The sequence below is a fragment of the Hibiscus syriacus genome, unplaced genomic scaffold, assembly GCF_006381635.1.
Source record: "Hibiscus syriacus cultivar Baekdansim isolate YM2019G1 unplaced genomic scaffold, ASM638163v2 tig00113725_pilon, whole genome shotgun sequence".
NCBI classification, from domain to species: Eukaryota; Viridiplantae; Streptophyta; class Magnoliopsida; order Malvales; family Malvaceae; genus Hibiscus; species Hibiscus syriacus.
Genome location: NW_024063471.1, coordinates 413,380 through 485,468, shown reverse-complemented (window position 1 = coordinate 485,468; position 72,089 = coordinate 413,380). Strand labels below are relative to the sequence as shown.

At 34.5% G+C, this 72,089-nt stretch overlaps 1 protein-coding gene, 1 long non-coding RNA gene and 2 pseudogenes across 2 annotated transcripts; 2 read left to right on the top strand and 2 right to left on the bottom strand.

Annotated features, from left to right (window-relative positions):
* Positions 1–19,426: 19,426 nt before the first annotated feature.
* LOC120187543 lies at positions 19,427–21,310 on the top strand. The gene is made up of 4 exons (XM_039191246.1): positions 19,427–19,579; positions 19,672–19,777; positions 20,466–20,589; positions 21,188–21,310. The coding sequence occupies exons 1-3, from the start codon at positions 19,455–19,457 to the stop codon at positions 20,565–20,567; spliced, it is 333 nt and encodes a 110-aa protein (XP_039047177.1). The 5' UTR covers positions 19,427–19,454; the 3' UTR covers positions 20,568–20,589; positions 21,188–21,310.
* Positions 21,311–21,660: 350 nt separating this feature from the next.
* Positions 21,661–40,336, bottom strand: LOC120187769 (annotated as a pseudogene).
* A 3,141-nt stretch (positions 40,337–43,477) lies between these two features.
* LOC120187771 lies at positions 43,478–55,548 on the bottom strand. Its single transcript, XR_005522331.1, has 3 exons — positions 55,537–55,548; positions 49,173–49,190; positions 43,478–43,594 (listed from the first exon to the last, which is right to left on the bottom strand). It is a non-coding gene; the product is annotated as an uncharacterized LOC120187771 (long non-coding RNA).
* On the top strand, positions 43,638–48,844 carry LOC120187770 (annotated as a pseudogene).
* Positions 55,549–72,089: the final 16,541 nt, after the last annotated feature.

The following is a 72,089-nucleotide window of genomic DNA, read 5'->3' as shown; positions in this document are numbered from 1 at the left end:
TTTAGAAAATCAAAATTTCATTTCATTAATATTTTTAAGATTAATTTGAAATGTAGTAAGTTTGTAATTGTTTAGATTTTTTAATATTTTTTTTTTCAATTTACGATTAATTATAGTATTGGTGTTCCATTCTTTCCTTACCTTGTTTTGTTATTGAGCTTCGCTGGTTTGCTGAGTCCTTGGGTTGAACTTTTGAAAGCATTCAAAAGTCGCATTCTTTTTTTCCCCCCGCATTTCAAGGTTATATATTCGATTCAGGCTCATCGTATCAATATTAATTAACAATTAGGCGGCTGACAATTTTTAATTGATACACAACATAGGGTTAAAAGCTAGCCGTAATTAATCTTTTCTGATTTAAACGGAAAATTATAAAGGACAAATCTAACTAAAGGTTAAGTTGCCATGGAGAGATGAAGGAAGTTGTTAATTGGCCGCTCTCTTTTTGTCACGGATCGATTTTTTTTATCCACTCTTTTCTTTTGTTTCCTTTGACAGGCCCATGCAACTTGGGAGAGGACTCGATGCAGGAGGTTTGAGGAAAAGATGGAGGGATGGAACCGGTGTTGAGACTTGGTGATAGAATTTGAGAGGGTTAACTTAAGACAAAAACAATCAAGAGGTTCAAATTATTTTTTTTTAAATTTTTTTGAAAGATTTAGTTTACATTTTAAAAAAAAGTTATGGTCTAACTAATTTTTTTAAAATGTTGATACTAATGAGATTTTTTAAAAATTATGGGATAGATTTAATTAAGCACATTCGAAAAAATTAAAGCTTAATTTGAATTTCTAAAATTTTTGAGGACCAAATTACATTTTTTAAAAAAATTAAGGATTTAAATTATAATTATTTTAGTTTTTGAGGTCCATGGCCCTACTAGTATATATATATATATATATATGATAATTTGAGATGATTATAAGGTAATATTTATTTAATTTTTTTATTTATTGACAATATACACACTTTATAAATACACTTGTTCAAATTTAAAATTTCTAGAAAAATAATATTTTAATTATTGAGATGAATTTTATTTAATATATTATTATCAATTGGGAGCAAAATCCACGTTGATGTCGTGGTATGGTGGTTATCATATCAGTGTGGCATACTAAATTCTCCTGTCAGTTGTTTTTAGGTTTAATATAAAAATAAATGCATAAATTATGTCTCAAAAAATATTTTGGTTCTTAAAAAAAAATTTGCTAAAAATTTGTGTCTAATATTTTCTGTGTTATATTGTTAGATGTCTATCATTTATTTTTTAATAATAAAATTATTATTTTTAAAAGATAAAAAACCAACCCCATAGAAGGAGGAAATGGGAATGGGGAAAGGGGAAGGGGAAAGGGAAAGGGAAATGGGAAGGAAGGGAGAGAGCACGTGGGGCTTTTTTTTTAATAATTTTTTAAAAGAAATAAATTTTCAAAATGACCAGAACGTGACACGTGACTTAACGAATATATTTAACAGCGGTTAATGTCTAGGCACCTAAAATGTAACATTTGAAACATTAAACATCTATTTTTAGCAAAAAATTCTTTAGACACAAAACATTTTCGAGACATAGTTTGATAACTTATTTTTGTATTTGGCATTTTTTTTTAAATTGGGCAAGTGCCAAACCTATTGAGTATTAAACTTCACTATGCTTTATTATATGGTTATCATTATTATGTTTGTATTTTGTCCATTTTTTTATCATTGATTTAAAATATAAAAGATATGATTAATTTTGTTTTTATTTATTAATTAAAATATCATCATCCCGAGTTAATGATTATTAACAACAGTTAAATATTTTGATATAATCACACATTTGGTCTATGTTATTTACATATTCTCTCAATTTAGTCTTACTTTTAATAAAGTAAAATAAATTTAATCTTCTAATCGAATGATGCCTCATGTCATGTCACATGTCACCATTCGATTGGAGGACTAACTTTATTTTAATTTAATATATGAATTTCCACTAATCAAATAGTAACATGTGTCACACTCTGGTTGAAAGAAAATAAAAGAAAGCAAATTGGGGCAAAAAAATTCAAACCTTGGTAACTTAAGAAACAAAACATGTATCCAACCATTAAACCAGACCAATTCTTGGTCTAAAGTAGACAATCTAATGTATATATATTTTATCTTAGTGTATAATACTTAAAATCATAGTATTTTGTATATTAACATAAAAATATTTTTATATTAACTTATTAAATATATTTTTATTAACTTAATTAAAATAATTTTATTTTTATTTTCATTTTCATTTTCATTGAAAGGTATATATGTTATGTTAAAATTTATTTTAAAAAATGACTAAATTGAGATAATATGTAAATAACAGGGATACAAATGTGATTATACCAACTATCACGTCGCTTATTTGCTAATTGTTAACAACAATTAATCTATGGTGACCGCATCTTAATTAAAAAAAAACAAAAAGCGACCATATCTTAATTAAATAAAAATGTAAATGATCATATCTATGTTTTTTAAATTAATGACAAAAATAGACAAAACACAGACTAAGAGATTATCCATCATGTAGTTAACCCTTTTTTATATTGTCAAAAATGAGCGAGTAATTGTTGGATTGATGCTCAAATAAACAAAAGAAATTTATGTATTTTTAATGAATAATTGTATCTCTTTTCAAATGTGTGCTTGATAAATAAATAAATTTTTAATTGAATCTCGTGGTAAATTATAGTATTTTGAATAATTGTATTACTTGATGACATTCATTATTTTTATTTAATATTATATCTCTTTATTATTATATCTGTTCACTTATATTTATCAATTTTTAATAAAACTATTCATGAATCGATATTATCTATTTATTTATTTTCTTATTTTATATAAATCAAGTAGGGAAACTTCCAAACACATCAATAATACTAAAATATTAATATAATTTTTTTCTAAATTCATTGCTTATGGTGAAAGAGAAAGATAAGATTATGTTCAATTGATGACTACGTGTTGTTGCTTTGATCATTTTGTTATTGTATTCTAAAAGATAAACGTACATATTAAGAAACTCAATATGTCTAAAAAAACTTATTCTTTCATATATATATATATACTCTCTACTACAAACTAACATATATATACAACTTGTGAGTATAAGAATAAACAAAAAACCAACTATTAATTAACTAACTAACAGCAAACAGAAATACTACACCGCTTCCTAATTATAACTCCAACACCCCCTCTCAATTTGGTGGGTAAAACATATCTCTAACCCCCAACTTGAAAACTAAATACTCATGTTGTTGAACCCTCAAATAATTGGTTAGCGCATCAGTTAACCGATCAACTGAATTCACACGTTATGTCACAATAAGACCTTTCTGTATTTGTTCTCGAATAAAATGGTAGTCGTTGTTTCATGGAATATCGGATTCGCAACTATTTGAATTGCTACCTTGCTATCATAGAACAATTTAACATGTGTATGATCAATAACCTCAAGCTCTGTCAGCAAATCTTTCAGCCAGACCTGTTTAACTGTAACAGTTATCATACTCTTATACTCAGCTTCTGTAGAAGAACGGGCTACTGTGTTTTGTTTTCTCAATTCTATAACACCAGAGATTCTATCGATTTATAAAAACTAGATGTTGATATTCTTTTAATCAAGCAACAAGCTCAATCTGAGTCACAGTATTCAGCTAATTGTCTTTTTCCTTCAGCTACACGCACCAACCTTTGTCTAGGATTTTTTGTTGATGTATCTAATAATTCTAAGTGTTGCTTTCAAGTGAGACTTTTTGGAATACTACATGAATTGACTCAGATAATGAATAGAAGAAGTTATGTCTAGTCTGGTGTGTATCAAAAAATCATGAAGGAAAACCCTTTTACCTTGTAGTTTAGCCGCCTATAATCTTTCTCCTACGTCGCATTGTTTTCATCGAACTTTTACCATGATTTCCTTGGAATCCGCACCCTAACATTCTAGGAGCAAATCCTTTAAAATTCCATTCTTTTTGATTTCTTGGAGCTCCTTTGCCGCGTGTTCAAGCCTTTTATCCTTTCAATTGTGAATCATCGGAGGCAAGAAAGTTGATTAAATGTCGTTTAGTGGTTATGGGTTCAGTTCATGTCAAATGAATTTGCGTGATTGGTCGTGGTTAATCGTCATTTCAATAAATCTTTTAAATTCGAAGCTTTATTTTAGATGTGTCTTATGGTGCTACAACCATATTAATTCTGTTTAATATTTTTTTTGTGAATTTAGAATAATAAAATTATGATCAATGTCATGGTGATGCATCTAAATCTCTGTATGTCTTTATTTGTTTTATTGTGATTTGTATTTTGAATTGCATATTAATTACTTATCAAATATGTTTCTGAATTACCTATGAGATGTTTGAACTATGTGTTTCTGAATCATCTGAGAGACGTTTGAATAATATGTTTCTTGTACTGTGACTAAATGTAATTGTATGAGCTTCTGAAAATGCTCTGATTTCTGTATCACATGCCTTGGTTTGTGTTTTGTATAAGTATGTCTTTTGTCTGGTTTCATGGGTTAGGATGTGAAGGAATTTTAGTGATCCACCGCTATTGTTTTAGTAGTTTACTACTTATGGTGGTGTAACCGTTATTGTTCCCACAAACTATTTTTTCAAATATTAGCAGTCACCACTTCTGTTTATGCGATTCGTCACATGCTATTTGGCATTTGGATGATTATGGGGAACTCGTCATGTGAAGCTTAGGATGGTTGGGTAGTTAGGAGCTTACTAGCTCGTGTCTGCATTCTGGTTTGTCTGTTATTTTATGATAAAGTGATAACAACTGTGTAAATTATTTAAAAACTGACTTTATATCTATTAAAATTTTCTGAATTGATTTTGGATACTTCGGTAGTCAATATAATCATCAAGATTCGATCGCATCGACTAGACGAGATTTAGGGAGCTACATTTAGTGGTATTAGAGCCAAGTTCATTAACCTTAGATTGTGGAGCCCATTAGAATCACAAGTTTTAAAACTGATACATATAAACAATTTGAGAATCTGATTTGAAAATTTAAAAAATTGATTATTTTAATTAGTTTTATGCCATAAATGTTTTAAAATTTTTAATGGACAGGTTTCGAGATTCTGCCATTGATCATAACTCTATTTTCTTTGTTCTTTTTTGTATTCGGGTAAATGTTTTCTTGTTAACTATGTGATTTGAATCTGTTGATAAGTAGGTAAAATTTCGAGGATGAAATTTTCTTATGGATGAGAGAGTTGTCACACCCCAAAATCAATGTTAATATTTTAGTCTTAGTAATTCAAAATTTTCATTGACTTTAATTTTGATTTGGGTACTTTGCTTATTACATGCAATTATAAGTGCTTTAGTCAATTTCAAGTTCCACTGCAACAAGGCCTGCTTCAGTCTATACAAAAATTTTTGTAACTTGCAATCATTTTCCCATGGATACAAAACCCATCAGGAAAAGTCATGTAGACCTCACTTATAAGTCACATTAGAGGAAAGCATTGTTCACTTCTAATTGGAACAAAGGCCAATTACACTGAGCAACCAAAGCAAGCAACAGCCTCACGATTACCATTTTTGTAACTTGAGAAAAAGTGTCTACATAATTAATGATTTTGATTGTAACCTTTGGACACTAAACGAGCCTTATATCATTTTTCTTCTCCCAAAGCATTATACATACGATACACCCACTTACAAGCAATAGTCCTTTTCCCCGGTGATAAAGGTACAACACACCATATTTTGTTCAAATCAAAAGCATGGATCTCTTCCTGCGTAGCTTGGACCCATTGTGGATGTTTGATGGCCTCTTGAAAAGTGGTTGACTTAAATAAATCAGTTTTAGAAAGAAAGGATCAAGTTGCAAGAGGTCAGGAATCTTTGACAGTGTATGTGATTGTATCTAGTCTATGCTTAATGAAATTAGAAAACTCCTAAGTAAGTTCTTCTATTTTGTCAAGGCATCAAATTATTCATTAAGCACAATTTTACTCTTGTTTATTCAACATGTAACTTCAAATATTTTTTAAACACTACTTCGCGGGGAGTCAGTTCATCACACCTACCGTCCCACACTCTAGGTGAAATGGAGCATACATTCCATCACCGAGCTAGTCAGGTAGAGTCATCCCATGACTGCTTTCATTCACTCATGTGCTGAGGAAACCATTTATTTAAGGGAGTTTCCAGGTCATGTCGTCGCACAGAGGAGTGTCCCTCTACAATTATGCCAAAGCATTATTTTAATTCAACACAATTCAAACACTAAGGAGTTCAACTTAACATTTTCAGTCATTTAATGCCATGGCGGGCAAAAAGTTCTTTCCTAAAAATTTTCAAGTACCTTAAGCAGAGGAAACACACAATCGTTTAACAATATCATAAAAAATCAAGTCCTAAGGTCGGTTTCTATCCATCAAAATCTTGTAAAATAATTCTGGCTTAGGCAATAAAAATTTACTTTCATCATCGATCATCCTCAACTTATTCCAAACAACTATCCTAACATAACTCATGCCTTGACAAATTATTTCTACCAATCATTATCAATGCAATTAACTAAGTGTGAAAGACAACACCTCCCTCAAACTTGAGGGATGTGTTTTCCTCAATGCATGAAAACTAAGGAAATTTAAATTACTCTAAAATGCTATGCAAATGAAAATGTAAAGAGGTACCTCATTGTGGTGGGTCAATTCTGCTGGACGCTCGGGTTTGGCGTCGCTGAGAGGAGGGGGTTGGTAGATCCAGTTTCTTCTGAGGGTTGTGGTGATTGATGTGAAATAGTAACATGACCAGTTGAGCGTTTGATGCGACGCCTGGTCCTGAGAGGACTATCTTGCAGTGGCATCTCCTCGATGGGTGAGGTATCAACAGGTTCGTTCAAGGCTGGCTAGCTTCAGTATCGATAACAGGGTTTTACTGAGTTTTAATCCTATACTGCCACATGTACGAAGACCACTAAAATAGACAATTAGAGAATAAAATACTCGTGCAGAATAAGATAAAAAAATTATTTATGTACAAAATGAAAATTATGTTGCCTATGCAACAAAATTTGTTCAGGGAAAATGAGAAAACTCTTGGGTGTCGTGGAGTAGGGACGCCAATTTATCACACATGATTGGTGCTCTATTGTACGCCTTCAGTCTTTGACCATTCACCTTAAAAGTTGTCCCATCATCCAATTTTGTGATTTCAATTGCACCGTGGCTATGCACTTGATGCACTTTGAAAGGTTCTGACCATCTGGACTTCAGCTTGCCTGGGAACAACTTGAGCCTGAGTTATAGAGCAATACTTATTGGTCTGGAAAAAATTGTTGATGCAAAAAATGTTCTGTCGTGCCGCTTCTTCGTCTTTTTTTTTTGTAAAGACGGGCATTCTCATACGTCTGATCTCTAAATTCATCCATCTCATTTAGCTCCAACAATCGCCTTCCTCCAGTAAGCTGTGCATCCATATTAAGTTTCTTGATGGCCCAGAATGCCTTGTGTTCAAGTTCCACGAGAAATTGACATGCCTTGCCATAGACTAACCTGAATGAAGACATCCCGAGTGGTGTTTTAAATGCTGTGCGATACGACCATAGTGCTCATTGAGTTTTGGCGATCAATCTTTCCGTTTTGGGTTGACCACCTTCACAAGGATATGCTTGATCTCTGTGTTGGAGACCTCAACCTACCTATTTGTCTGGAGATGGTATGACGTGGCAATTTTATGACACCCCCCGTATCTTTGCAATGCCTTGACAATTAATTTATTGTCAAAGTGAGTGCATTCATCGCTAATAATTGCTTGTGGTGCTCCAAAATGAGTGAATATATTTTTGTGCAAGAATTTCATACAATCTTGGAATCATGTGCGGTGTTACCACGACTTCTACCATTTGGACACATAGTCCACAGCCAAGAGTATGTACATATCGCCAAAGGATGATGGGAAGGGTCCCATAAAATTGATTCCCTAAACATCGAAGAGTTCAACCTCCAAAATATTTTGTCATGGTATTCATTTCTCTTCGATATATTCCGAGTGCGTTGGCAACGATCACATGACTTATAGAAGTCGTGCCATATTTGAATAAGATAGGCCAGTAAAAGCTAGATTGGATGACCTTTGCAGCAGTCCTTATCCAACCAAAGTGTTTTCCACACGGGGATGTATGGCAATGAAAAAGGATCTCCTTGTGTTATTCTTCGGGGACACACCTCCAGATTATTGGTCGCCACATTGTTTGAATAAGAAGGTTTCCTAAAATAGGGCGTACATCATGTATGAAATTTTTTCGGCCCTGACTAGATAAGTCTGGAGGCATAATACCACTAACAAGAAGTAACTATGTCAGCGTACCACAACTCCCGTGACAAATAAAATTTTCTCGTCAGGGAATTCCTCCTGAATTTCTTTCATGTCATAGCAAATGATTTTGTTTTCTAGCCTAAACAAGTGATCTGCTACTGGTTTTCAGTACCTTCCTATCTTTCTCTAAATCAAATTCTTGTGGTAAAGTATCTATCTAATACCTATGATTTGCATCATTTTATTTACTAGGTACTTAATGGCAGAGTGATCAATATGTACAATGACTTTAGTTCCTATAAGGTATGCGCTAAACTTATCAAAAGCGAATACTACAAAATCAACTCTTTTTCAGGTGGTATAATTAAGTTGTGCATCATTCAGGGTACACTAGCATAATAGATGGCATTGAATACTTTACTTTTTTTACCCTAGAACCTCCCATACTGTGTATCACTTGCATTGCACATCAGCTCGAAAGGGGCATCCCAATCAGGTGGAAAAATAATAGGTGCCGAAGCAAGTTTTTTCTTTAGATCAGTGAAGCGTTGAGACAATCGTTATGAACACGAACGGTTGATTTTGTGAAGCAAAAGGCACAAAGGCTTTGAAATTTTTGAAAAATCCTTGATGAAATGCTTGTAGAATTCTACATGCCCTAGGAAACTTCTTATGCCCTTTACAGTGGGTGAGGCAGATTCTCAATTACTTGCACCTTTGCTTTATCACCTCTATGCCTTGGCGAAAATTTTGTGTCCCAAACAATTCTTCTGTCACCATAAAATGACATTTTCCCAGTTAACACAAAGTTAGACTCTCACATCGCTTTAGCACTTTAGATAAATTGTGGAGGCATCAGTCAAAGTCATCGCTCGAGATGGAAAAATCAACCATAAATATTTCCAAGAAGTCCTCCACTATGTCTGAAAAATGGCTACCATGCACCTCTGAAAGTTGTCGTTGCATTACATAGTACAAACGGCATCCTCCTAAAGGCATAGGTGTCATATAGGCATGTAAAGGTTTTTCTTCTGATGTTAGGGTGCTATGAAAATTTGATTATACCCAGAATATCCTTCAAGGAAACAATAAAATGCCTTACCTGTTAATCGATTAAGCATCTGACGATTAAAGGAAGGGGGAAGTGGTATTTCTTTGTCGCCTTGTGAGTTTTCTATAATCCATACAAATCTGCAACCTGTGACGGTTCGTGTAGTCAAAAGCTCATCATTCTCGTTCTTTACCACAGTCACGGCACCCTTTTTCGGTACGCATTGAACCAGACTGATCCAAGAGCTATCAAATATGGGATATCACCCAGTGTCGAGCCATTGATGATTTCCTTCATCACCACTTTTTTTATTATTAGATTAAGTCTCCTTTGGGGTTCCATAAATTTACTATGACAATCATCTAGCTAGATCTTGTGCATGCATACGGGCTGATTCCTTCAAGTCTTCCATAGTCCATCAAAGAGCTTTTTTGTATGACAAAACATTCAAGAAACTACCCTCTTGCTCGGGGGTTAGACTAGTAGAATTATAACTGGTAAATATCATCACTACCTAGATAAGCATATTTCAAATGCTACAACAAAGGTTTTTGAGGAATAAATTATTAAAGTCAAGGGGTTCGAATCTCACATGGTCTAGCTTGAAGTAAGCTAGATTGTTTCACCTCAATGAATAATCCTCAGACTCTGCATTTGTTTATCTTAAGAAATTCATTTGCCTCAATAAAAAATCGTGGCAAATATTTTGTATGCCTCATTCTGGAAAAATTCGCATATGCCAAAATTATTGTGTCCATCTGATTGTAAAATATCACCGTGGCAAAAAATTTTACATCCTCATTCTGAGAAATTTTATCTTGGCACAGAGTATATACTGTCTAGATGTAAAAATTTGCCTTGGCCAAAATTTTATGTTTGAGTTTCCTTAATTGAATCAACGTCTTTAAGGTAATGGCATTCTTCAGAATCATTAACATATTAAGAGTGTTGAAGACATTGATCGTGACACTTTGATCAGCCACTCTCATCGTGAACTCTCCCTTATCACAATATATTAGGTTGCGCCCAATAACTAAGAAGGGACGCCCAAGAATAATAGGTGCATTTTTGTCTGTCTCACAGTCTAAAATAAAGAAATCTACTAGAAAGATAAACTTGTCCACTTAACAATTACATCTTCAATTCCGCCCTCGAGACGAACATATGATCGGTTAGGCAGTTACAAAATCACGGTGGTTGGTCGAGCATTCCAAGCTTAAAAATATGAACTTGGGCATCAGGTTTACGCTTGACCCCAAGTCACAAAGGGCTCTCCCAACATAGTTATCACCGATGAAACATGGTATAACAAAGTTGCCAGGATCTTTTTGCTTCGACGAAAGTTTATCAATACCAAAAATATTTTGTCATTGTGGCAACATTTTATACTCTTTCCACCTTTCTCTTTTTCGTGACAATGTCCTTCAATAATTTGACGTAGAAAGGCATCTGATCAATGGCTTCGAGTAGTGGAACATTGATATACAGCTGGTCGAGGACATCAACAAACTTTATGAATTGGATCTCGCTATTATGCTTCTTCAACCACTGAGGGAATGATGGTGTAGGTCTGACTTCATCTGTTGCAAGTGGGGGTGAAACTTTTCCTTGGCAATAAATTTCTCACCATCAGTATGATTACTTGTTGAAACCATGTCCTTTTCCTCTCTCCATGTAAATTTTGTGTTCAGCTTGACCTTAGATTCTTCTTGTGTAGTGCCTTGGCTAGAAATTTCTGGTTGTTTTCCCCCAAACTTATCATCAAGATTAATTTGGTTACCACTCCTAAGTGTAAGTGTAATTCATTTCTTCTTTCCATGAAGCTCAGTGACCTCAGTGTCACTAGGGAGACTTCCTGACGGACGAGAATGTATTGTCGTGGTAATTTTGCCCATTTAATTCTCCAAGGCTCTCAATAATGAACTTTAGCTTTGTAATATAGCTGATTAGCTTTGTAACAAAGCATTGATTCTTGATTGTCGATGAGTGTTCATGTATCAAGGTCTTTGTTGAAGAGATGAAATCTTTTATCGAGGCCATAAATTCTTGCAGTGAAGCTTCGAGGGAGCTAGAATTTGAGGAATATGCAAAACTCTTATTATTGTTTTGCCAAGGCATCTGTTGATGCTGAAAACTTGAATGTTCAGAGGCATTTTGCTTTGGCCTATTAAAATTGTTTGCATGGTTGTTGTTGTTCCCTTGATTACCCCAAGAAAAATTTAGAAGTTGTCATCCATAATTGTATGTATTAGAGTAGGAGTTGTTGATTTTATTAAAATTACCCACGAAATTGATGGACTCCTGGTTTTCTGGGCATTCACTCTCATGATGGTTTCCATGGAAAGAATGCATGTTGAGCTAGTTGTATTGATTTTTTCACCTCGCTGGAACACTGCAAATTGTTTAACATATTTGTTATAGCGGAAAGTTGGGCATCAATTGAATCCTTACCGTCAAGTTCATATGCCCCGAACACTTTCTTGTCTGTTCCAAGCCTTGTAGACGGGAATTGATAGTAGTTGTTGGATATCCGATAAAGGATGTCAAAGGCTTACTCAGGTGATTTGTCAAGCAGAGTGTCATTCGCTGAGGCATCACACATCATGCGAGTGGGTGCGTTGACTCCATTATAAAACATGCCGACTTGAGTCCAGTCGTGGAATACGTGGTTAGTGTACTTGCGAAGCAAAACTTTTATATATTTCCCAGCACTAGCACATAGATTCATCATCGCCTTGGCAAAAACTTGTAATGTCATTGCGGAGGTGGGTATTCATATTGGGAGGGTTATATTGAAGCAGAAACTCTTGCTTAAGTCAGCCCAAATTCCATGAGCCGAAGAGATCCATTAAACCAAGCTTTCGCTCAGTCGCGCAAAGTGTAAGGGAATAATTTTAGCTTCAAAACATCCTTGTGCACTCCTTGTTGCTTAAACGAGTCACATACTTCAAGGAAAACACGCACATGTGTCTAGCATCTTCATTAGGCAAGCCTCTAAACTAACCAATAGAATTGAACATGTTGAACTCACCGATTGAGTTCAAAGTGGGCTGCTGTATTCCGGTGCCATGATTCCAGGGTTAGATCATCGAGAATAGGATTTAAGTGATCTCGTATAGCTTTTGGCATTGCAGCATTTTGGGGAATATTATTCGTGCGACTTGGGATCTGCCTGATCTCCATAGGTTATCAGCCTGAAACTGCAGTTGATTCATAGTGCCTCTGGCACGCTGAGCACATTGCCTTTGTCTGAACAATCGCTCGATCTCAGGTTCGAATGGTAATATGATCCATCAGTAGATCTCCTGGTAATGCAACGACAACCTATAAAAGAAAATAAGAAAAGAAAAACACGTAAAACTAACTAAATAAAAAATGACAAGAAAATAAAAGTTGCTATGGCAAAAATTATCAAATTCCTCCAGTTGCAAATCCCATCAACGACGCCAAAAACTTGATTGCGTGTAAATGTATGTGTTGTGGCATGTAAATTTATGCAAGTATACACAATGATGCAAGTAATATAGTAGTGAGTGAGATATCGTCTCCACAAGGATGATGGAATTTTTTATGTTTGCTACAGCTAGAACTAAGTGTCACATTTAGTCATAAGATTATTGTCTAAAAAGAAAGCAAGCAGTATCAATGATATGAACAGATGGAAAAGTATTGTCGAGGCGAGAAAAATTATAAAATAAAGTGAGTAGAAAAGTTTGGTTGGGCAAGAAATATGCAAAGGTAAACAAATAAAAGAATTAAGGCAAATAAAAATGTTGAGTTTAATATATTCTAAAAACCTTACACAATCAGACTTCTTACGAAACACTTAGTTGGATTTTCTATGGCGAGAATTATTCTATGTCTAGGATGATTTAGTATGCTATGCTTACACTGCTCAACAAGATTTACTAGAATGTTCCTAGAACTTTTACTACGACAATACTACTCAACGTGAACTATTACCCTTGGTTTGTCAAACTGTTGCTGTACAATATCCCTCAGCGTAAACTGTAGCTTTTAGCTTATCTTACTCATGCATTTACCCTTTTTAGTCGAATGAAACCCTCTCCTTATCTCTAAAGTGGATTAGAACCTCACCATCCAAGATTAGTTCCATTGTTCACGTAGATCTAACCTATCTCTCTCAATATTATGTATCAACTCCTAGAAAAATGGCAATCTCTCAAAAGCTCTTACAGAGACTAAGAATGTTCTGCTGTGGCGCCAGATAGTCTCTCAAAATCTTACAGTGTCAAGCAAAAGATTAAATAGTGAATAAAATAAAACTTAGCATAAACAAACTTCATCATTCAGAACATCGAATAAAATATCATCCAAGCATCATCAACATCAAATAAAATAGTTTATGGTGTGGTAAATATCATCCCAAAATTTAATATTTAAGTAAAAGCACTTAATTGATATGGAAGCGGAGAAAAAAAGGAAGAAAAACTCCTAAAATAGAGCTATGTCGTGATATTTAGACCACCACCATTACTGCTCCAGCGACCAGCCTTTCTCGAGGGCTTATCGCCGCTCCAGCGACGCCTGGCTATGGAATACCAAGGACGATCGAGTGGGGATGGTAAAAAAGTGAGTTACTGCAACCGTTTACTCCAAGCCTCCTTTTAAGGTATATTCTCATCTCTCCTTTATGAAGAGATATAATGAGATGTTTATAATAGGAATTTCTAGGGTTTAGTTCTTTAAAAAATTTCCTAAATACCCTTGATGTCATACCCTTTTTGTAATAGTATAGCATTTTACGGTGGTCTCAAATTCCTTGATGTGCACATGAGTAGATTGGATAGCTGGCCAAGTACGTCAGCGTTTCATCTTATGATGCGTCAGACTTGCATATAAACTCACATGTAGAAAATTTGTTCCTCACTGTCATCTTCTTATGTTCTACTAGCCCTAGCAAACTATTTGTCTGGCAAATGAATTCTTCCTTTGTCATTTCATGCATTATCACATCAACAACACCTTTTCTCCTCATCAGCATCAGATAGTCAAATAAACTATCTTGGCAAAATTAACCACCACATGCATATATATCCTTAATGCAACAAATACAACTAAAATCCTAAATCAATGGCTTTAGACACTCATAACTTAAGTAAAAAGACACAAAACATAGACTTTTACGGAGTTATCAAGGAGCAAGATCAAGGGTCTTTTTTATGATGGGTTCTTGTCATATGTAAAAAAAGCTATAACCATGACTTCTGAAGAACATTCCTATTTCTTATATTCAATGAATTTAAAAAAATGGTTTTATTGCTCATAGCCTAAGTATGGTTTATTCATTAAACACTTAAAAGTTTGAGAAAATGAAGAAAGAACAAATTCAAACAAAATGTGATGCTTTCATATCAGAGCAATAAATCCACGGTGGATGGAAAAGGCATTCATATGTTCAGGTTGTTCACATCGCTTCATTCCTCTTTCTAAAATTATTATTATTATTTGACCTTCTCCACTACTTATGGATCATTTCTCGCACATAACAATGTCAGAGAAACTTTTAGTGGTAACTCCTAGCATATGTTCGATGTAGATGGACTTTTAGTTGGGGGTGCACTTGAGTTGATATGTCTCTCCACCTTTGTGCATATTGACGGAAGTTTTCATTGTGTTTAATCTCTATGTTTTGGAGAGTGACATAGTCAGCATCATGTTAGAAACATGCGGTAATGTTTTGAATGTTGTTACCATATCATTCCATGATCCTATCTGGCATGGTTAACTGATTGTACCATCTTGCAGCTGCTCTGATTAGATTGCTCAAAAGTATGAATATTAGCTTCTTATTTCTCACGAAACCAGTTATCCTATGACAGAACATCGTAAGATGCATGTCAGTGCAAGTTTTACCCTCATACTTTTCAAATTCTGGCATTTTGAATTTCGGAGGAAGAACCAGATCAGGTACTAAGCGCAGATCCCTTGCGTCTATCATCATGAGAGCTTTGTCCTCATAACCCTTTGAAAAAGTCTCACATCATCTTTCAGGTGCTCAGTATTTTTTCTTGCCCTATCTAACTCGTCCAAGTCTAGCATAGTATAATCTTCAGGGTTATTTTGAGGATTGGTTGTCGCATCTTGTGCCTTAGGGACCGATGAGTCCCATGATATCTAGATAACTTTTCAGGCGCAATGACTAGCTTTGGGTGGATTGTACCACTAAACATTTATAATTTTCTACTCATGGGAAGTTTGCAACAACCAGCCCAAAAAGTTTGTTCACTATTTCATTAACCATATTAGTTTGGCCTTGTGCTATTGAGTCCAACGTAGTTTTTTTTTGAATTATATCTTGTTGCAACTTCAACAAACAATCCTCCACTTGGTCATTTTGCTTCATTTTATCTTGTTTCTTCGATTGTTATGTGGATTCAATTTTTCTAGTGCTTGTTCATTCTCATAAAATAATTTTTATAAGTCCATCATGTTTAATAATGGATGCATAAAAAATTAGTAGAACAAGAAGTCGAGTCATTGATCCCAAAAGTGTTTGTTATAATAAATAACCTTCATTTAGACAAAAATGTTATTACAATGAGAAAAAAAACATTTAAAGGTACACTTGAGCCAATTCCTCTAAACTTTGGACAACATCTAGTAGGTTGACAAGTCTTCTTGCTTTACTGGTCACTGGTTGGATACCCAGCCTCGCTGCCCTAACTTCTCTTGTCAATCCATATAAGTGACGAGCCGTCTTCTGAACTTGCTCTAGAAACTCCTGAATGACTGCATCGCTTGCTTTCACCTTTCGTTTAACATGTTCCCATAAAAAATGACATTGAAGTCCTATATCGTAGGGAACTATCTAGAGCTTGTACCTGTCTATGATGCCTTCCAATTCAGCTATGCGTTTCTTCATGGCTCTATTGTCTTGCTCTTGACGCCTTTGAAAAGACTTCTCCAAATTAGTTACTCTGGTCTTCATCCTCTTGTTTTGATATTGACTTTCTGATAGTTGCTTCTAGAAAGTCTTCAATCGATCTTTCAGTACCTCTCTGTCACCTTGCTTTAACTTTCCTTTTCAGGTTGATCGCTTTATCCTTCCACATTTTGGATGATCTCTTCATATTAGCATTTTCTAAGTATGCTCTTGATACCATTTTCTTAGATCCTCCAACTTATCATAAGTTTCTTATATTCCTTCTCCGTTTTGTCTACCTTATTTTTCTGGATCTTTACATCCATCTTTCACTGGAACCTCTCTCATCTAGCTTTTTAGTTTTTTTCTCATTCTTTCTATTCTGCTTCAAATTCATTTCTTGCTATTTTTAGTTCATGGGACAAGTTTGAGATGTTCCTCCATGAATCGAGTATCCTCACTATATGGACTAGTGCCCCAAATTTCATATTTTCAAATCCATGAATCAAGTATTTTATCGTGGGCACCATATTTTCTTTGTTGAAGGTGAAACAGCTGTACCCTGAATTCCAAAACTAGACTAGTACCCAGATCAAAGGTTCATCCACCTTAACATAGAGTAGATATGCAATGTCGTTATAGCGTTGGTAGAACTTTTTTCTTCTTTCATCCTTCCAACTGTCCCAACTTCGTTGTTGAAGGTGAAACAATTGATCCCCGGATTCCAGAACTAGACTAGTGTCTGGATCAAAGGTTTGTGCACCTTAACATATAGTAGATATGCAATATCGCCATAGCGTTGGTAGAACTTCTTTCTTCTCTCATCCTTCCAACTGTCCTAGATGTTCCGTAGTTCCTAAACATTGTTGTGTTTGAGGTTGATTGAAGTTTAATTTACTAACCCTGACATATAGTTATATGGAAAACTGTCCTCTTCTCTTTTCGAGTCTTCTTAGACCAAAGTCATACCTTCGCGTTTTGAACCTCTTGCATCACAATCCCTTTATTCATTAATGAAACTAATCGGAGTTTTTTTTACTTACATTTTGTTGATCAACACCTCTATAAAATGATGCAAATGATGAAATAAAAGAGAAAAAGAAGAAAACAAAAAAAGTCAGTCCGGTGAATTAATAATAAAAACAAAATTATAACAGTTTCTACCCCACATGCTTTTGTTCCTACCCGAACATGATTTCTATCCCGCATGCTTTTTATAAAGTAAATCTTAACCACATATATTTCTAATTCACATGCTTATGCAGTGTCCTTCAACCCCATTATTGGAGAGATATGCAGTATATTTTGTCCCACATAACATTAACAGTTTATTTATTGTGGTTGAGATTAATTAATGTCATTCCACAACAAAAGTAAGATTCTTGGTCTTACTAGATAGAAAATATGAAATCAAAGGAATATACGTTGCAATTATTCGATCGAACTAACGGATGGTGTCAAAAATTAAAGTCTAAGAATTGAACAAAATTTTGAATGACATGCAGGATTGTGTACAAGAAAAAGATGTGATTGTGGTTTAATATTTGCTGAATCTGTGCAAGCAAAGCACGGGGCTAGGCATTTGTCCCATCAACATATACACTTGTTGCATAATGAGTAAAATCTTCTAATGGCCCAGGCTGAAGAATGAGCATCTAAATAATGCTATTGGCAAGTTCAGGGCAGTAAAGTCAATGCCACTGCCCTTTTACCAAGTAGATGAGGAAGAGGGATGCCTATTGGCAAAGGCTGGTCTCGGATAACGATTTCCTAGGTGGAACCATGTTGTTGTTGTAGGTTTTTCTTTTGTCATTCATTACCAAGGCATAAGCTTGCTCTTAATATTCCAAAGAAATATGAAAATAGTGTTGTTGTATTCCCAAGTTATCTGTGTTATTATTCCTTTTTCATCCATAAAATCTTAAAATTTCAAAGTTTTGTATCCTCTAATCGATTACAGTTTGTTAATCTATTATCTAACAATCAAACTATATTCAACCTATATATATAGCAATCATCACCAAAACTTGATACCAACAAAATCTTATATATAAATTACTATATAAAATAAGAATAGATTTATTTTATATTTATCCTAGATTCATCATCTTTTTAACGTTTATTCTCCCTTCTACATCAGTTAACCAATTGTATATTTTTTTCGTCAAATAAAAATAACAAAAAAAAATAAAAAATAAAAATTAAAAAATAAAAATAACAATAATGAAATATCATTATTATCCTATTTCTCCCATCAAGTATACATATATAATAATCAATAGAAAATTAATGTTAGCCACTTTTTGCCTTTGTCAAATAATAATCATTTAAATAATTTAAATAACTATAAATATTATTTATTTATATTTTTTAATTATTAATAATACACAACTTTCAAACACACATAAACAAATACTAATGGAAACAGAAGAATCATAAATAATAACTCGTGGCAACTTCAATTACATTCAGGGGTGTTTAGTTCAAGGATTGTGGGATTTTCATGGGATGAGAATCTACATTCTCATGTTTGGTTGGTCGAGAATCTCATTCTCGGTAATGTTTTATTACTAATAATATATTTTTTTGGGTATATTATCGGGAATGTCATTACCTCACTTCCCTTAGGTATTGTAACATTATCGGCGTTTTAGACTAAAATGCCCTTAAATTTTTATTTTTTTTCAAAAATATCATTCTTCTGTCATTGAATAATAAAATTCTACGAAGGTTAAATTACAAATTTATCCTTAAATTATTTTAGATTTACAAAAAAAAAATAATTAAAATTTATATAAAGTTCAGGGGTTAAAAAAATTTACCCTTTCATTAAACATTTTTATATTTTTAATTTTGTAAAAAATTTATATAAATATTATGATTTAATTTTTAAAGAAATATATAAATATTTAATTTGTAATATTATACAAATATATAATAAGGACAATTTGATCAAATATACATTCCAATAATCTTTTATTCCTTTAACCAAACACGGTAATTACATTTCTGCTAAACCAACCAAACACAAAATACAATATTCCCATAATCTTATTCTAGTAATCTTTTATTCACACCGATAACCTTACATTTTGTGAACTAAACGTAACTATTACTGGACGCCTCTCTCGGCCAAAATATTCATCAAGTCACTGCGAGTGCAGCAGAGCTACACAAATACAAAACAATGGCTTCAGCAACAAGCGGTATCTGCTTCTGCTCCACTCTTTCCTTCCCAAAACTCACCTCTCACTCTTACAATCACAAACCCATCACTTCCCTTTCATTTTACCCCTTCAAACCAATTCCCAGGTAATCCTTAATTTCTGGGTTTTTCTTTCTCTCTTTCTTTTCCCCTTGTATCACTTTCAAATTCACCTACTTTCTTTTCTTTTCATTTTCAGTCTGAAACTTTCACATCCCTCTCTGGGGCTACCTAAACGAGCAGTTCGGGTTTTGGCTTCTGATTCTACGACGGACCCAAATGAAAACACGGCTAATTCAAACGCTGTATGATATAATTCACTTCTTATGTACTCAGTTATTATCCGAGTTTCCTTATTCCTGGTACTCTTTTCTTTCCCTTTATATATGTTGTAAATATTGCTATTGCTCTTGTTTATGCAAACCTTAATCGGCAAGAGAAAATTTATACATATAATGTGCTCTGGAAAATGAGTTTTTAAGTGAGGATAATTGTTCCAAAAATGGTTCTTTTGGAAAAGTGATTAAAACAAAAACGATTACTTCTTCACTTGTAATACTCTAGTGACACATATAAATAATTCAATTCACCTTGCCACAAACTCAATGTGATTTCTTTTTTCAACAATAGTCTTCAGTATCTGGTTTGATTACAATTTGCAATTCAAGTTAACAGAATATCAGATTGCTCATTTGAGAGGTTGGACATGTTTGGGGATGCCAAATATTCACAGTTTTTGGGAGACAGCATTGTAAATTCTCTTTTTACAGTTCTTGGGATATTTGTATATGATGAGAATGTGCAATTATCTGGGAGGAATAGGAAGACTACATGTTTTAATTGTAAGTTCAAAACTCAAGAAAGCATGTTGTTCCTGCAGTTCTTGCAGTTGCTGATGCTCTGATGGGTTTTGCATAATATTGCTAGAGATAATCCAACACGTACATGCCATTAGCCAATAGGTTTTATTTGTCATGCATGATCTTTGTGCAGGATTCAACAATTCACATAAAACTGCCAAGAAGTTTATCAGTCCAGTTCACTTGTGGGGAATGTGGCGAAAGAACAGAGAGGCTCAAACCGTTTGGCCTATGAACGTGGACTTGTGTATGTACAGGTATTTTTCCTTGTTTCTTTGTTCTCTTTTTCCTATCAGGAAAGGTTCTTATTATATGTTTCTTGATAATTGAATGGCTTCAAATAATTTGGATTGGAACTGCTAATGTTTTCATCATAAATGGTTCTATAGCAGTATAAAGCATATTAATATGAAAAATGTATTTGATCCAGTCTGCTGTGATTTTCTTATAGCTATAGAAATGAATATTGACCTCAATGTGTGTAAAATTTACATTTTTCTCCACTGCAATTAAGCTTTCAGTTTTGTACTGGTTCATTTGTTTTCCAGTTTATAGGCTCTTATAATACTGATTTCTATTAATATTAAGGGGGTTTGGTGGTAACCCTCACTAGCTTGAGGGTTGACATTTTGCAATATTTATCTGATCATGAAGTTGAATGAAACATTTAACAGCTGCATTAATTTCTTGAAAATGTGTCTTTTATCTGTATCTGGAAAACCTATAGAAGTGATGTTAAGATTTTGATTGATTAATGAAAACAAAAGTGCAGATATGTTGTCTGTGTTGGCAGAGAACTAGTGATGGTTGTTTAAATTAAGAAAAAAAGTTTTTGACCTCCTGACTTCTTATCAGTGTGCAGGGTGTCTCCAATACCACAAATTAGCTGACAATCTTAGCCTTGTTGTTGAGTATGACTTAAGGGATGAAATGTGAAGACAGATCAACCTAACTGGTGACATATATATCGATTATGATTCTAATTAATATCATTCTAATCAATCATGTAAGAATAGGATGGGTAAAATTAATCTTCATTCTCATCAATCATGTAAGAATAGGATGGATAAGCAATAAAACGCTGCCGATATTTTTGTTATTCAGCTTTCGTGTTATTCACATCTGTTCCTGTTATTTTTGCTCTTGTACTTCTCACTTGAGGCGAATGACAATCATGTTGATCGAGTTTGAAGTTTGAACTGAGAACATTTTTCCATAATGGTGTGTATTTGATGACAAGGGGATACAATCTGTTTCTGGGGAAGATTAAGAAGGGGTTTGCTAAGAAATAGGCGATGAGCCTTGTCAGCGATTCAGTTGTTCATACGGCAAACAGTGCCAAATCTATCACACATTCAATTTGATTTGAAGAAAATTAGCATTTCATTCATAAAACACTTTATAGAACCTAATATAAAAAACTGTATGTTGGTTTCCTACAATCTCACAAACAGAACAACAAATGCATGAAATCATGCCCCTTGGTAAAGAATTTTGATTGATGACTTGTTATAGGAAGACAAGATGGTGGTTGGGGCTGCTCTGCATTCTTTACCTTATTCTTTCTCCTGAGATGGAAAACTTGTTGCATCATATCGGCACACTCCGATGCCAATATACCCCGTCTAATTCCCATATTTGGATGGAATGGATGGACCGGAGCCGCTGGCTTATCTGTCACTTCTGACCCACTTCCTCTTCCATCAGGGAAAAGTCTGCAAAAATATAGGGTAATTCGTCAAGAAAGAGTTCCTATTCTATTTCTTTAGTACCCCGAATATCAAGACCAAAACCACATGTTATAATTAGCAACATTTTTGTCTTGGCAAGAATGTTAAGTTGCAATTTTCAAACCATGGAAAAGTATAAATTCAAACCATATAACAGTTAAATCACGGTACTACAAAATTCTCCGGACCAATGATGGGTAAAGAATTTATTGTCATAACTACTACCTTATCCAGCTGCCATCTGCTCCTAGAAGCTTATTGGGAGCTCCCCACACAACACTGTCAATTCTGCCTGAAGTATTGCTCCAGCACACATAGGACATGGTTCAAGTGTAACTAAATGTTGCATCCTGCAGGGGGGAAAGATCGATCACTGAAGAGAGTAACTAAATGGCTTGACTATAGAACCATTAAAAAGGGAAACGAAAAGATATTTGTTCTGATATTACAACATTGGAATAAAACATGACTTTTGTTATCAAACAGAAAGATTACTAGAACTTTTAGTTACATTATATTCTCTTATCAAGTATGGTATCACATTTGGATATAAAATTGAATGCATGTTTATGGCATAATGTAGGTAGGTTACCAAGTCATCAAACTTCCAGCAATGACTACAAAGCTAAAACCTTTAGGCAATTAGGTCCATAATCCATTGCAAGTTAGAAAATGACATTGCTAGTAATTACACATTTGAACATATACCCATACTATCAGAGAAATTTAGGTGCACATATCTTTTCATGTTTTCTCAGCAAATGCCTGGTTATAGTGAAACTAGAACTATTGAGAAACTGCTTTGATGCTTTGACATCCCCTCCATCAAAAAGTTAATACACTTCAGAACAGTAAAGAGAAATATTACGTAAGCCTCCAGGAACGTAGTATGCTTGAAGCTTCCCGTATACAGATCATTTCTGCATGCGCAGTTGAGTCCCGTAATTCCTCTACCCTGAATTAAATAATCAATACAAAACTTAAGAAATAATAACAATCAATCAAAAGCATGTCAGGTTATTGAACTCACATGTTGCAACCTCGAGCAATTATCTTCCCATGCTGCACTAGTACTGCCCCAACAGGCACCTCCCAAGAATCAGCAGCTTTTTTGGCTTCCAGCAACGCTTCTCTCATAAACATGTCATCAATTTTCCGCTGCTCACGCTCAAGTTTATATCTTCTTCCCATTCATCAAATCTATCTATTGGAACTTGTTTGGTCCGTTGAAGTTTTCTTTGTTTTAATTCCCCTCCTTACCCTCAGACCCTGATGCCTCAGCTAGTCTTGCACCAAGAGGTTGTTCCATTGTCCTTATTGACCCACTTCCTGGATTTAATTTTATCAGGTTCTGAAATCTCTTCTATTACAAGAGATGTTCTCGTGCTTCTGGCTGGTAACGGTGAAGATTGTAGAAACTGAGTTTTCCACTCTGGAAAATGGATTTTTTATTCTGAAATTATTTTATTCAAAGAATAATTGCATATTACCAGAGGATACATGGGATTTTTATATACATAATTAGAGACCTAGATAAGATAGGAGTCATCTTTTCTATAAATTAGGAGATAGTTTTTTAGATAAGTTAGAATTTAAAGTTTAACTTAAACACTACTTCCACTCCCCCTCAAGATAGGGAGTAAATATTGTGAAGACCCAACTTTGATGTAATTTCGTCAAAGGTAATCCTTGGAAGTGTCTTAGTCAATACATCTGCTAGCTGGTTTTGTGAAGGGACGTAGTTTAGTTTCACAGTTCCGCCATTTACTTTTTCAGCAATAAAGTGTTTGTTGATCTCCACATGTTTTGTTCTGTCGTGGTGCACCGGATTCTTTGCAATGCTTATTGTAGATTTGCTGTCACTTGAAGTTCAAAATTGTTGTTATCGCACATCTCTAGTTCAGTTAAGTCTTTATAGCCAATTCCTTCACACATTCTGAGTGTTATCGTCCTATATTCTGCTTCTGCACTACTTCTGGAGACTACTGATTGTTTCTTGCTTCTCCATGTGACTAGGTTTCCCCACACAAATTAGCAGTATCTCGTGGTTGACCTTCTAACTGTTAGTTCTCCAGCCCAGCTTGAATCTGAGAAGATTTAACTGTTTTGTCTTCATGTTTTGTGAAATCAACCCATGTTCTGGTGTCATCTTTAGATATCTTAAGATTCGATTAATTGTCTCCAGATGCTCTTCTCTTGGATCATTCATGTATTGACTAACAATGCTAACAGGAAAGCAATGTTAGGTCTAGTTAGAGATAGATAAATGAGTTTACCAACTAGCCTTTGATAATGTTCTTTGTTTACCGGGTTTCCATCTTTACTCAATTTCAAGTTAACTTCCATAGGAGTTTCTGAGGGCTTACAATTAGTCATTCTAGTTTCAGAAAGTAAGTCTAGAATATAGTTTCTTTATTTATGACAATTCCTTCTCGTGATCTCGCCCTCCATGCCTAGGAAATATCTCAGAGTTCCCAAATCTTTGGTTTTCAACTCTTTTGCTAGTAATGTCTTAAACTTCTCATTTCTACCAAGTTATCACCCGTGATAATGATATCATCAACGTAGACAATCAAGATTGACTTCTTCTTATCAGAAGCATTTTTACAAACAGAATGATCTGATTGACACTGTTTGTAGTTGTCTTGTAACATTACCTTCCTGAATCTATCAAACCAAGCTCGAGGTGATTGTTTTAGACCATATAAGGATTTCAGTAATTTATATATCCGGTTATTTCCAGAATGAATTCCTGGTGGAACTTGCATATTGACTTCTTCTTCAAGATGCCATTAAGAAATGCATTTTTACATCTAGTTGGTGAAGTATCCAATCCTTGTTCACTGCCAGGGATAATAGAACTCGAATAGTGTTGAGTTTTGCAACAGGAGAAAAGGTCTCCTGATGTCAACTCCATAAGTCTGAGTGAACCCTTTTGCCATAAGTCTAGCCTTATATCTCTCAATTTTTCCATTGCCTTAAATTTCACAGTAAATATCCATTTGTAGCGTCTGGTTTCTTGTCTTTAGGTAGGTCAACAATGACCAAGGTTTTGTTGTTTTCTAGAGCTGAAATTCTTCTTCAACTGCCTTCTTCCACTCAGGACTTTTTAATGCCTCCTCTATGGTCTCTAGAATGTGAATATGATAAACCTGAGATGTGAAAGCCTTAAAACTAGACATTAGTTTCTCATAAGCAACAAATTTACTAATAGGATGAGTTGTGCATCATCTAACTCTCTTTCTTTGAGCAATTGGTAACTCACTAGTATCAATTACCACACCCAACTTACTTTGGTCACTATCTCCTTTGTTTGTCGATGGATTTAAACCTGGTTCTGGCTCTTGACAATGCATTGGTTGCGGTGTGGAAGGTAGGGTTGTTTGGTAATCTTTTGTAGATGAGAATATCGGTAGATGAGAATATCGGTAGACAGTCTAGGTGTTTCATGAGAGTCGATGGATTAATGGATTGGTTTTCATTATCAAATGTGGTGGTGTTAGGAAGTTGTGGAGTGGTAGTTTTTCAATAGAAGATGGATTGATGGGTAACTCGGTAATAATCGGTAAAAATTGAAATTCAAACTCACTCTTCCCCTGGATTTCGATTTTTGAGAAGACAATTTATGTTTGGAAAAGTGATCATAGATGTGAAGAACCTTTTTTGTAGAAGGAGAGTAACAATACCTTTCTGATGGGATGAATAACCAACAAAGACACACCGAATTGCCTGAGGATCAAGTTTAGATTTATGAGGATTATGGTCATGGACAAAGGCAGTACAACCAAAGACACGAAGCGGAACATAAGGTAAAAGGTTTAAAGTGAGGGAATTTAGTGGAAAGGATATCCCGTGGACACTTAAAGGCAAGAATCTCACTAGGCAAACGATTGATTAGAAAAGTAGTTATTAAGAGAGCCTCAACCCAAAGGTATTTTGGAACATTGAAGAGAAAATGAGTGCTCACGTTCGGCGACCCCATTTTGTTGTGGAGTGTCGACATATGAATGAGATGGACTATTATGTTTCCTAGAAGAAAGATCCAATGACCGAGAGATGTTCCCCACCATTATCAGATTTAAGGATTGTTGAAAAATTTTTGTGTTTCGATATAACAAATTAATTTAAATGAATTTTAAGATTTTACAAATGATTTTCTAATTATATTCTATTTAATTAATCGAATATCAAATTATTACTCCAAGTCTTTCAAGTTCAATTTCAAACCTTACTAAATGTGTAAAATTGTGTTTTATACTTAAACTATTTTCGAAACAATTTTCATAAAGTATTTTGAACCAAAATCAAGCCTAAAATCAATTTATCAAAGTGATGCATCGATGCACCAATCCATGCATCGATGCACCATGAATTAAATTGAACATCGAATGCATTTGATGCATCGATGCACCAGCCATGCATCGATGTACTCTGGCTATTTTGAAACATCGAATGCACTTGATGCATCGATGCACTCTTAGTGCACCGATGCACTAAGGGTCTAACGGTCAAAATATTTGAATTTTACATTGATACACCGATGCACCATGGGTATGCATCGATGCACTGACGCTCGCAACTACTTTAATTAATTATTTTCACACTTAAACGACTCTATTGACTCCACAAGCATCCCCAACGTTCAGAATCATTTGAAGGTGTATTTAAACAAGCTTAAAAGCCATTGATCAATAACAAGAAACAATCAACAAGAATCAAGAAGAATCAAAGAGAAAGCATCAAACCTCAAGTTTGAGCGTTTCAAGCCTATTTTCATTCAATATCATTTTGCTTTCAAGAACACTACTTGTACTCAATTGTATTCATTTTTTTGTGTTCTTTTCTTTGTTCTAGAATTGTGCAAACAATCTACCTTGTAAGGATTCCTTGTAAGTTTGCAAATTTGTAATCTTCTCTTTGATAAAGAGTGTTCTCAAGAATTGGGGTATATTCTTGAAGGAGTTGTAAGGTTATCTATTTGGCCTCAAAAGAAAGAACAAATTAGTGAATGTTGGAAACTCCTTAGTGGATAGCTAAGGTAGTGGACGTAGACTTTGATTGAGAAAGTCAAACCACTCTAAATCGATGTACAATTACTTTTAATTTTCTGTAAAAGCTTCCACCAAAATTTAATTGCCAATTCACCCCCTCTTGGCCAATTCTGTCGATCAATTAACTCAACAATTGGTATAAGAGCCTCACTCATTTGAAGGTTTAATCACCTCTTGAGTCGATTCGGGAAGAGTTACATCGATTACAAGTCATCAATGGCCTCTACTTCAAATATCGACTCCGGTCTCGATTCGATGCTCGTCAACAAGCCTCCTTTCTTCAATGGAGCTAACTATGCCTATTGGAAGAATAGGATGATGTATTTCATTCAAGCAAGTGACATGGGAGCATGGAATGTTGTAGAAGACGGATATATCAAGCCTCTTACTCATCCAATATTGTGGAGTGAATGAGAGACAAGAATGTTCCAGCTCAACTCCAAAGCCATCCATATCATATTTTGTGCTCTTGGACCAGATGAATATGGAAGAGTTTCATCTTGTACAACCGCCAAAGAAATATGGGATAAACTACATGTCACTCATGAAGGCACCGACGAGGTAAAAGAATCTAAAATTCGTCTTCTAACACATAGCTATGCTATGAAAATTTCAAGATGAAACCAAATGAAGATATCAAAGCTATGACGATAGATTCTCAATGATTGTCAATGGTCTCAAATCATATAGAGATCATTCCAACAAAAGCTTGTGAGGAAGTTAGTTTACTCACTTCTAAAATCGTGGTAATCCAAGAAGACGGAAATCATCGAGGCTAAGAACCTAAAATCCTTACTCTTGAAGAGCTAATTGGTTCCCTTCTCATTCATGAAATGATGCTTGAAGATGAGGTGAACCTCGATAAGATTGATGAGACACCAAAGGAAGGAGAAGAAGAAAAACATTGGAGTTGCTCTCAAATCACAAAGATGAGAGTGATTCAGATGAAGATGACGAGGAAATGCATTGTTTTCCAAACGGTTCAGAAAAATGAGAGACCTTACCGAGGAAGAAAATTCAAACGAAATGAAGGTCTCAAAAATGAACTAAAAAAGGACCCTATCATTTGCTATGAATGCAAAAAGCCAGGGCATGTCAAATATGATTGTCCACAATTGAAAAGAAATGGTCAATCAAAGAATAAGCACAAGGCTCATGTGGCTACATGGAGCGATGAAGAGGGTTCCGATGAAGAGGAACAAGAAGTAGCAAACTTGTGCTTGATGCATTCGGGGAAGATTCTAAGGTAACCTCTAACTCATTTGAATTAGATGATGTATCTTATGATGAGTTATTAGAGGAATATAATGGGTTGCTTCGGATTATGAGAAATTGTTTTTAAAATACAAAAATGATGTTTCAAAATTGAAAAATGAAAATAAGCTCATATCCAAAACCAACAATGATTTTGAAAGTAAAATTAGTGATTTACAAATCAAACTAGAAGAGTTTGAAAATAAAATTTTAGATTTGCAAAATTTACTTTCAAAGGTCAATGATGATCATCAAAGAAATTGATGAACTTAAAGATTCTTTTGATAAGTTGGAATAAACGTTTTGAAAATGGAGAAAATTTAAAATCCAACTTCGTTAGAAAAGTTTTAAAACTACAATCATAGAGGTCCCCGAAGAACCTTTAATGGAAAAATCGTTAGAAGTATATGGGTTCCTAAAGGACTCGTTACTACTAATATAAGGATATCCTACACAAATGGATACCTAAGGGGACTAAATTTTGGAAACTAATGAATATGGACCCAAAAGAATTTGGGTACCAAAAATTAGAAATTAATCTATGTTTGTAGGAAAATGAGCATTGCTACAAGGCACGAGAAACAAATTCAAACTCATGGTACCTTGATAGTGGATGCTCAAGATACATGACCGGAGACAAAAGCCGGTTCATAGAGCTTAACGCCAAAAATGGAGGAGAAGTGACTTTTGGTGATAATTCAAAAGGTCACATCGAAGGTATAGGTACCATAGGTAATACCTCTTCCATACAAATTAAAAATATTTTATATGTGAATGGATTAAAGCATAATCTCTTAAGTATTAGTCAATTATATGATAAAGGATTCAATGTCATGTTTGAAACTAATGGTTGTAAAGTTATTACATTGCATCTAATCGGATTATGCTTGTTGGTCATAGAATAGGAACATATACATGGTGCATTTAGACTCTATATGATATGACTAATTTATTGGTTATGGCATAGGAGACTGGACATGTTAGTATGAGTGTTTTGCAACGGCTAATTCAAGGAAATTTAGTTCGAGGGTTGCCTAAGCTTAAATTTAATAATGATAAAATCTGTGATGCTTGTGCTAAAGGAAAGCAAAAGTGAATTTCTTTTAAATTCATTAATGATGTATCAACTAGTAGATTATTACAATTGATCCATATAGATCTTTTTGGGCCAACTAGGACTACTAGCTTGGGTGGAAAACAATTTGCATTTGTCTTGGTAGATGACTATTTTAGATATACTTGGGTTCTATTCTTAAGTACTAAAGATGAAGCATTAGAAAAATTCATCACGTTTTCAAAAGTAATCCAAAACGAAAAAGGTTACTCTATAACTAGTGTTAGAAGTGATCATAGAACTGAATTTGAAAATCTTGGATTTACTAATTTTTGTAATTCTAATGGTATTAGCCATAATTTTTCAGCACCTAGAACCCCTCAACAAAATGGAGTTGTTGAGAGGAAAAATTGAACTTTAGAAGAAATGGCTAAAGCCATGCTTTGTGAAAACAATTTGCCAAAATATTTTTGGGCGGAAGCCACAAATACCGCTTGTTATGTTGTAAATCGAGTAATGATTAGGCCAATCTTAAAGAAAACTCCATATGAAATTTTCAAAATTAAAAAGCCTAACATTAGTTATTTTCATCCTTTTGGATGTAAATGTTTTGTTTTAAACAACGGTAAAGACAATCTTTGCAAATTTGATGCTAAAAGTGATGAAGGAATTTTTTGGGTTATTCCTTAAATTCTAAAGCTTATCAAGTATTTAATAAAATAACTTTAGTTGTAGAAGAGTCTATACATGTTGTTTTCGATGATAATCCCCTTCCGATGAAGGATTCTTGTTTGAATGATGATATGTAGGTATTATAAATATAAATGACATTGAACATGACGTTGGAGAACCATCATCAAATGAAGAAACAAAAGATGAGGAAACTCAAGATCCTCTCGAGAATCCAACCATTGAAGAAAGGGAAGTATCTTACCCAAGAGAGTACAACTATGTCAAGGATGGTGAGATTATAGGTAATCAATCCAAAGAGGTAACAACTCGATCTTCTCTTAGAAATATTTGTAATTATGTTGCATTTATCTCATGCATAGAGCCTAAGAATATTAAAGAAGAATTAAAAGATGAACATTGGATTATGGCTATGCAAGAAGAGTTAAATCAGTTTAAGAGAAGTAAAGTATGGACATTAGTTGAAAGGCCTAGTAATAAATCTACTGTAGGTACTAGATGGGTATTTAGGAATAAACTTGATGAGAGTGGTAATATAGTGAGAAACAATGCTAGACTTATTGCTCAATGCTATACTCAAGAAGAAGACATAGACTATGATGAAACATACGCTCCCGTGGCTAGGAAGAAAGCAATTAGAATGTTATTAGTATTTGCATGTTTTCATGAATTTAAATTATATCAAATGGATGTTAAAAGTTCTTTTTTAAATGGTTTTATAAAGGAAGAAGTGTATGTGGAACAACCTCCTGGTTTTGAATATTTAAAATTTCCAAATCATGTTCTTAAGTTGACAAAAGCACTTTATGATTTAAAACAAGCTCCTAGAGCTTGGTATGAAAGATTGCCAAACTTTTTAATTGAGAAAGGTTTTTCCAAAGGGAAGGTTGACATTACATTGTTTTTAAAGCATAAAGGTAAAGATTTATTAGTTGTTCAAATTTATGTTGATGACATAATATTTGGTTCTACTAATGATGTTCTTTGCCAAGAATTTTCTAAGCTAATGCAAAGTGAATTTGAGATGAGCATGATGGGGGAGCTCTCATTTTTCTTGGGACTCCAAATCAAGCAAAGAAAATATGGCATCTTCATCAATCAAGCTAAGTACGTCAAAGATATGCTCAAGAAATTTGGACTGGAAAATGGGAAGCTACATAACACTCCAATGAGCTTATCGACAAAGCTTGACATAGATAAAGGAGGTAAATGTGTGGATGTTAAATTATATAGGTCAATGATTGGTTCTTTGCTTTATATAACTGCAAGTATACTAGACATTATGTTTAGTGTTTGTTTATGTGCTAGATTTCAATCATGCCCTAAGGAATCACATTTACTAGCTGTTAAGAGAATCTTTAGATACCTTAAGGACACTCCTAGTTTAGGACTTTGGTATCCTAGAGACTCTAACTTTAGCTTGCATGCCTTCTCTGATGCGGATTATGGAGGTTGCAAATTAGATAGGAAAAGCACCTCCAGTACTTGCCAATTCCTTGGAAATATGTTGATTTCTTGGTTTAAAAGAAACAAAATTGTGTAGCATTATCTACCACTGAAGCGGAATACATTTCAACTGGTAGTTGTTGTGCACAAGTTTTATGGATGAAACAATAACTTTTTTACTATGGAATTAAGTAGGTACCATTCCTATCAAGTGTGACAATACTAGTTCTATTCGTCTCACTAAAAATCCCATCCAACACTCTAGAACTAAGCATATTGAAATTAGACATCACTTCATTAGAGATCATATCGTTAAGGAAGATGTAGTTCTAGAATTCGTTGATACTTTGCACCAATTAGCGGATATCTTTACAAAACCTTTAGACAAGGAAATATTTTGGACACTTAGGAGAGAATTAGGTTTAACTGACCTATCTTCACTTAGTGTTTAAAATAATTTTATCACTTTTAAGTATAAATGAAAAATGCTTATAATAATAATTTTGATTGCATTCTTTGCTATTAGTTAGGGGGAGTTTATGTTGCTTGATGAAAAATAATTTTATGTTCAAAAGTAGTTTAAGGATTAATTTTATTGATTGAACATGATTAATTTTCAATATATGAGTTGCCAATACCACTAGAGCCAATTAATTTAGCATTTTGAGTGTTTAAAACAGTTTTTTGACATTTTTGTGCTTTATGCATCGATAACTTAACAGTGCATCGATGCATCCTTGAATGTGCATCGATACACCATGAAGGTGCACCGATGCACGCCTTGAATGTGCATCGATGCACAAGGCTATGCATCGATGCATCCATCGGGTTTTGGTTAAAAACCCTTATTCTCTTCTTTGTTTCAAAACCAAAATTTTCGAGGTATTTTTCTAAAAACCTCTATTTTATCATATTCTAATCATAGGACTAGTTTTAATTAGTTCTAGGATGAATATTTTATTGTGAATTGATTGTTTGATGATTACAAACTAGATTTTACAACCAATTTCATCAAAAACTCACAAATTTTCAAAGAAATTTTTGAATTTTCGAAATAAAAAAATCAAAAATTTGAATTTAATTTTAAATTTGATGTTTTTGATTTAATTATTTGTTTTCATAAAAACTATATATTATGATTTTACAAAAATTGTTTTCAAATAGTTTCAAAACCTTGCCCATTAGATTCGGTTAGAGAACCTTGAATTATTGAGGACTCAATTGAGTTTTGGGATTGATTATTGTGCATACATATGTTTCAAATTGCAGGTTACTTTCCTTTTTCCGAATCTTTAAAACATCTCAAATCCCAAACGCCCTAGGAATTCATCGAGTCGTTCTCGTTCAAACCAACCTCCTAATCTCGTTCCTCCTCCATCTACATCTCTATTAGGATCTTGTTTTAACATGCTTGAGCGTCGTAGAGACGAATTGTACTCTAGGTACATAAATTCTTTTCAATCTTATAGAATCTGGGAAGAGCGTATTCATTCTCTTCAAGCTATGATAGATATTGACTTTGAATACCTTCCGATTCTTAAATCTTGGAAGTTTGATAAAATGTTTCAGCTCAAACTTATCATTTATCAACAGTTAGTCTGCATTTTCTATTCCAATGCGGTATGTATTCAAAACGAAACTCAATGTGGGACTATAGCCATTAGATCATATCTTTTAGGCCAATATATTAATATTGACCCCGAGACTATAACTTTCCATTTTGGGTTAGATGATGATGAGTTATATAATGAGAATTAAAATATGGAATATCCCTATGTTCCAAATTCTAGTGTTAGCACTCTACGATCTCATCGCGATCGTTTTCTCCATTTGATGATCTCTTGGTGGTTTAGACCATCCGGAGGTAGGTACTCCACTCTTCGTGCTAGGGATTTATGGTGGATGTACTGTATTAAAAATAAGATCAAAATAAATCTGCCCCACATTATTTTTAGTCAACTAGTGGATATCATAAACATTGTTCCTTCAAAACATGTTGAAACATTTATTTATGGATGTCTTATGAGTAACCTCTTTATCAAACTCAGTCTAAACGTCTCTCTTGACAATCCTATCCCACTCCAAAATCAAATCAATCTTACTTCCTTGAAGAAAGTGAATTGGAAACAAGACGAGGAAACTGGTCTTTGGGTATTTCGACCCGGTAAGCAAACCCCGGGAGCTAGTTCTTCACGAACTGCTCCTAGCTCTTCTCGTGCTCCTCCTTCTCCGGCACCGGCTGTGACTATGATCTTGAGTTTCAACAACTTATGCAAGATATCGACGATCATGTTCCGACGATGAGCCTGCACCGGAACCGGCACGGCAAGAAGATCAAATGCCACCATATTTTCGATCCTTCTTGGAGTCGTTTGATCTGAGGTTTTCTCCATGGAGTCTCAGATTACTTAGTTTCAGCGGGAGACGCGTGAACGTATGGACGCACTCACTCTTGAAGTTCAAGCTCATTATCCTCCTCCTCTCGACCCTCCGATGGATTAGACCTTTTCTCCATGCTTTCTTAGTATTTCAAACTTGGATTATTTTTGATGTTTCTGGATTGTTTGTTTTGGATTGTTAAATGCTTGAATTTGTTATGGCTTGGATGATTGGATTTTGAACTTAATATATATATATATATTTGGTTTGGTTGAATTTTCATATTTTTGCATCATTAGATATATATGACCAATTATGTCATTTCACATTTGTTTATGAATATTGATTATGGAACTAATGGCTAACCTCTCTTTTGATTGTGATCTTAGCAACTTAAGCTATATATATTTAAAATCAATTGGCTATGCTTTTCAAAACCTTGTTTAAAACATTTTAATGTCTTTTTGATTTAACAAAAAGGGGGGAGAAGTGTAAAAGTGTTAAAGGGGAGAAGTGTTGTAGTAAGGGGGAGTAATTTTTCAAAATTGATTTCAAAATTTTAGAAAATCTTAAAATAACACAAATGTTTTGTTATATCAAAAAAGGGGAGATTGTTGAAAAAAAATTTGTGTTTCGATATAACAAAGTAAGTTTAAATGAATTTTAATATTTTACAAATGATTTTCTAATTATATTCGATTTAATTAATCGAATATCAAATTATTACTCCAAGTCTTTCAAGTTCAAATTCAAACCTTACTAAATGTGTAAAATTGTTTTTTATACTTAAACTATTTTTGAAACAATTTTCATAAAGTATTTTGAACCAAAATCAAGCCTAAAATCAATTTATCAAAGTGATGCATCGATGCACCAATCCATGCATCGATGCACCATGAATTAAATTGAACATCGAATGCATTTGATGCATCGATGCACCAGCCATGCATCGATGCACTCTAGCTATTTTGAAACATCGAATGCACTTGATGCATCGATGCACTCCTAGTGCACTGATGCACTAAGGGTCCAACGGTCAAAATATTTGAATTTTACACTGATGCACCGATGCACCATGGGTATGCATCGATGCACTGATGCTCACCAAATTGTTTTCACACTTAAACTCACACTTAACAAATCATTGTGTTTAAACACTTAAAGGTCAATAACAAAATCAACAAAGACAGAATCAAAGAGAAAGCATCAAACCTCAAGTTTGAGCATTTCAAGCCTATTTTTCATTTAATATTCATTTTGCTTTCAAGAACACTACTTGTACTCAATTGTATTCATTTTTTAGTGTTCTTTTCTTTGTTCTAGAATTGTGCAAACAATCTACCTTGTGAGGATTTCCTTGTAAGTTTGCAAATTTGTAATATCTCTTGAGAAAAGTGTTCTCAAGAATTGGGGTATATTCTTGAGGGAGTTGCAAGGTTATCTTTTTGGCCTCAAAAGAAAGAACAAATTAGTGAATTTGTTGGAAAATCCTTAGTGTGGATAGCTAAGGCAGTGGACGTAGACTTTGATTGAGAAAGTCGAACCACTCTAAATCGCTGTGCAATTACTTTCAATTTTCTGCAAAAGCTTCCACCAAAATTTTAATTGCCAATTCACCCCCTCTTGGCCGATTCTGTCGATCGATTAACTCAACAAGGATGCCAATTGAACTTTGGAATTGTGTTTCAACCATTTTGTGGAATTGTTTGAAGATGGTACAAGACTCAGATTTGTCCTTCATAAGAAAGATCCAAATGGTAAAGAGTGGTCGTCAATAAAAGTAATAAACCAACGAATTCTATGTAAAACCGTAACTCGTGAAGGTTCTCAAATGTCTCTATGAATTAAGGAAAAAGGTTTAGGCGAGTGAGAGGGATAAGAAGGATAAGAACTCCGAATGTGTTTTGCAAGAGAGCAAATGTCACAAGAAAATGATGTGTGATTTTTATTGATAAATAATTTGGGAAACAAATTTTGCAAGATAAGAAAAACTTGGGTGACCTAAGCTAAAATGCCATAACACAATGTCGGCAACCGCATTTGTGGGAGAAAATGAAATAAAAGAATAGATAAATGGTGCAGTTGAGTAGTTGGGAACGAGAGTGTAAGGAGGAGCGTCAAGGATGTAGAGTCCACCACGACGCCTAGCATTGCCAATCACCATCTCCGAGGTAAAATCCTGAAATTCACAATAATCATGAGTAAAATGAGGAATACAACCCAAATCGACAGATAATTTGTTAATCGAAAGAAGATTGCAAGTCAAACTTAGAACAAATCAAATATAACATTAGATAGAGTAATGTGGCTATTAATGCGAATTGAGTCACTGCCCTTAACCGGTGATAGGGAGCAATCAACAGTACGAACACTGCATGAGATATCATTTTTGTGAAATATGGAAAATAAACTGAAGTTGTCTGTCATATGATCACTTGCTTCGGAATCAATAATCCAAGAGACATACTCTGGTGAAGGGGATAAGAAGGTAAAAGGAGAACTACCTTCACTAACAGTACAGGCAGACTTGGACGAAGAAGGATATGCCATGACTGTCGAGGAATTGAGAGCTTGGGTATGTCGTGAACTAGCAGGGAACACTTCTATAAGTGACAATCGGAGATTTGAGGAGATCGACGCTAGGATGAGTATCGAATGGGCTGTGCGACGAGGAGACAGTGTTGGTCGGACATTTACCAATAGCGGCAGAACAGGTACTATACAGTGGCAGAACAGGAAGGGTTGCCGCTATGATTAGGGCAGCGCTAGACCGGCAGTGCGACAAGAGCAGTATGGCGAGGAGAGCAGCGATGAGACAGAAGCGGCACTACTGTGGTTGCGCAATAAGGAAGACGGCGTTACGAAGGGGTGGTGCTGCGAAGAGAATGGTGCTGCAAAGGATTTCACAATTTGAAGAATGACAGTACACAGAAGGCACACTGCTGGTCGGAATGATGACTAACGAAAGCTGCAGCAAGGCTGGGATAGACACCTACGACTGATACCATGTAGAAACAGAGTCTCTGGTAAATAGAGTTTTCTGACTATGGCAAACAGGGTTTTTTTTTATTCTAAATTATTTTTTATTCAAAGAATAATTACATATTACACAAGAGGATACATGGGATTTTTATATGCATAATTAGAGACCTAGATAAGATATGAGTCATCTTTTCTATAAATTAGGAGATAATTTTTTAGTTAAGTTAGGATTTAGAGTTTAACTTAAACACTACTTACAAAGATGATTGTACTACCTCATTGTCTGAAGGGACTACCTCAAAGCTACCCTTGTCCCTGTCATGTTTTTCCTTCTGTGAGGTCAATGAAATAACTTCTGATGCAGGTGCAGTTTCTAATATATTTGAAGATGGTGAAATGTTCCCTTCAAGGTTTCCTACTTTTTCAGTTGTCCTTGTTGAGTCAGAAAAATCTCCTTCACCTCGAGTCCCTTGTCCCAACTGATGAGATATTCCATCTGAAGCCCGGTTGATTCTTTCCCTTCTTAGATTTTCTTCACTGTTTTCATTTGTTTCATGAGCAGAAAACCATGTCTCACTGCGAACAAACTCATCTCGTGAAGTCCTTCCTCTGGATCTTGCAGCTGAACTTGAGCTACAGGTCTGAGCACGTGAACTCCATCGTAATCGAACGATATCTCCCATAAGGGTCCACGAGGACCTGCCACTTCTCTTTATGAAAGTATGCTCTGATGTAGTAGTCCGCTGAGGAATTTCTGCTTCAAGAGGTTCCTAAACAGATGGGTCTTTTACATCCCATATTTCATCAAAGGGTCCCTTTCCTCCAGAGCCCTTTGATGACTGCCTTGATTCATGCCTTCTCATCTTCAGTTCTTCCTTGCCATATTGACCAGAAGAACTTGGCCCATGCTTATCACCTTCATATGCTGAAGTGAAGTCAGAACTTATATTACCCTGTTGGACCCCAGAAGTTAAGATATCATGCCTTGCCTTCTTAAAAACTCCCCAACAAATTGCGAGGATGATTCCTCTAATCGTTGAGCAGAACCCAGAGAATCTTCATGGGTAGTCATGTTTAAAGACTCCCCATAAGTCTCACTCATTTCTCTCACATATGGTCCATGGTGTGCAAATGCAGTCCTTCCTCTTGAATGCATGTATGAGGTAGCAGAGCCACTTTCTGAAGTTTTATCGTAAGCCTCCTTACTGAAAATCTTGTTCATTGAGGCATCATGCGGGAGACCGCCATCTATCACTTGAGGATGAGGAGGCATCAAAACATCTTGTTTCCCCCTCTTTTCTGATTCCTCTAAATCAACATGAGACTGTGTTCTTGTATTTCTGAAACTAAACTCAAAGATGCTTGAAAACTAGAGCCTTCATCAACTTTTCCTGAAGAACTTGATACACTTGCAGGTTTCAAGTTCTCTTTTCTTGATTTCTTTTGCTCAACTCTACCAGTGGCTTCATTATGTATTTCACTTCTCTCATTAATCCGACACAAACCTGAAGAGAAATTACTTTCATGTTCAATCAATCTTTCTCCAGAACTTGTTTGAGTATTGGTAACTATCTTAGTGTTGTCAGCATGAACAACAGATATATTTGTAATAGCTTGCATTCATTTACCGTGCTCAATTCTCTGAGGTAGTTTTTGATCAGAAGTGAAATTTAAACTTGAAGCATCATCCCATTTAATCTTTTTTGTTTTGGACTGTAATATTGAGGTCTTCTTGTTCTTGGCTTCATTAATTTCAGTTGAGCATTCTGATTTTCTTATCATTTCCAGTTGTCTGGTGATCCTTTCATCCCTTTGCTGATATTGTTTTCTTGTCTGCTGAAATGAACTCTGTGCCATGGTTGTATCTTCTTCCCAGGTCTTAATTTTTTATCCTGACCGACTCAAAACTAGATTCCTATCGTTTTCCTCAATCTTCATTCTAGATTCAGACTGCCGCTGCAAAGTAGAAATTCTTTCAGCGCCGTCTTGGATATCTGTCACTCACATTTGCTTCCCTGCCTGTGAATTGCTTCTCTTGGGTGCGAGTATACTGTTTTCTTATTTCCCAGTCCTTGGCATCATGTTGCTCATGGGGACTAGATCTTTTCACATAGTCACTTGCATCATTCTTCACCCTTCTTGCATATTCTTGGGAGGATTTGTCCCCATATTGTATTTTTTTTTTCAGCAGATACTTCAGCAAGCTTCTTCTCCGACTTTTTTCTCAATTCCCAATCAACACTCTTCCCCCCTGCGACCTGTCCCTCACTTCTTCCAATCTCATCCCTTATTGAACCAACAAATTGCTCTTGTTCTGAGAGCTCAGTGTCACTCTCTAACTCCCCTGAAGATGACAAAGAGTAATAAGGTGAGCAACTAGAATTCCTTGTCCTTTCCCTACGATGCTCGGCTCTCAAGTATGGCTCGTTCTCTGCTTCTACTCTCCTCCCTTGACAAAACAGCAATGGACTCATATTCATCCTTAGAGCACTTAATATTATAATGCTTTGTTTTGTTCACTTCCTCTATCTTATATGAACTCATATTTATTTCTCCAGTACCTAAACACTTCCCATCAACATCCTCACTCAATAAGCTGATCATGGCCTCGGCGGCATCAACTCCGCCTAACAAATACCTTGAACTAGCTGTATTATCCTCCCAAACCACACATCTAAACCTCCCTTTACTTTTCCTACTAACCCTACTACCAGTAGAAACCTCGAAAGCAGCTCGCTCGAAGATCGGAAACCGCAAAAGGCAGCGGAATCCAGCAGTTGAAATGAACCTCCTAGAAGATGAGCAGTGAAGAAGGGCAGACTGCCTTAATCCATACAAAGAAAGGGGTATTGAGTATCCTATGTGTGGCAGTAGCAGCAAATGCGGAGCAACAACAACAAGCAAGACGAACAACAAGCAAGACGAACAACATGAAGAAAAACATTGCGGCGATGATAAAGATAAGAAAGTGGTTTTGTCAAGTGATGAATTGAAAACGTTGAAAGAGCAATCATTGGATGAAAATGAAAGAGACCCATTTCTCCTAAGCGACAACACACTTGAACTAATACTGCAAGAGTTGTACATGATTTTGTTCGATATCAAGCTTAAGCCTTTTAAGTTTTACCTTGAAGGAATTATTGGTGGATTGTTCGGATCCGTTAGTATTCAGACTGAATCTGCATTCATTTCAAGCATGGGTAGATCAGATTATCCTCATCATTTACAACATGAAAACGAAAGACACTTTTGTTGGATTGAAAAGATAATGTGTTTAGATCCACAGAGTAGTAAAAGTTTGGAACTGGTGGATGAGAACGATGATGAGGATAGAGTTGATTGGGGAAAATCGTTGAGTTCACGCATCTCTGTTGTCCAAACTCGGTACACTCATAGAGTTGTACATTGTAATTGTAATAATTTTGTTGGGCCAATTACGGTTCCAGTGTGTTTACTGTGCTAAAATTTGGGAGTTAATCCTTTTAATTTTATATAAATAGATCCCTCTACTTCTATAGTATCACATTCACAAGTTGGTGCAGACCTTTATTTATTGTCGTTGAAGTGATGATATGAGTTTTGTACAATAATCTCAAACATTGGACTGATATACAAATTTACTATTAATTTAATTGAATATGATTGATTAATTTTTTAAATCTCTGTAATTATATGATCGAATAAAAAATATCAACTCGGTCAGTTTAGTGGCAGCAAGTTATCAATTTGAACTTACTAGTTAGATTATAAAAAGATAATTAAATTATGTCAAATTGTAAGGATTAAATCCTAAATTTAACATGATAAAGGGAGTAAAACCATGGTTAGACCTTTTGTTAAACCAGAAACAGTGTTAATTGTAAAACTACTCTTTGTCTCTCTGAGGCGTGACTCACTGTGCTGGTTGTATCTTTATCTCATGTGATCTGGTTCTGGTTGGGGTTAAAGCTGCAGTGATTAGGGATTAACATTTAATCAAGTCGTCAAGTTAAAAAATTGCGTAAACTTTGTTTTTAGTGTTTATCGGTTTTGATCCATTTTAGTATTTTAACTTTTTATTTTTTTCAAATCATACTTAATATTTAATTTTACTTTTATTTTAGCACTCTGTTATTAAAAACTTAACGGACGAACTGATAGGGCATAGTTCTAATAGACGAATGACCAATCGGAATGTTGGACCATGCGAGAAAGACGAGTCAATCAATAGTTTAGTTTTAGGCCTATCGGACGATTGATGATGAAGATCATATGGTGAAGAAGTCTAAGAATCCATAGTTACAGTTACATTCATAATATATGGGTTTATATCCAATATATCATTTGAAATATTTTAATTCTGCGAATTATATTTTAATATTATCGTATGTTTTAAAATTTTCATATTGTGGATGCGTGGCTAAATATTGTTTCTGGGGTTTTGTTTCCTCGTTATGTCGAGAACCTTTGATATATAGAGAAACGCAGAATTTTAAGTTAACGTGATAAATTTATAAAATTTTAAAAGAAAAAAAATAAAATTTTAATAAAAAATATATAATATATATAAATTAAAAATTTAAAAAAACGATTGGCATATATCCTAAATCATTATAATGCTTCAATTAAGAAATTTGTTATTGACGTATAGGTAGCGTAATTTGCCAAATATCTATTTGATGATTTTAAATGTTTAATTGTGATAAAATTACAGTTAGATTCTTGTATTATGTTTAAATTTAAAATTTAATTTTTATAATTTATTCTAACATAATTATATTTATATTTAAAATTTAAAATCTAATATTTATATTCTAATTTGATTTAATTTAATACACTATTTTTGAACATGCACTTCAATCAAATTATGATTTTGGTCCCTCGCTATGCTTAAAATTATGATGATCTATACATTAATTTGACATAATCAAGCTTATAATTTCCAAAATAATTGGCAATTTCAGTTACGTTACCTTGAAGGTTATTATAGAAAAAAATGATCTCTTCCTAAAATATTTGAAATTTATTTTGCTTGGCCCCCAACCGGGAAATGTTCGGAACGCGCGTACACAATGAAAGTCCAAGTCTTGGTCCAAATCAGAGTTCGCTATGAAAGGTCAAGGAAACTCAATCCTACTAGAAACCAAATCAGAGTTCGTGATAAAGGTCAAGGAAACACATTCCTACTAGAAACAGCAGAAAATTGACTATTATTAGGAGTATGACATTGAATGATCTCCTCTTTTAATCTTCCTAGTATACCTTGTTAGAAAAAAAACCCCAGTTTAGAATATTCTACCATTCCCTCTTTCAAGACAATTTCTTACATGGTTACATATATTTATTTAGATAAAAAGGCATCAGAGGCCCCTGAACTTTAAAAAAAATCAATATAGCCCCTATTTCTCTTTTTTTGGGATCAATGTGACCCTCCAACTTGAAAAAGAATTCAATGTTGCCCTTTGACCAACGTCTCTGTTACTTTGTGCTGACGTGGCATATCAACATCATATTTTTAACGATCAATTTGGCCCTCCAACTCACAAAATAACTCAATGTGGCCCTTTGACTCTGTTTAGTGCTGTTATAAATGGGAAATTACACAATTCATCACTCAACTGTCTTCTTTCTCCCATTTTAATCACTAAACTTTAAAAGTTTTCAATTTTAATCCCTCAAATTGCTCCTATTTTAATCATCATGACTTATTTTATTAATATTTATGTATGATGTGGCATTCATTATTCGTATTTTATTAATATATGATTAAAGTAATACTAATTAAATTAAAATTTTAAAATTTTGATTAAATAAAAAAATATTTCCAAAATTAAAATTAAATTAAAATTTCAAAATTATAAACTCTCGAAAAAGACTAACTTTCTTTTATCCGTTGCTGGTGAGTGGTCGTTGACGTGGTAAAGTTTAGCCGGGAATTGGGTTTTCCAAGAAATGATGAAGAACAAGATGAAGTTTTCATAGAAAAGTTAAACACCATTTGATTCAAAATTTTTATGGTAATTAATTTAATCACAATTTTGACATTTTAATTTTATTAATATTATTTAATCATATATTAATAGAATAAAAAGAATGAATGGCACATCATACATAAATATTAATAAATTAAATCTTGAGGAATAAAATAGGAGCAATTTGAGGGATTAAAATTGAAAATATTTAAAGTTTAGTGATTAAAATGTGAGAAAGAAGATAGTTGATTGACGAATGGTGTAATTTTCCCATTTATAACAACATTAAACAGGGTCACATTAAGCTATTTTGTGAGTTGGAGGGCCAAATTGATCGCCAAAAATATGATATTGGGCTTCTTGACGTGACACGTCAGTACAAAATAACAGAGACGTTGGTCAACGATGAAAAATGTTGATCAAAGGGTTACATTGAATTCTTTTTTCAAGTTGGAGGGCCACATTGATAAAAAAAACAATGGGAGCCATATTGGTTTTTTTTTAAAGTTCAGAGTCCTTTAATGTCTTTTTGCCATTTATTTATATATCTTTAATACATTCTGATCCTCTGTCTAAATCTATTTGTCTGCTCTCGCCCAGTCTATAAAGTCTAGGCCTTTTTCCAGTTTCAACTTGTAGTTCTCAAAAAGTTCATTTTTTTATTCATTTTCTGGTGCTTTGAGCTCAACAACAACGACCCACACTTTTTTTTTAATCTGTAAACTCTTATACGTACATATATACTAAGCATACAGTTTTTTTTTGTGAAATTAAGGTTGCATATATGCAAAATTTAGTAAATTGATTAATTGTAGTTTAAAAGAGAGAAAAAAGGGGAAATGGGTGGTGGCAGGAGGAGGAAGGTGTTGATGAGCAAGATCTATGGACTTGCAGGTGGTAAAGCATCATTCCAGGAAGAGCATTCCCAGATTGGTGGCCCAGGATTCTCCAGGGTTGTTCACTGCAATGAACCAAGTTCCTCAGATAATTATGTCAGTACTACCAAGTACAACGTGGCTACCTTCTTGCCCAAGTCACTGTTCGAGCAGTTCAGGAGGGTGGCTAACTTTTACTTCTTGATCACTGGTGTACTTTCCTTCACTGATCTTGCTCCTTATTCAGCTGTTACTGCCATTGTCCCTCTCATCATCATCATCGGCCTTACTATGATCAAAGAAGCCGTCGAGGATTGAGACGAAAACAACAGGTTCATTTCTCTCCTTTTTTTTTCAATTTATTACTCTCTTCGTTGCTGTTTGTTCTTAATTACAACGTATCTGGAATCTGTTCAGGATATTGAGGTGAACAACAGAAAGACAAAAGTTCATCGAGGTGATGGCAGCTTTGATCATACTGAATGGAAGAAGCTTAGAGTAGGAGATATTGTGAAGGTGGAGAAAGATGAGTTCTTTCCGACAGACCTCGTCTTGCTCGCTTCGAGTTACGACGATGCGGTTTGCTATGTCGAGACCATGAACCTTGATGGAGAAACGAATTTGAAGCTGAAACAAGGACTAGAGGTAACTTCATCCTTACATGATGACTATAACTTTCGGGACTCAAGGCGACTATTAAATGTGAGGATCCGAATGCAAATTTGTACGCTTTTATTGGAACTATGGAGTTTGAAGAGCAACAACAACATCCCCTTTCTCCTCAACAACTTCTCCTTCGGGACTCGAAACTCCGGAATACGGATTACATATACGGGGCTGTTGTCTTCACCGGTCATGACACCAAGGTCATGCAAAATTCTACTGACCCTCCTTCTAAGAGAAGCAAAATTGAGAAGCAGACGGATCACATTATCTACTTATTGTTTGTAATAGTATTTCTAATGGGATTTATTGGTTCTATTTTCTTTGGGATTGAAACTGATAATGATCTTGAAAATGGAAGGATTAGAAGGAGATGGTATCTTAGACCAGATAGTTCCGAAATTTTCTTCGATCCTAGAAGAGCACCAGCTGCAGCAATCTATCACTTCCTAACGGCTCTTCTTCTGTATAACCACTTCATCCCAATCTCCTTGTATGTGTCAACAGAAATCGTTAAAGTTCTTCAGAGCATCTTCATCAATCAAGATGTTCACATGTATTACGAGGAGGCCGACAAACCAGCACATGCTGCCCGCACCTCTAATTTGAATGAAGAGCTTGGCCAAGTTGACACGATACTATCTGATAAGACGGGGACATTAACCTGTAATTCAATGGAGTTCATCAAGTGCTCTGTGGCTGGTACAGCTTATGGTCGCGGTGTTACAGAGGTTGAGAGGGCAATGGATAGAAAGAAAGGTTCACCTGTCCGTGAACAAAACGGCCCCAACAGTGTTGCGGAATCTGATGATATCCCAGTCATTAAAGGTTTTAACTTCAAGGATGAAAGGATCATGAATGGAAACTGGATTAAGGAGACCCATGCCGATGTCATCCAGAAGTTTTTCCGTCTGTTAGCAATCTGTCATACTGCAATACCTGAAGTGGATGAAGAGTCGGGGAATATTTCATATGAGGCTGAATCACCTGATGAAGCAGCATTTGTGATTGCAGCAAGAGTACTAGGTTTTGAATTCCACAAAAGGACACAAACAAGCATCTCCCTACATGAGTTGGATCCTGTCTCTGGACAGACAGTCGGCAGGTGAGGATCTCGTCGCATGCCTTAACCAAGTAGATACTATGTCGCTATTTTATCATCTTATACTCTTACCCGGCATGTAACTAGCACCGTAGGATCATCTTGACATCACATTCGCTTATCTTAAGGCCTTTTTTGCAATTTCAGGCACTTGATTGCATGAGAATACTAAGCTAAATATGAACTTCATGTCACTGAAGCCTCATTCTGATTTAGAATTTTACTCTTATATTCAAACTTCAAAAGATTTAGTTGGCTCTCACTTTGTCAATTAAATGTTACTCTTTGCATGTGTGGCTATGGTACATTCATCAGCATGCAGGCTGTTGTCCTTGAAATGATGGCTTACTTGCTTAAGAACATTTTGAGTGAATGGTTTTCATTTTGCAGGTTATATGAACTTTTGAATATTATCGAGTTTAACAGCTCCCGAAAACGGATGTCAGTAATTGTGAGAGATGATGAGGGAAAAATTCTTCTACTGTCCAAAGGTGCTGACAGGTTAGTATTTATAAACTAAGCTGAATTCTTGGGAAGCACCAATAACACTTAGTTTCACTACATATCATAATAATGCTTTTTTTCCTTTGCAGTGTCATGTTTGAATTGCTGGCCAAGAGTGGTCGTGACTTTGAAGCGGATACTAGGGAGCACATAAATGACTATGCTGATGCAGGCCTGAGGACCCTAGTTCTTGCATACCGTGAACTTTCGGAAGATGAATACAAAGTGTTTAATGAGAAATTCACCGAGGCAAAGAACTCGGTTAGCGCCGATCGTGAAACCTTAATCGATGAAGTTGCAGAAAAAATCGAGAGGGATCTAATTCTCTTAGGGGCTACCGCTGTTGAGGACAAACTCCAAAATGGGGTAGGGTGGAATATGCAAGTATAATTCAATCTCTTTTTCAAGAGGCAGAGCCGGGGTCTTATGATTTTCCTTTCATTTTTACCTTACAGGTTCCTGATTGTATTGACAAGCTTGCTCAAGCTGGGATTAAGCTATGGGTGTTGACTGGAGACAAGATGGAGACAGCCATCAATATTGGGTATGATTCCTGAATTTCACCTACTTTCATTAACTCGCTTCAATCTCTAACCGAAATTTGTAAATTCGCAGTTACGCTTGTAGTTTGCTTAGACAAGGAATGAAGCAGATTATAGTTACTTTAGATGCTCCAGAAATCCAGTCATTGGAGAAAACTGGAGACAAGGATGCTATCATTAAGGTAAATTGACTTTATTTTATATGGATTTTGTGCTTCATTAGTGTCTGCATGTGTATTTTATATGTTTGTGCATTGTTCATAACATTTGTATTGTATTTTCTTTTTTATAGTAGTAATTTTTGTATCGTTCTTGATGGAACGATTGTTCTGTTAGGCGTCGAGGAAAAGTGTCCTTGAACAAATTGCTTCAGGAAAGGCTCAGGTCTCTGCATTAAGTGCAATGTCCGAGGCATTTGCCTTAATTATTGATGGGAAATCACTTGCTTATGCTCTGGAGGATGATATGAAGCAAAGTTTTCTGGATCTTGCCACTGGTTGTGCATCCGTAATTTGCTGCCGCTCTTCACCAAAACAGAAGGCATTGGTATGTTCACATCTTCCCTGTGGTTTTACAGAGTCAGTTTTGAGTTGTTTCAAGTTATTATCTCTTTTAAATGACAAAACTGAAATTCATAGGTTACAAGACTGGTAAAAACTGGAACCAGGAAAACAACGTTAGCTATCGGAGATGGTGCTAATGATGTGGGAATGCTTCAAGAAGCAGATATCGGAATTGGAATCAGTGGTGTAGAAGGAATGCAGGTATTGAATTGATAATGCTCCGACTTTAATGTTTATTTAATTGAGTGATGGGAATATGGTAACACTAAGTATGTTAAAATCTCTTCAACTTTCTGAGTTTTGTTATTATGGTCTAATGCAGGCAGTGATGTCAAGTGATGTCGCTATTGCTCAGTTCCGATACTTGGAACGCTTGCTACTCGTGCACGGACATTGGTGTTACAGGAGACTTTCATCAATGGTAATATATTCATCTGTTACATTTCAAGTTGAAGAGGTTATCAATTTGACTTGCTGGCCTAATTGTTTTTTCATTGGTGTAGATATGCTACTTTTTCTACAAGAACATCGCATTCGGTTTCACAGTCTTTCTATATGAGGTGTACGCATCGTTTTCAGCACAGCCTGCCTACAATGATTGGTATTTATCGCTCTACAACGTCTTCTTCTCATCACTTCCAGTAGTTGCTATGGGAGTTTTCGACCAGGACGTACCTGCACGGTATTGTCTCAGGGTATGTGGTTTTTCCAGTCTTTTGCGATACCTCGCATATTATATATTGTGGGAGATCGATGTTTTGTTGATTAACAGGTTCTGCTATACGTTCAATTTGTGGCAGTTTCCTCTGTTATACCAAGAAGGAGTGCAGAATGTTCTGTTCAGCTGGCGGCGCATCTTAAGCTGGATGTTTAACGGGTTTTACAGTGCCGTAATCGTGTTTTTCTTCTGCTCAAGAGCACTAGAGCAGCAAGCCTTCAACAATGATGGGAAAACTGCAAGTAGAGAAATTTTAACGGGAACAATGTACACGTGCATTGTCTGGGTGGTGAACCTGCAGCTGGCCCTTTCGATTAGTTACTTCACCTTGATACAACATATTCTCATCTGGGGTACCATTGGATTCTGGTACCTGTTTCAAGTGGTGTACGGTTTCATGCCTCCCAGTTTTTCGACCGATGCATACAGAGTTTTCGTCGAAACTCTTGCCCCGGCTACTTCTTACTGGTTCATTACGCTTTTCGTCGTCATCGCCACCCTTATCCCATACTTCTTGTACAATGCGATTCAGACGCGCTTCTTTCCCATGTATCATGGAATGATACAGTGTATAAGACATGAAGGGCTGTCGGATGATCCGGCCTACTGCGAAATGGTTAGACAAAGATCCATGCGACCAACAACCGTTGGCTTCACAGCACGGCGAGCAGCAAGCCGGCGAGAAGCAAGCCGAAGATGAGATTGAGGTGATATTCATTAGCTGAATGGTTGATACCTGAGTGACCAAAATCTGCCTTGCACTGCAAGTAAACATCACATAACAGCTAGGGAGACGATCATGTACAGATTCAGTATTTGCATGGCAGAAATTTACAGAGAGGCGAGCATCCGGATGTTGTAAATCTTTATTCTTTTCAGGAGATTTGTAAGTAGGAAGATGATAGAATAGTGGTTTAGCGTTTATATATACACCTATGGTTGCTGTTTCAGCTCCATTTTCTAAAATGGTTTTTTTATCTGTTTAATATATATTTCTTTGTTCTTTTTTATTTGTATGATGTTGTTTTTAGAGATCATTTGTACTATGTCCGAAATATGTTTGTGAAATAAGGAGGATTTCTCGTACTAATTGTCGTAGCACAGCATTTGACCTCAAATGAAATGTTATTGCATGGAAGGTGAGAATAACTTTTATGATATTAAAATAAGGGTAAAATATACAAATAGTCCCCAAAAATTTAGGGCACTAGCATTTTGGTCACCTAACTTTTAAAAATTACAATATAATCACCAAACTTTTAGTTCAACTTCAATGAGATCCCTGATGTTATCTCCCACTAGTTTTATTTGACATGACTGGTAACCTCCTGTTAACTCTATTCTTCTTCTTTTTCTGCTTCTTCTTCCATTCCTAAACCCGTCCTCTCCATATACTGCTCAAACGAGGTGGGACTATATAGATTATTTTCCAACCACAGCAACCACCATAATAATCGTATGGGCTGTCACCATCCCTATTTTCATATTCTGATTCTTTTCAATTCCCAGCTTTTCTTTTCACATTTCCTTTCTCTCATCTATTCTCATTACATGGTTTTTAGAACGGACCGATTAGCGAACCGGCCATGCTACTGGTTCACTGGTTCAACCGGTCGAAAGAATCGGACGACGTCATAATTATTTAAAAAATTAAATAAAAATACCCAAAATATTTAATAAAAAATAATTTTTTATATCACAAGTCATATTCAAAGCAAGTCATAACATATAAATTAAAAACCATAAAATCAAGTGAAACAAAATGATTCAAATTAACTACAACAATATTTAAGGTAAAACATATTAAATAAAATATATTATATAACTATAATTAAAAAATAAATTTGGGGCTAAAAAATCATAACAAAATGATATTGTTTGGTTTAATTTTTTTAAAAAACAATCCCACATGGCTAAGAAACATAGAAGATCCCAAAAGTTTAAAGAGTAAAAATATGAGAACAAAACAATCCCACATTGCTAAGAAACATAGAAGAGCATCACAACTAACTTCTATAAATAATAGAGGTAATTTGACATTCAAAATCATGGAACCTTTTGGTGAGCATTGAGTGAACTATTTTTTCACTTCAATTAAGCTCGAATTTTAGGCTTCAATTTAGCTTCTAAATTTTTTTTTAGTTCAAGCCTTTTTGAGTTCAAGTTTCAATATATATTTCGAGTTCGAGTTGAACTTGATAATTTTTAACTTGTGAGTTTGAGTGGAGTTGAGCTTATTTTTAAAGTTTTCAAGATACTCGAGTTCGACTTGGCTCGTTTAACAAACGACGTTTGGTTTAATTAAAAAAAAATTCGGTTTTCAGCCGGTCCGATTTGAACGGTTCAACGGTTCTGACCGGTTCACTAATATCAGTTCAATCGATTTAGATTGAACCGGATTAGGCAACTGTTCCGGTTGAACCGGCCGATCTGGTCTGATTTTCAAAACAATGCTTCATTATAAATAATAATAAACCCCAAACCCCAAATCTCTCAGCATACAGTATCTCGCACCTCACTCATTCCAAAGCTTCAATCTTTGGCCCAAAAAACATAGTGTTGCTTAGAAGGGCATTTCTTTTGCTATAATTTCAGTGATGGTTTTGGGATTAATCCAAGCTGGATTTTTCCATAATATTAGCAGAGCCAGTTTCCCTAAAGGCTTCATTTTCGGAACAATCTCTTCTGCTTTCCAGATTGGTTCTAAGCTTTTTTTTTCTCTAATTAACTATCCCATCAAGGTTTAAGGGTTGTTTATTTGCCTCTTAATGAAACCATTCAGCACTGAATGTTGAACCGTTCAGTATTTTTCAATATTTGAATCATTCAGCGCTTAATCATTCTGAAGTAAACAAACAACCTCTTAATCTTTCGATTTGCTTTTCGTGTTTTTGTCATTATTATTAATTTAGTTTTAGAATAAATTACAACCTCAGATTATAAGGGACTGGGATGCGATGGAATTTGAGATTCGATTTCTGGTTCGGAATTATGATATATATTTATTAATGGGATACGACGTTGAATCTTCGGGAGGAAGAGAGGAGTTGGTTGATGGATTTGAGTGTGGGAGTGAAGTCTCGTTTGAGCAGTGTTTAGAGAGATGAGATTTTAGGAAGGGAATAAGATAGTTAACGGCAGTTACATGCCACATAAGATAAAACTAACGGGATAACATCAAGGATCTTATTGAAAAAGAATTAAAAATTTGGTGATTATATTGTAAGTTTTAAAAGTTAGATGACCAAAATATAAATAACCTAAAAGTTCAGATACTATTTATACACTTTACCCTAAAAATAATAGTAGAGATAGTATTATAATGATTGGATTAAAAAGTTAATGGTGGGTGGGGCCGTTACAATTAGGTGAATTATAGAATGTAATTATGCATTTGGATTTAAAAAATTAAAATTTTATTTATTTATAATTATTTTATTTAATCAATGATAGGAACGTGTATACAAGTTCGTTTTTTGAGAATTTAGTGGTTTAAGGGTAAATTCAAAAATTGGACTTTTAATACATGAATCAAGTTATTTATGTGTTGAAGGAATTATTGTTATTTTTTGAGGACCCAAATTTGAGCATTTTAGATGTCAGGGTGTAAGCCTTCAATATCAAAAAGTTGAGAGTCATCTTTGAACATATATTGTATTTTACTTACCTTAGATTAATAAAAAAAATTAGACTCATAATAATAAATATTGAAAGAAATTTAAATTTTAAGTGAAAAAAATAAATTAATTTATTTATAAGTCGTAATTTTTATTACACTCAACAAACTTGAATAATAAATACATCAAATTTAAAATTAAAAAAATCAAGAAATTTTATTAATTACTCAACTACTCACTAAATTTAACTGATGAATTTAAATATTTATATTAAATTTATATTCCTTTTGACTATTTCAAATTAAAAGATAATTTTAATTTGAATGTTAACGGAATAATTACTCTTTGAATATGCCAATTTAAGAAGGTATTTGTTGTCTATTTAACTTTGAATATTAAAGATAATAATATACATTTGTATATTTCAAATTAAAATAATATCTATTTAACTTTGAAAGGTAAAAAAGTTTATCTTTTAAATATTTTAAATTAAAAAAAATATTATTATCTGTTTAAAATTGAATATTAAAAGATATTAATTGGATTAAATCTATCTTAAAAATCCCTTATAAATATTGTGCTAATCTGTTAGGTTAAATACAAGTTTTAACAAACATGTTTTCATCTAAGATTTCAAGAAGTTCTCTTATCTTGAAAAGTTTTCTCTTCTACTAGTTTTTTGGTGATAGTTGAGGGTAAGGATAGTTCGAGATCTCAATTGTTGTGTTATTGTAACTGATCATCTAGTTATTGTATGATGGGAGACAGACAACCAATGAACTCGATCATCAAAGGAGTGGTCGAAAATTTGTCTTAAGGAAAATGTGTAGTAGCCATATGCCTCAATTGTTTTTGATTGCAAGATCAAAATAAAAAGGAGTTTTTTTATTTCCATTTATTTTTTATTTGGTTTTAAGAAGTTTAACTTCTTTATTTTATTTTCTCAGATTTGATTTTGTCTCGAATTGTTATTTTGGATATGTAGACGCTCATTTTCATCTGAGCTTGTTAAATAGTATATTTTGGAAATATATCATATACTTTATAATATATAATTTTGAAAACATTATATTAATTTTTAAAACAATATATAGTTTTGAAATTATTATATATATTATGAAATTATATTATATAGTTTTGAATACATATATATATATAGGCATATGCAAAAATACCTCTAACGTTTGATAATATTGTCAAATTTACCATTATGTTTTTTTGGACACATTTACAACCTTTTATTTTGGGTCAAAAAATACCCTTAGTGGATGAAAATCATTATTCAAGACCAAACATGTACACATGACCTAAGCACAAGAATCACTCCGATTTTATATCCAACACTCTGCCATGCTCCATTAAATCTCGAAGATTTCAAAACAACCTTTTTCCTGTTTATTTATAAAGTAAAAATATGAATTAAATCTGATTTTTTTTAATAATAATGTTACCTAGAGAGTGAGAAGAAAACAAAAGTAAACGAACCATCTGTTCTTCATTGTATGGATAAACTCATAGAAGAGCTTTCATGAGCGGCAAGATTCTTCATATTTTCTCTGTATGGATAAACTCAGAGAAGAGTTTGATGAATTAAAGAATTCTTTTCATTATTTAATCAAACAAGCATCTTGGTTTGGTGGCAAAAGCCATGTCTTTCCACACATTTTCCTCAAGTTGGAGCCCCATTCCACACATAATCTTTTAATAGATCCTTTAAACCACATTAATTGAAGAGTGACATGTCATTCATTGATAATAAATAATTAAATATAAATATCAATAATAACTTTTTTATTTCTTATTTTTTAAAGAATCTGACGTGGTAATACCACATCATAATGTACTATGACTAGAACAAGCTACATCAGCATCTCCCTTCGTATTTGTATGTTTGATCAGTACTAGACGTTGATCATCAAATGACTAACGATTTCTATTCACTGATGGTGTTTTTTTGACCCAAAATAAAACATTGTGTAGTCAAATGTGTCAAAAAAAAAAACAATAAGGGTAAATTTGATAATATTATCAAACGTTAGGGGTATTTTATTGCATTATATATATATAATATATATATATTTATTTATTATTTTTATTTTGTTTTTCAGGTCTGAAATAATGTCCAGGTCCAAATTCCAGTTTGGGGTCCAACAAGTTAAGGACCTGTGCAAATGACCCAATCAGCATGGCCCAACAGATTCGGAAGGTCCAAAATCATTAGGATCTAACACCTAGCAGGCCTGGAGGCCCTAAGGAAACACAGTCGTGTGGCCCAATAGCTAGGGTTTTTATCTTATGCAAAGCGTCTCACAAATAACGACCGTCAGATCAAGAGATGGATCAACAGCAGGCTAAGCTTTTTATAACCCTAGTCAGAAAGCATGAGTGCCGCATCAATTTAAGCCGTTGGATCTGCTATGCCATCCAACGGTCTATAATAAATCTAGCAACAAGAACCATCCAACAGTTCAAAAAAGACCGCTCGTGAGTCACACGCCAATCAAAAAGGGAAAATTTCCAGATTTCGTGTAGAACAGATCATATACAAATATGACAGTCAACATAAATTCAACACGAAAAAGGGTATTTTTTTCTTTTAATGAAAATCGATGCAAGTCAACAATGGAGGAATGCTTTTGAGCAAAGATAACTCGGTTTTAAGGAAAAGATCGAGAACATATCCCACCGATTGTGAGATTAAACTCATGCACAGAAGGAAATGAAACCTCAATTCGACCCCTATAAAACCCCTGCAAGAAAGAGAAAGGAAGGTCAGTAACGAATCGAGTGAAAATAGAGAAAATGAGAGAGAGAAAGAGAGAATGAGAGAGAAGCACAATTACTCATGTTCGTGATCGCCAGAGAGAAGGATGTCACCAGAACACCAACCGTAGTCGAAAGAAGGTAAACCCGAACCTTCAATCTTATGTACTACACCAAATAGGGCACTCTTTGGGTATTGGAAGGGTAGATTTGAACTCGGGGAAAAGAGCGTTCGAATAGGTAATGTTAGGTTTTCCGGCCACCGTATGTGGTGACCGACGCAGTGGTTGGAGTAGTTTTCCTAATGGAAAACCACAGGGATCTGGATTTTTGGTTACCAGGCGATGGCTGCTTTGGAGAAAATTTGAGAGCATTTGAGACGGGGTTTTTAGGGACATTTTATCAAATGAAAAAACAGGAAAGTGAGGTTTTTTAAAAGAGGGGCACGAGTGTAATTATGTAATAGACTAATTATTTCCACAGTTCTATAAGTTTGATGTGTAATTCATCTTGGTCACTGAACTTGTAATTTGATCCTAGAATTTCTTTTTAAATGCAATTTGATCCCTGGAATTTATTTGTAATTGTAATTTAATCCCTAATTCCTTGTTAATTTCTTATGATATGTTAAGCATGTTCAATCATTAATTAATTTGACTTCCTATTTTAGTAAGTATTTGTTTAATGTGTGATTTTAATTAGCATGATTAATTAATACTCCTAATTAATTTATTAGTTTGTTTGATGACGTTGATTAATAATCATGCTTAATTTACCAATAGGGTTTGGTTCAAGTGGTAAGTAGCTTAATATCGTTTAAGCAAGGTCTCGAGTTCGAGTTCTTGTGTATGCAAAAAATTCCTACTGGGAGACTCACCACCAAAACCAGGTGTGCAACGCGTGTCGGTTCGGATTAGTCAAGGAGAACCCTTGAATCTTGGAGGGCGACTAAAAAAATAAGCATGCTTAATTTGGTCCTAATTATAAAACGATTGATTGATTTAATTTAGAGTAAAATGATTTTTGTTTTTTTTATGGCGTGACATTTTTATTTTACAAGTTTGATTACCTCATTCTCATTATTCAAACTTATTCATAATAAAATAAAAGGAAATGTATGTTTAATTTAAATTATCGAAGCGAGTCATCCAAATCCACTTGGGTAATTCAATTCGATAATTTAAAGTGACGAGTACCCTCCAATGAACAAATGAAATTGATAACTGCTAAAATCAATCGAGAACATAGAAAAGAAAATGTTCTATATTAGATTTATCGCAATGAGCCTCTTGACCCTATTTAGAGATATAGTTTTGGTACTTATAAATATTCGAACATTTCTTATCTATCTTAAAGGCACAATAATCTACCATTAATAAAATTTTTATTTGTTGCACAACTATAGGTAAATCAATACAATGATTACGATACTTCTTGTTTCTTTCTAAATATGGGGAATTGCCACTCTACCTTAATTAGTGTTTCCTCTTGGTTTGAAACGATGAAATATCTATTGTTTAACTTTAAAATTTTTGAGAAGATGATTAGTGATTCACCATTTTGGCTGGAAATGAAAGGGATGCCATTCTACCCTATATTAGGTGGTTAACTTTCTCCTGTCAAATGCATGAATCGTTAATCTTCTCTCCTAAATTTTAGGTCAAATGACATTGTATTTTATTTAATTAAAAAAGGGCATCATCAGTTAAATTAAGTTTGAATTCACAAGTTTCATTACAAAGACAATAATTAATCGACTAGGTTGATTTTTGGGCGTTGTGGGGGTGCTGACCCTTCCCCACCGTAATCGACTCCCAAACTCATTTCTGGAAAGTAGACCAAAACATATTTTAATAATTTTAAAATTAAATTTTATTAAAACGAAAATATTTTTGGGTGATCCAATCACACCCTAAAAATATATTGGTGGCGACTCTCTTGAACCACGTTTTATTTCAAAACCTAATTTTAGTTGAAACAAACCCTTAAAGTTTTTTTTTCAAGACATTACAATAGTTTGGCGACTATTATGGGAACTTTTAAAGAGTCAGACTATTGGTCAATTAATTATCGTATTTGCAATGGAAATTATGGATTCAAATTAATTTAGTTTTTATCCCTTGGGTGTGCTTGTTTGTTTTGCATTCATCTTTAAACTTTTAAGGGTTGAATAGTGTTAAAAAAATGTGTGTTAGTTTCGGTAAAGGTAGGAGGTTTCTCCTCACACGCTCACTGCATGTGCATAACATAAATTATACTTAGGTTGTCCCTTTTAAGTGGGGGTGAAAACGACGCTTTTTTTCTGAATGTTTCATCATGTCACGCCTAGTGATTACCCTTTGGGGTCCATACCTTATACCTTCTTGAGATATTGTTTCTCCGTGTCAGACTAAGGAGGTGCATCATCTCGAATTTAACTTGATCCATATAGCTGATGGGTTTAGGATCGGGGTCTAGCAAGCCCAGAGGAAACCAACAAGGATAATTCAAGTACCTTTGACTTAGAGCCAAAATCAGCATATAATATACCCAAAAATCTATCCAGATTGAACCCATGTCGAACCCATAGGGAATTCTCGAATAAGTGAACACAAAGGATAAATCGACCTCTATCCTTTCCTTTATTTTTACAAGCAGAAAGCATGCGAACTAGAAATCATGCGATTAAGATTTATGGGGTTAGAAATCATGTGTGGGTAGGATTTTTATATTTATCATGATATAGGTAGAAAATTTGAGGGATATGATTTAAAGTATTTATTTCTTTGCTTATTATTTTACTAACTTACTTTCCTTTTTTATGCTTTTTATTTTTACCATGTTGCATCACATTAGCATACTATAAGGGGCGTTGATGCGTGAATATTCCATAAAAGTTAAATAGTTTTCACTAATGGATTAAGAGTGCCAAAAGCATCTAGTTTCATACTAGGAGGTGCGGGTCTGCTCAGAGACCACGCGACAAGAGCTCAGAGACAGTTTGCCTTCAGATTTCGTGTCAAAGTTGACAGATAAGACTCATCTCAATTGCCAACAGAATGATTTACAAGAGCTCAGAAGTGTAAGGGATACCTGGGCTGTCGAGACTAGAGAACATTTCCAGCGACTCTATTGGGACATTGCAGCCTTGCTTTATGTGAGAGTAGATGAACCAATGCTTCATGCCATGGTTAAATTTTGGAATCCTAGGTACCATTGTTTCACTTTTAATGGACATGACATGGTCCCTATCATTGAAGAATACACGATGCTGTTGAATATTAAAGATGTCAAAGGTGATCGCATTTATTGCAAACCAGCCAAAGCTCCATCGTTTAAAGCCAAGCTGATGAAGCTCTTCGGAGTGAAAGATAAATGGATAAAGGACTGCATTAAAAATAAAGGAAAAAATGAGGGTATTCCTTGGGTCAGCATTAAGGAAATTGTCAAAAAAACACTTGGACGAAGGAAAAATAATGGAAGCTTTCGCTCTTGCGATCTATGGGTTAGTAGTATTTCCAAGAGTTCTAGGACATGTTGAAGGATCACTAGTAGACTTTATCGAGCAATTGCCTAAAAGGACAAATCCAACACTTGCAATTTTGGCAGAAACCCTAATCTCTCTAAATAGATGTCGACGCATAGTAGGTGAACATTTTGTTGTATGTGCTTAGTTGCTCCAAGTTTGGATTCATAGCTATTCCTGGAAATCTCCGCATGTATCCCTCGATTGGTTCCTTCATGGTTACTCGCCTTTGAATGAATTTCTAAAGCATGAATGGCCAAAGGACCTCCCAAAGGATAAATGAACCAAAATCCTCAAGAATCTCCAAGACAAAGACATTGTATGGGGTGCACGATGGTTTGACCACTACAAATTGATGTAAAAGTGTGGCAATGATCATTGGGTAGATTTGTTAGGATTCTAGGGAGGTATCGGACATGCACCGCTTCTGGTAGTCAGACAGTTTGGAGGGAGGAAATATGTTCTTGTGAGACATGGATTAAGGGGATCTGAATTCTTATTCCAAATAGACAATTACATGAAGAAGGTACGTGAGATGGTTGACTTGTGGGAAACGACTTTTAGAACTAAGCTAGTTACCAAAGATGATATGTTTACTCTAGACTATGAAGCCTGGAAGCGTAGAAGAAGAAATGAGATGGTCCCGGCACCTACTGATGAACCGGAGGTCTCTTTAGAAGAATAGTTAAGGCTGATCCCTTCACCTATAGAAATTCAGAGGCTGAAGTTCGAAGTAGAAAGAGAAAAATAGGCCGTAGTGAAGAAAAACCTTGAACATGAGAATTATCTAATGATCGTCGATGTGGCTTTTAATAGAAATTAACTGAAAGAGATGCGAAGGGAGAAAGAAAAGGTTGAGTCTGAGTATGCCGAACTAAAGGTTGACTATCAGGACCTAAGTAAGAGGATTGTCAGGTCAAGCAAAACGTCTCAATCAATGAATAGTTAGTTAGAAATGGAAAGGAATTGGGTTGTGAATCTGGGTACAGAAGTTGTCTGACTCGAGAACTGGAAACTGAAAGACAAGAATTGGAAGAACTAGAAGCTGATAAGAGAGACAAAATCAGATATCTCAAGGCTAACAAATGTAAATATGATTAACTAAGAGCTGAAAGGAGGCACTTAAACAGAGATCTAAGGATGACCAGGCATAAAGTCGGAGAGCTGGAAGTCAAAAGGGATAATATGCTGTAAGAATTTCAACTTAGAAGACAGAGGTCGAAGAACTCGAAACACCGACATGTGGAAGAAATCACTCATAGCATGCAAGAGATGCACACAATGTATGTTGAGAGTTAAACCAGGCACACTTACCCAAAACGGTGAGCTCAGGGCTAGGGTTTTTGAGCTAGAAGATTCCCTTATGCGAGACCAAGTTCAGCGTTGGCCAAAGGATTATAAAATCGTCCGTGAAGAAAATAGGACCTTACAAGCACGAATCAGATAACTGGAAGAGGCTTTGCAGCAAAGTAGGATGAAGGTCTTCAATTTGGAGCAGAAGATCCAGGACATGAACGACGGCTTGAAGAACACCACTTAGCATTATGCAGGAATGGTCGCAGATCAAGCACGCATCATGGAAGAATCCACTACATAGATGAGTGACGTAGCATGATACATGAGGGTATTGGTAGAAGAAGATGAAGCTATCCAGACTTATGTGAATCCTGTAATTGAACTACTTGTGATCTTTAAGATTTTCCTTTTGAATGAAGACTTTTCTATGATGGGATGTTATTTGGATCAGTGCCACTTCTTGCGTTTGCATTCATAACATTGCATTGCATTTATTTATTTATGCTTTTGCACTGTAATATACATGAACATTAAAAAGACAAATTAATAAGAAGCAGAAAATTGTGTAACAGAAAAGATATTGGCCGATACCATTACCCATTATCAGAACACTCGTTTCCAAGCAAGAAAAATGAAAGCTAGAATAAAGGAGATTGATGATAACTTCATCAAGATGCAGCAAGATCTGGAGAATAAGTTGAGTCAGAATTTCAAGGCCACCTTGGATTCCATCACCAAAAACCAGAGTAATTTAGTCGATCAACTTTTGGCAAGATTGACAAGGGTAAACTTACTAATGTCTCAGGGACGGGAGCTACTGAGGAAATAATGACACCACTACCAAAGTTGATAATCACACTTGGATATCAGAGGGACTCTTTTGGCACCAAGGGACAAGCTGGGGTAACCAATCCCCATAATAATCATGAAGATTATCTTATTGCAGATCTTAATGAAGAGGACAAATCCAAGAAAATGGAAAGCAAAATAAAATAGATAGAAGAACAGATGAAAGCGGTAAAAGGAGAGAAAAATATTTATGTAACACCTTTAATCTGTAAATGTACTCAATTACGAGTTAAAGGCGTCACATTGACTTTTAAATTACTAAACAAAATCGAGTCAAAATTTGAATATTTTTTAAACTTATACAATTATTCCCCTTTTCATAAAACTGATTTAATCGTATAACATAAAGTTTAATATTTTGACCTAAAAAATTAGATTCGATCTCTGGCAGCAATTTGATAGTTCGACACTGAATCATATTTAAAATGAAACTGCCTAAAAACTACCTACATAAATATTCATTTTAAAGGTGTTATAACTATAATTTAATAATTACTATTCATGTAAAATATTAACTATATCTAATAATATGTATACTACTTGAGCTAAATTTATATAATACAACTCGACTTATGAAACTAATCTGTCAAAGCAACAAAAGATATATTTAATATACATGCCAACTAGCTAAATTAAAAACGATAAATACGTACTGATACTGGTAGTAGGTGTGATTTGCAAAAAGTGATGCTCGCTATGCTCCCTACTTCATTGACTTGTCTTTTTCTTTACCTACCATTAAATATTCATATGCTAAGTAACAACTTAGTGATACATCATCTAAATAAATAAATCATATCGACATAAAAATAATAGTTAAATTTCTTACAGAAAATGTTGTATAAAAATATAAAAACATATAATAACTACATAATTATTTTCTTTCATCAGAAACATGAAAAAGTCATTCAAAATATAAATACATATTCACATATTGGAATATTCAAAGAAAAATTTGCTTTCAATGAGTTAGTCAATCCTATTTCATATCATTTAAATGAATAGCCCAATGTACACAACTGAGAATGTAAGGTACATGAGTCAGAATGAGTGTGTGCACAACATGCAGTCGTAATTGCAAGAACAGAACGCACCTTTGGTGTCAGACATAAATATAGGTACTGTAGAACAAAGCATCACTATATTGAAAACATAAATCAGACAATGGCAACTCACAATGTTAATACATCGTGAAGCCCATAACACACATATATTGCTAGACATATGTACATAAATGTACCAGATACATAATCACTCAACCTCAAGACATGCCAATCGTACCACAACTCTCATTGCATATACAATGGACTTAATAATCAAAATCAGAATCCAATTTGCATTTCACAGATAACAATAACATAAATTAGTGAAATTGGGCAGTTCATGCCCAAAATCATTCTTAAATCCTTTCAAAAAATATTATGAAAATATTTCATAATAAAATTCATTTTCATTTTCTTTTAAAAACATAAGAGGTTGCTTTATCGCAAGTCTTCTTAGGTCATATATATAATAAATAAATGCACTCACCTATGCCTCACTAACAGACCTTTACTTCGATATCCTTACTCGACTACTTTTTTCTTGCCTTTGGTTCGCTTCAACCACTCTTGTTGAGTATCTAAACAGAAATTACATTCACAACACATTCATTTCAAAGCATATATTAGTATCATAATAACATAAGCAAAATCTAATAATAAAATCTATAAAATTATATTCGATACTTGTTTGATATAAAAATCACTTCACAACTCAATACCATCCTTAACATTTTCAAAATGACACTCCAATTCATTATATTTATATTCATCACCAAACTACTTAACTTTTAAAACTTGCATTTTAGTCACCATTTGTGAATTCTTTTAGAATTCATACCAACTTTTTCAATTAACTCAAAATGGTCCTTCACCATTTTATTCATTCAAACCCACCAAAATTTCCAGCATTAAAATAATATATTCAATTTAATACATTCACATTCTCAAACTTGCAATTCAATCCCCAAACTTTCTTAGATTTTTCAACTAGTCACCAAACTTTACCAAATTCACAATTTGCTCTCAATTCCGCATTCCAACTTAAAATTCAGCATTCAAATAACAATTTCCAGTATTGATCACTCATAATTGAACAATTACACATCAATGTCTCTTAATTTTAAAAAACTTGTAAAATAGTCCTTTTACTATCACAAAGTTCTAAATTGATCCAAATCAATCTCCAAAGCATGTAGAATCATTCCAATATCAAATATAGATCATAGGAAATTCTTGAATATTTTTTCATATTTTAAATCACTTTTCCAAACCTAATTAGAGAAATATGACATGATTTTCATTCAATTTCAAGTATGAATTCAACCTCCTATGATCAAATTCATGCGATTCCAATCATCCTAACATCAAATTCAATCCAAATTAAATCAAAATTCAACAATTTCTTATAACCTTAGCTATGGTCGAATTTCACAAATAATTTTCTAGAAGATTTTAATCATCACACATGCTTGGAAATTAATCTACAACACCAATAACATAAAAATCATCATTTAATTCTTCATTATTCAACATGTTCTTCATGAATCCTAATCATGGATTTCATCATCCAAACATGTTTTCCATGAACTAATTATACCAAATGATAGACAATTTCAAGCAGATTAATTCTCTATCTAATAGGTTAATCCAAAAATCATCGAATAAGCTTAAAAATCAAATTGGAAATTCTTACTTTAATGGCTATGGTGGTTCACAACCAAAGAAGAAGAAACTTGAAAATTTCTTGAATCCTCTATCATTATCACTTAGTAAACATGTATTTAACTTAATATAATTGAATTTAAAATTCTATTAATGTGAAATTATCATTTTGCCCTTAATTAATGAAAATTGATAATTTAAACTTTCCATTGCAATATTTTTTATTTAATATATCAAAGTCAAAGATAAACCAACAAAATTGACTTCCCCCTTTATCCTTGGTAATTTCCAAAAAATTGCAATTTAGTCACTTAATTTTACAATTTTGGTTTAACATGGATAATCAACCTTAATTCCACTAATCCATGTTAAATTTCAATGTTCTAAATTATGAAAATAATAATCCCAACCTTTTCTTTCATCCTTCAAAATTTCTCGAAATTCCGTTCGATTCGATTATTCGATTTTTACCAGACTTTACTGCTTTATTTTTTATACAAATTTCAAATCAAAATTTTGATTATCATGAAAACATTAATTTCAGAGTAAACTATTCATTTACAGGATACCATTTATTTTTGGGAAAATTAAAAATTTAGTCTTTGAACTTTCACAAATTTCTAATTTGGCCACTAAACTTTTAAATTTATGTTTTGGTCACTAGCCAAAATTTGGGGTATTACACTTTATGGAATTGATGCTTTAGAATTAAGCTTAGTTCTGGATCTGGTATTGTCTCCTAAATTCAAGGTCTTAGACTTTGATCAGTTCGACGAGAATAATTGCCCTTCGCCCACATAACAATGTTTTACCAAAAGATGACTGGACATGTGGTAAATGACCAGCTACTGCCGCTCTACTTCCAAGAAAGCCTAACATGGTCGTCTATTCATTGGAATAGCCAGTTGAACAGAACCCAAGTCTTGGAAAGATTTGGCTAAGTCTTTCTTGGAATAGTATAAACACGTATACGACATGAGGCATGATCGTGTTATGCTTCAAGGAATGGAGAAAAAACCTAACAAAATATTTAGGCAATACGTGTAACGTTGGAAGTATATTGTGATACAAGTTTTTTCACATATAGATGAGAAAGAATTGAGAAATATTTTGTCCATACTCTTAAGGCACTTTATTTTGGGTATCTGGTTACAATTACTTCAGGTAGCTTTGCTAATGTGGTCATAGCTGGAGAAATGGTAGAGATGGCCATCAAACAAGGGAAAATAGAAGGGGGAGAATCCCATAGACGTTCGAACAAAAAGAAGAAAAAAGGGGAGGTCAATAATATGAGTACTCATAGTTTTGGAAAATGGGTCACAATTTCAGCAGCAGTGTTGTCCTTAAACTCGACCAGACATGATTCGAGAGAACCAAGAAAAGAGAGGGAGAGGAAACAGTTTGACCATATCCCTATCACATATAAAGAGTTATTTCAGAATCTCTATGACACACATATAGTGTCACCTTATCCCATGTACCCTATGAAGCCACCATATCCAAAATGGTATGATGAAAATGTTAAGTGCGAATATCATACTGGTGATCATAGACATACCATTGAAAACTATCTCTCTTTTAAAAGGAATTTCCAAAGATTATGAAACAAGAATTGGATTCATTTCAACAATTCTGAAGAACCTAATGTGGCAAAGAACCCTTTACCTAACCACAAAAAAGAAGAGGTTAATGCTATATTGGAAGAAGGAGGGAGGATGACCAAGGTTTTGGTTATAGAAGTGAAATCTCCTTTGGCCTGGGTATGGGAACAAATGGTGAATATATGTTTACTCACTGATCATATAGAGGTCAAAGAGTGCACAGACAAATACCATCTCTTTTATCACAACACTAATGTACACGTCGTCTAAGAATGTCTCAAGTTCAGGATTATAGTCCAACAAATGATGGATGAGAAGGAAATAGTGTTCTTTGATGAAGTCAATGAAGCAGAGGTATACATGGCAAGAAGTTTGTTAGATAAGGGATATTGCGATGAATGCCCCTTAATAATCACACCTAAGGTGAGGGTTGTTGAAAACGTGACTCTAAAAATGATAATGACGACCCCAAAGTCTTTCACTTACAAGGAAAATGACAAGTACCATAGAAGTATAAATGCCAAGTGGAATCTAATAATGAAGGCGTGAATAAGGTAGGACACTTCATGAGGAGTGGAAGATGCTACTCAAAGTAAGGCCCACCACCGAGGGTAGTTGAACCATTCAGAGAAGAGGAACCAGTCAATATTGAACCAGTGAAAGAAAGTGAAGTAGTGGAGTTCTCAAAATTTCTTAAACATAATGAGTACAATATTGTGAACCAACTGAACAAGCTATTTGCTCATATCTTGATGGTATCATTATTACTAAGCTTGAAAGTGCATCGCGAGGCACTACTGAAGGTTCTGAACCAGATATTCGTGCCAAAAGATATGCATGTCAACAAATTAAATTATATGGTTAACAACATTCAGGCCGTTAACCTTTTCTCATTCTCAGAAGATAAAATCCTTTATGGTAACAAGGGTAAACCAAAAGCCTTACACATTACCACTCACTGTAAGGGGCACACTTTACCCAGGGTCCTAGTAGACAATGGTTCATCATTAAATGTGTTGCATGTGGTCACCTTTAAGAGTCTTCCAATAGACAGTTCATACAAGAGAGCATGCTAGAGCTTGGTACACACTTTCGATGACACGAAAAAGGAAGTTTTAGGCAAGATCGATGTCTCGTTAACTATCGGGCTTGCCACATATGACGTGGAATATCTTGTTATGGATATCATGACCTCTTACAATTGCCTGTTGGGGAGGCCCTGGATCCACCAAGATGAAGCAGTACTATCAACAATTCACTAGAAGATAAAGTTTGTTTTCGACGGAACCCTAGTAACCATTGATGCAAAAGAATAGATAATGACAACGGTGTCGGCTGATAAACTATACATTGAAGTAAGAGAAGAATGTTGAGTTTGTTAATGCCACCTTTTTGGATGAAGAAGGAAAGATTCCTAAATCTAGTCTGTCAAAGTGTACTAAAATAGGAATCAAACTAACCCTAGGCCGAGGGGCCGTAGTGGGAAAATGCTTTGGCAAGAGCCTTCAAGGAAAGATTGACCCAATTTTACCAACTATCAAGATGGATCATTTTGGACTTGGATACCACCCAAGCCATTATCAGAGAAGGAGGAAGATTTTGAAAAGCCAAGAAATGCAAAGGGCAAGATTGGTAGGATAAGCGGTTCAATAGGAACCGATGGTTTTTACTCCACTTGGTAAGATATTTGTATCCGAGGGTTGTGAATTTAACGAAGAAACAAGAATGATCCCGCCCACTCTGGATAAACGGAGCATCAATGTGATAATGCAAGAAGATGATGGAGAGGTTGATAGATATGAGATTCGCCCACTTCCACTTGGATCCGTTCCTAACAATTGGACCGCCGAGAAATTACATGTATTCTTCAAAACAGTTTTAGATTAATTTTCTGACCTTCCATATTTGCTCGTACCAGGGGAAATAGGTGATTAATTTGTAAGGGTGAATAAAACACTTATATTAATTTAAGTAAAGGATGCATTCCATGATTTCTCATATGGCAACATATCTCATTTTTCATTCTTTGTGTATATATTATACTATTATATTCTATTTGTTTATGTGAGATTAGTTCTTCTCGTATATACATACGTATATATCGTTCTAATTGCTTCTTATTTCAGGTCTCCAGATATCAGTAATATGGATGATGATGATTCTGACCTAAAAGTGGATTTCGAGTAGACTATATGTCTCGGAGAAATTAGTGGGTATGATAACAACAAGGGATGTGATTTACCCCTTTAACTATTAAAGATGATGGAGAAGGAAGATAAACAGATCCTACCTCATGAAGAAAAGATCGAAACCTTGAATTTAGGGTCCAAATAAGATAAAAATGAAATAAAAATAGGGACAACATTATCTATTGAGGCATGACACAATCTGATTGAGCTACTCTAGGAGTATAAGGACGTATTCAAATGGTCAAACCAGGATATGCCAGGACTTGACACTAATATGGTGGTCCACAAGTTACCGATCAAGCCTGAATGTAAATTAGTATAATATAAATTGTGTCGGATGAGACCTGAGATATTGTTGAAGATAAAAGAGGAAGTGAAAAAGTAGTTTGATGTTGGTTTCCTTCAAGTTGTAAAATATTCAGAATAGGTAGCTAACATAGGACCAGTACTAAAGAATGATGGAAAAGTGCACATGTGTTTTGATTATTGAGACCTCATTAGGGAAAGCCCTAAGGATAACTTCCCACTTCTACATACAAATACTCTGGTGGAAAAAACAATCGAAAACTCTCTTCTCATTCATGGATGGGTTCTATGGATACAACCAAATTGAAATGCAACCTAAAGATATGGAAAAAACCATTTTTGTCATAATGTGCGGAACATTATGCTACAAAGTGATATCGTTCAAACTCAAGAACGGGGCAACATACCAAAAAGCTATGGTCTCGTTCCATGACATAATGCATAAGGAGATTAAGATGTATGTCAATCATATAATCATCAAAGCTCAAACATAAGAAGAGCATGTTGAAAGTTTAAGAAGCTATTCCAAAGGATTAGAAAATTTCAACTAAAATCAACCCAAATAAGTGCACTTTTGGAGTAACATCTGGAAAGTTAATGTGTTTCGTCATTAGTAAAAAGGGATAGAGATCGATCTGGACAAAGTCAAAGCTATCTGAAGCTTACTGCCACCCCAAAAACAAAAAGAAGCTCGAGGCTTTCTCGATATACTAAATTATATCGCTCCCTTCATTTCACATCTGACTGAAAAATGTGACCCTATATTTCAATTATTTTGAAAGAAAAATTCAGGAGTTTAGGGAGGTGATAATCATGAAGCTTTTGAGAAAATAAAGGAATATCTATCTAACACCCCTATATTGATGTTACATATCCTAGGAAAACCTTTTTTTCTCTACCTATCTATTTATGAGAATTCAGTGGGATGTGTGTTGCATTAGCATGGTAAAACTAGAAAGAAAGAAAGGGTTTATATACTACCTCAATAAGAAGTTCATTGACTGTAAAACCATATATCCACCCATTGAAAAGGTCTGTTGCATACTAGTATGGGTCGAAGGCTTAGAAAATACATGTTATCACATGATATGGTTCATCTCTAATTTAGATCCTCTAAAATTTATGATGGGTGTACCCGTTATCTCAAGGAGATTAGCCCGATGGTAGATGTTGTTATCTGAGTTCGATATTCAATATATGAGTCAAAAAACGATAAAAGGGAGTGACATATCTGACTTTTTAGTTAGTAGAGCATCTGATGATAATGAATAATTAAACTCTAACTTCTTAGATGAAGGGTTTGATGGCTATATTAGTGGAGGAAGCCAGTACCTCTAAATGAATACTGAAAGATGAACTTCGACGATGCATCCTTGTGAGGACACAAGATTGGGTAGTTTTAGTCTTGCCTGAAGGTGATCATTATCCATTCACCACCATACTAAAATTTAATTGAACTAATAATATGACCGAGTACGAGGTTTTTATTTTGGGAATCCAAGCTACCATTGGACGGAAAGAAAGAAGTTTAAAGGTGTAAGATGATTATGCCTTAGTGATTTATCAATTTCGAGGAGAATGATAAACAAGAGACATAAAACTAGTGGAATATCAAAAGTTCATTTTAGATTTAATTGAATAAATTGATGATATTATATTCAACTATCTCCCTCGATAGGAAAATCAAATGGCAGATGCTTTGGCTACATTAGCCGTAACATTAAAAACAAATGCAAAATCCAACATGATACCGATCGAAATGTAGTCATATGAGTATCCAAATCATTGTTATCATATCAAGGAGGAAGTATATTGGGAACTTTTGGTATCACGACATCTTGCAATACATCAAAACTCAAAGTTATCCGAGGACAGAAATGACAAAACGGCGATTCAAAAAATGGCTTCAGGATATGTCTTTAACGGAGACATCTTGTACAAGAAAAGTCATGATCAAGTCTTATTAAGATGTGTGGATCCAAAGGAAGTAAATATGACATTGGAAGAAGTCTATGATAAAGTATGTGGTGCTCATGAAAATGATACACAATGACAAGACAAATTATGAGGTTTGGGTACTACTGGTCCATGTTAGAAAGTGATTGCAACAATTTATTTGGAAGTGCCATAAATGTCAGATCTATGGGATATGTTCCACCTTGTACTCTTCATGTAATGACTGCACCATGGACCTTTCCATGTGAGACATGGATGTCATCGAAAAAATTTACCTAAAGGTCTCAGGTTCACATCCTCGTGGCAATTATCTATTTCACCAAGTGGGTAGAGGCAACCTCATGTGCCAATGTTACTAATTTAACCATTCCCAAGTTCTTGAAAAAAGAAATCATATGTCGATATGGTCTCACTGAAAGGATTAAAACAATGCCTCTAACTTGAACAATAAAGGAATGTCAACCGCTTGTGAACAATTCAACATAAAACATCACAATTCCACTATCTATTGACCAAAAATGAATGGGGCTGTGGAGAAAAAAAAAGAACATCAAAAGAATAGTGGAGAAAATGGATGAAACATATAAAGATTGGCATAATAAGCTACCTTTTGCCTTATTCACCTACCAAACTTCAGGGTGAATGACAAGTGTATTTTTCTCAGATAAGTAAGCTATAAACGCAAAATATAGAAGAAGGGGTCAGTCCACAAGCATTCGAAAATTTCTAATTTCTAATTGATTTGATCTTGATTACGAAGAACTGGAAATAATAAAAATAGAAAATGCAGTTTAGAACAATTTGTTAAATTATGTTTGGATATAACAAATTTAAGGCAAAATGGTTTTTGGACTTGAATTGAATTTACAAAATGTTTTTGGACTTAATTGAATTTATTCAAAGTTTTAAAAGGTTTCAAAAATAATTCAAAGTCCATTAAATTTGGATTTGAGCCAAAATGCTAAAGGGTGTCAAAGTGCATTCATGCACCCCTGCAGTGCATCCATGCATCCCTGCAGTGCATCCATGCACCTGTACTAGTGCATTGATGCATCATGCAGTGCATCCATGCACTCAAACACCGAATGCAATTAGTGCATCGATGCATCCTTCTGTTCATCGATGCATCAAGGCTGTGCATCGATGCATCCTGTTGTGCATCCATACACGAAGGCTGCAACGGCTAGTAATGGCTAGTTTATTTGAATTTAATGAAGGGGTATCGATGCACCATGATAGTGCACCGATGCACCATGTTATGGGCAGCCTTTTTGAGTAGAAAAATCATCCCCAAACGGCTCCAAAACATCCCCAACGGCTATATACAACATCAAACACATTTCAAGCTATAAATACAAGCTAAGGACACTTGAAGAAGAAAGAGAACAACTATCCAAGCAATCAAACACAAGAGAAGAGTTTTTCAATCTTATTTCATCATTCTCTTGTAAATATTTTGTTCTTGTGAGCTCAATCTTGTAAACACCTACCTTAGAGAGGTTTTCTTGTTTACTTATTTTATCCTTTTGTAAAGGGGAAAGGTTCTAGCTTATCCCGTGTAAAAGCTAGGGAAAGGTTCTAGGTTAGCCCGGAAAAACTAGGGAGTTGTAAGGTTATCTCTTTATCCTCAAAAGAAAGAACAAATTAGTGAATTTGTTGGAAAATCCTTGGTGAGGAGCTAAGGTAGTGGACGTAGACTTTGGTTTAGAAAGTCGAACCACTCTAAATCACTGTGCAATTTTCTATCTTTCAATCTCCTTACTCCCTAAACTCAAAAACCGTTCCGACCCCTCTTTGCAAACCGTTCCGGTTGTCGAATCGAGCTTCCGAAAATCCTAACAATTGGCTTCAGAGCCTTACTTGTTAATAAGGTTTAACCACCTTGAGACAATCCTCGAAGAAGCTTTACCAATTCCCGACAGAACTGAGAAGATGGCTTCCACCTCCGGCTCGTTCCACATGGAAGACTCCCTACCAACGGACAAGCCTCCATACTTTAATGGAGTCAACTATCGTCATTGGAAGAAATTAATGAAGGTATTCATCCAATCCAATGATCTTGATGCATGGGAGATAATCGAGAACGGATACTCTTCTCCAAAGAAAAAAGAGAAGAAGCGCAGTGACAAAGAACGGAAGAAAGCTCAACTTAATGCCAAGGCCATGCACATGGTGTTGTGTGCATTTGGTCCTGAAATCTATGAAGGAGTTTCTTCATGTTCAAGTGCCAAGGAGCTTTGGAATAAGCTCGAGGAAATCCATGGAAGCAAGAAAGAAGAACCAACAAAGGTGGTGTCTCTAATGGCTTGTGAAGAGCCCAAGGTATATTCTAACTCAATTGAATTTAATTCATATACGTTTGATGAGTTACAAGATGCTTTTAATAGGTTATATTCGGAGTTTGATACCATGAACTCCAAATATAAGAAAATGATTTCAAAATTTAAAATCGAAAATGATTTTCTTTTGAAAACAAAAATAGATTTGAAAGCCAAAATGAAATTTTGAAAAAGGATTTAGAGCTTTCAAAAATAAAAATTGAAAGTTTTGAAAAAGAAAATTTTGATTTAAAAGTTAAGCTTGAATGCTTAACAAAAGAAAAAGAAATCATTTTAAATAATTCATTTAGTTCAATAATGACAATATGCTCACATTATCATTATCATGGTCACAAAGAACATACTTGTCCTTTAAAGAAAGGAAAACATTTTAAAATTAGACAAGTATGGGTTCCTAAGGAAACAAGGGGCATTAAAACTAACGTCCAAGGATCCAAAGCAATTTGGATACCAAAATCGAAATGAATGTCTCTTGTAGGTGTGTGAGAGCAATGGTGATGAAAGTGATGATATTCAAGATGCTCTAGCCACACATGAAAAAGGAATGGGTAACCTCTAAGCTTAATGATTTAATTTTGGTTATTTGGTTGCTCATTTGATTTTAAGCATGCATGAGTTTTGGTTTTAAATGATTATGCATCATTGTTTTAATCTCATGTATATTGAAAAGATGATTATGATGAACATTTTAAAGTTATATTAATTTTTGAGAATTTTTAGTTCATCATAATGAATTTTGGTCAAAATTGGTTTTAAATGCTAATGATATCTCTCTAACAATTGATATCAAATTTCAAAATACTTTGATTTTATAAATTTTAATTTTGGCCTAAATTTTAATGTGTTTATGCATGTGGTCTAAATGAAAATGATATCTCTCTAGCAATTGATATCAAATTTTTAAAAAAATGCATAACATTTTTGGAAAACTTTATGCAAATGCACTCAATTTTAACAATTGATATTAATATCAAATTTCAACAATTGGTATCGCATAAAGTAATTTAGACTTGGATATATTGAATTTCATGTGCCTCTAACATGTTTGTTATTCTTTGTAGAAATTCAATATTTTGTTTAAGTGTCATGAACTTAAAAGCTTAATTTTGTTTGGAATACTATTATTA

What these genes read in the sequence shown, in the direction of transcription:
- LOC120187543 (XM_039191246.1), top strand. Translation starts at nt 19,455, where the DNA reads ATGGCTTCAGCAACAAGCGGTATCTGCTTCTGCTCCACTCTTTCCTTC. An exon ending in CCCTTCAAACCAATTCCCAG is followed by an intron (nt 19,580 to 19,671) that starts GTAATCCTTAAT and finishes TTTCATTTTCAG; the next exon opens with TCTGAAACTTTCACATCCCT. An exon ending in ACACGGCTAATTCAAACGCT is followed by an intron (nt 19,778 to 20,465) that starts GTATGATATAAT and finishes ATCTTTGTGCAG; the next exon opens with GATTCAACAATTCACATAAA.